Raw genomic sequence first — 72,089 nt, 5'->3', positions numbered from 1 at the left:
AATAACAAAAAAAAAATTATTTAAGGGTAACAATGTGAAATGAGTTTTTTTTTTTTTTTTTTGAAGTCAAAAGTCATCAAGATAGTTACCAAAGTTTATAAATCGAGGTAATAAATAAATTGATAGATGAAACTTGATAAATAGAAATGAAAAGTCCAATAAATGATCACATAGAGTTGGGATAAACGATTATACAACTTGCAATAACGTCGTACAATGAATTTCACACGTGAACGAACTTGAGGTTAAAAGTATTTGAGGATATGATTACATGAAATGTGATAACATGAGAATGAGGTGAGTTTCTTTGGGGGTGACGCATACGTGCATCAATATAAATAAAATAGTATTGATTTACAACCAAAACAATCGATGAAATGTGATAAAACGTGAATACGGCCACTATTGTGAAACCATTTATATAATCGTCATTATAATAACGGTTTCTAATAGCGCAAAAACTTGTAGACAGCCACACATAGGCCGTTAATAGATTAGATGAAATGATATAGAATAATGTATAGGATCGTGTTTACATAAATGCTCAAACATAAATAACATAGTCATGAAAATATCGTTTAAAAGATAAACGAGATTTTTGGCGAAGTTAAGGTTTTGAAAGTATTGCACAAATTGTCATTGAATAGTTTGCATTAGGTCACGAAAATCAAAACACAAAAATGAAATCTCATGTGCATAATATTATCATCGAAACATATCATCAAATGAAAATAAAATCACATTAATTGTGAGACTCGAATTTAATGTCGAATTATGTAAATCGCGTAGCGTATAATAGAATAAAATTTAAAATGAGGTCTTAAGTAAGGCCGTTTTATTGCTTCTAAGATATGTACATAATAACAAAGCATCGCGGTAACGCATTGCTAGAGAAGATATTTAAATCATTATTGAATGTAAATCTTGTAAGCCAAATTGTTAAAGGAAATTGCATACATAAAGCGGTTGTGATGAAAAATATTTATAAAATAATGCTTGCGATAATAAGAAGTAATAGTTTGCGTAAATCGTTTTTGAGCACAAATTTGTGTAACAATATAAAATATTTATAAATGCGTCCCAAGATTTGCAAAGCCATGGTCATTGAGTTTATGCAATATGAGAAAAGTTGTAATTTATTACTAAATAAATTTCCGTATTCAACATTCAAAATGAAACCTCGATTTATAAAGTTATTAAGAGATTTATCACCTTATGTGACAATATTTAAAATCTTGAAATCATACTCATAATCATTTAACAACCTTTGAAAACAATTCCTCATAATCAAATTTTGTTGTCATGGCGATACCATATATATGTATATTTATATTTTTTTTAAAAATGCTTCATAAAATACGAGCATGGCATGTAAACCATTATTATCATTTTTATTATTATTATTTTTATATAATTTAAAAGTGATTATTTGAACACATGAGGCCATTATAAATACATTAGTTGTATATATATAAATAAAAAAAATTTAGGGAAAAACGAAGCTTGCATGCGTAGGGGGGATCTTAGGCTTCGTGCGGTGAATGAGTTGGAAATTTAGTAGTAAGTGAGGGTGTTTAGGTCGGCTTGGGTAGTTGAGTTTTCTTGAGTTGAATCGATGGGGTTTGTTGAGTTTAGGTCTTTTGAGTGGGTTAGGTTTGGATGATTTGTGTGAGTAGTGATTGGGCTAATAGGTGAGGTTTGGCTTATTTGAGCTCGGGTTAAGTTGATAAGTTGGATAATTTGATATTGACTAGTTTGGGTTGAGACTCAGTTTATACATGTATTTGGTAAGGAGTGTTTGGCTATGGTTAGATGGGAATGGTGTGGCGATATGGTTTGTGAATCGACATAGCATGGGTCGAAAGATTTGAGTCATAGTTGGGTAAGCTTTGGTTATCGTATGTTCAAGGTATTTTGTGGGTGTGTTTGTCAGTGTCCTTGAAGTATTTGGATAGTGAGTTTGATAGGTTTTCGTGGCGTAGAAGTGTCGGTAGTTAGGGCCTTTTGTTGGGTTGATTTTTTTGTATATCTTGGACTTGCATGGGGTTTGGGTAGATGAGGGTATACTTATGGATGTTTAGGTTTCGTTCATATTGAGGAAAGATTTGAGTGTGCGGGAAAACTTTTGAAGTGTAAGGATGGTTCGATTTAAGGCGGTAGTTTGAGATTGGATACGGGTGTTTGGAAACTTGTGGTTGCCTTTAGGGAAATTTTGACTAATAGTAGGTATTAAATTGAAAATATCATAATTTATAAATAATGTTTGAAATGTCCATGAAAATTTTGATAATTAAAATTACATGTTAATATATATATGAATATATATTTTCTATAAAAAGAATATTTTTTTGAGATCCGAGCGTGTAAATCATACAAATTTTTTTTTATAAAGATTAAATAAATTTATTTATTTATTTGCTTATGAGAAAATTTAAAATACGTAAATTGAATGTTAAAATTTTTTATTAGGTTTCAATATTAAATGATGAATGTCGTCTTTGGGAAAACAAAGGTGCGAAATGAAATTTTTTTATCAAGTTCGTTATTTAATCTCGTGTAACAAAAATATCATGGTAAGTTAAATGACCGGCATTGTAAATCGAGAAATCATAAGTAAACGATTTTGATCTTTAAACTAAAATTTCTAAGAAGTTTTGCATGAGAGTTTCAAGAAGATTACAAACAATAAGTTTGTGACTTTCTTGAAAGATCATGGTAAAACTATCATAAGAATTTTAAAACGCGTAAAATCGTATGATGTAAATTTTTTTTATTTGCGAAAATTTATAACGAACCAAATATTGCATGATGAAAGTTGTTATGAAAATAAATTTGGGTAGTGAAGATTATACCACGTGTATTATATAATATTGTATAATTAAAAAAAATGTCGTGAGAAGTTTAAACAATTAAAATTTTGAAATGATCGTCCGAAATAAACGGAATAGTTATAAAAATAAAATTTTTTTTATAAACTTTTTGTACCAGGACTTTGAAGACAATTTAAAGTTTTTTTTACAAAGAAAAATTTACTTGAAAAGTTGAGGTGAAATTTATTATACAACCTTTTTAATAGGATGAAATTTATATAATAAGATTTTTGTTTGTAAATCGTCTTAATGAAAATAAGTGGCATATTAAAAATTATTATGAATAGTTCCAACTCTATATATACATATATTTATTTATTTATTTTCTTTTTCATAACGAAGAGATTTTAATGAACGAAATTGCAATAAAAATCCTTGTGAAATCAAAATGGGAAAATTGGTGTAAAACTTTACCATATAAAATCGAGATATAAAAGAGTTATTAACAATAAGAAAAAAATATAACATTTATAAATGAAAGCTTATGATAAGAATTTATAACAAAATAAAGGAAAAATTGTTTAAATTCTTGAAACGTAATAATAATGTTTTAAGATTTAAAGGCAGAAAATCGTGCATGAACCACCATGACTTGATATTCTGACACTAAAAACCTTTATTACACAAATACCATGTTGGAGTCTAAACATGTGCACGTACCACCGCGACTTTTTCATGTTTTAGACTCAAATAACAATGATAAAACAATAAATCGAGATACAACGTCATGCCAAAACACTAATCCACGAAATCACCGTAGTCCTATTGTTTTAACACCAAAAATTAGGATGGCGAGCGGAACGCTCACATTCGACTACTTAAAGTGGTCATCTTATATGAGACAATCTTTAAGGAGATTTGAAACAACGGGATCCAAGTTAAGCTCGTGATCCATAAAACACAATAAAATCTAACGTTTTTGCGTTTTAAGGTAAGGATACCTTGGAGTACTATGAAAGTGTGTGTATGTGTATATTAATGATTTGATAAAATAAATAAGTATATAAATAAACAAGTGCATTGAACAATCAAGTAGGGTAAACACGCATAGGCAACACGTATAAGGACCCTAAAGTAAAGACTATACTAGGTCGTCACGTCTAACCACCTATCTTATAGTCTTGTGGCTCTGATACCAATCTGTCACACCCCGATAAAAGGCGGCGGAACATGCCGGGGTGCAACGTGATTGGAAAAATACACAAGACACTATTTAAAGTGACAATATTTAATAAACTCATTTATTTCATAAATCAATAATCAACACATCTCGTTCACACAAACAATTTGAATACAAGTAACAATCATATTGTTCGTTTTACTAATACCCTAATGGTCTTGGTAACGTTTTCATCAAGTCCTCGAGTCAACAAAAGTCAAACCTGTAACATTTCATAAAATCAAGTTTGTCAACACAAAGGTTGGTGAGCAATTCATAAGTTTGAGCATATAAAGTCTATAGTAGTAAAAATCCACAAAACTTGTATACAAAACAATAAATAAAAGCAACAACTTGGATAAATTGACAATCGCTAATAGAATTACGTTAGCGCCACATATCTACAAGGGGTTGCCAAGTAGTCTAGGATTTAATAGAATATCGTTAATTGCATTACGTTAACGACACCGTGCTATAAGAGAATACCAGATAGATCACGGATTTATAGACTTCCCCATGACTGAAAGCGATAAACACATAGGCACATAGCATGTAAGCATAGAACACCAAATCAAGCAATTATTCAAGTAAAGTATACAATCACGTTTGTGGGTTTAAAGATTCAAGTAATTGAAGCATTTAGTTTGATAAGTATGAAATGTCACCCCAAAACGAAAGATGGAAAAAAGGGGTATGAAAGTACTCACCTTGATTGATGAACCGAGAAATAAATAGATAAATAAATGAAGCTCGAATGGTAAACGAACAGATCCGACTTGAAACGATAAACACCTTAGCTAAAATAAATAATGTAATATACATTAATGAACTTGAAACCATAATGAAACTATATTGGAAACATTGAACGAGGAGGTTTGGTTGCTAAAATCGGGTTCCCAGTTAGTTTGTTAATGTTTAGAGACTCGTACTTAATTAATAATTAGAATAAAAATGATATCATTTGATTGAGACTTTAAAATAACTAAGCCAATATTAAATAAGAATAAGACGAGCTTAATTTAAGAGTTCGGTTTTATAAAAAAATGAATGGATAATAAAGTTTATAATAATATTATTAATGATAAGATAGTAACGATAATGACAATTTTAAAAAGATATGTTATATATATATATAGATATATAAGATAATAATAATAACAATAACTATTTCTAATATACTAATATAGTATAATAATTATAACATTAATTATTATTAGTAATACTAATATTGATAGTTATAGAATAAAATCTTGGTATTAAATTTTAAGGTGTTGTTGATAAAAAAATAGTAATAATAGTAACTAATATTGATAATAAATAATGATATTTTAATAATATTAATAACCACTTTAATATTTATAATAATGATAATAATAATAACATTAATAATGAATATATATATTAGTAAGTTTAATATAATAATACTAATAACAATTTTTATGTAATAATATTAGGAATTATAATAACCAAAATTTGATAAGTATAAAAACAACACCAAAACCGGTTTAGGATGAGACTCGAACTCGAGACCTCTCGTTTATCAACTTATTTACAAACTAAAACGAACCATGATAAAATGTGTTAACTTAAACCCATAAGGAATTTATATCCATTATCCGGTTGTTTGTCTTTTACCCAAATCAACCCAACTCCATACTCAACCAACCCGTTTCAAAGAATAACACCGATAAACAAAATGATTATTAACAAATTTAAAACCCGAAATTCGATATAAGAAATTTAGCAATACTAACACCCATATTAATTTACCTATTGGGTGAACATGAGGATCCGTTGGAGACGAAGATACAACAGGACGCCGGAGTCAATTCCGGCCGCCGGAGGCTCGCCAGAATTACACATCAGAGAGAGAGAGATAAAAGAGAGATAGAGAGATGGAGAGAGATAAAGTGAAAGAGAGAGAGAGAGAGCTGCGGGAAAGAGAGAGAGAGCCGAGAGAGTGAGACACCACGGCGTCCGACTTTCCGGTCGCCGGAAAGAAGACTCGAAGGAGAAAAGGGGGGGGGGGGGGGGGGGGGTTCGGCGGTGCTACAAGGTCAGGGGGAAAGGGTGAGTGGCCGGAGGTGGTGAGATGTAGTGAAAGGTGGAAGAGGGTGGCCGGAAAACGCGTCGCCGGTCGGAAGATGGGGTTGCCGAAATTGGGTCGCCTGAAATCGGCCAAGGAGTGTGAGGGTGGTGTTGCGCAGGAGGTTGTGGCCGGAGATGGTGGCGCTCGCCGGAGGCGGCTGCGGCTGTGGCGGCGGCCGGGAGTAGAGAGAAAGAGATGGAGGCTTGATGTTAAATGTTGGTAGGGTTAGGGTTTTGGGTTGGGTATATATGTATTCATATTTTCATAACAGCCCCCTCAAGTTTCAATAAATGTTTAAAACGAGTTTAAAAGTTTTAAAAGCTTATAACAACTTAACGAAAATTAGTTTGAACCACTTATGTTTTTCTTGACGACTCTATAATATGACTAACACCGATTTATTGGTGATCGAGATATATAATAATATTATATGATAAATAAATAAAGAAACAAAAATATGTTGAGTCGGGTTTGTATAATAAAGGTTTGCAACACGAATACAAATCGATATCCGAATTTTGACGAATGTCACACAAAGCATTATACATCATAATGAGCGACATAACTCAATTATAGATGCATAAATCATCTTCATAACCTCGTCTACTAAACCCCTATATTTAATTCGATTATTATATATTGGTGGTACTCGTCCTTAACTGTTTCTTGGCCGACGACTAATTGAGCTAATTGAACATCGATTTTTCAGTTTCTTAGGATTTCTCGTCGGTATTTTTCCGAAAAGCTTGATCTACCTTTATAGTTTAACGGATCATATATCTTGCTTATTTACTAAGGTGAGTAATCACTCCCCTTTTTACTTATTTTAAATCTTTTGGGGACATATGCGTACATTATCTATTTACCTGTTATTTAATACTCAACTTGCAGTTGTTTGTCTTATGTGTTTAACGATTTATACCTAACGTTTTATATGCTTACTTGCTTTGCTTGAATACATGTCGGAGAGGTCCAATATATTCTCAGTCTAGTATGATCATACGCCCGTCGTGTTAGCCATCGTTCAGTTTATCTGACATCGAGCTTACCGACAACTCATTTTTGGTAACCAATGCCCATCCGCATGGCAACGGTTTAGCCCTCGCTTTATATTTGTGTGATTTGTTTATATTCTATGGTTTGAATTGCTTATCTCACTTGACACAATTTGCATTTTTCTTTATTTATTATATATTATGTTATATCTCACTTAACTATGTTTTACTCACTCAACACGTGGTGTTGACAAACCTTTCTAGTTTATACGCATATGCAGGTTATCGTAGGAATTTTATGCAAGTTTGTGAAGACTTAGTGAAGAATTAAGTTAGAAGAATTTTAATCAAGATCATTAGAAATATAAATTTGTATTGTTGTATTTATGGATTTTTTACTTGTTTATATTTGATTTATATGAAAATTTAATTTAATTAATAGATATTGTCATTTAAATATTGCATGACAGTACCTTGAGAGCTGTGAGCAAAGAGCTCACGCCCCGACATTTCTGCCTTAGGTTAGGGTGTGACAGATTGGTATCAGAGCCGAAGGTTTATGATAGGTCATTAGTGGTGCCTTAACAACATGCTTAGAAGCCCCATACGTGTTTATTTGTTTACCTGATGTGTTCTATTTGATTGTTTACAGCTTACGTAATTCCTTTCTAGATTAAGTACTTAGTAACTGTTAAAATAATGATTGTTTATTTTTATATTTCTATGCACACACACAAGACTCCGAGGCTATGCCTCAACCTTCAAAGAAAATTTTTCGTGAATATTTTAAATTAAGTAGATCGCTTTTAGTTTGGGAAATTCCTTAAGAATTCCCTAGTTTTGTTTGTACTACTTCATCTTAAGGCTAAGTAGTATGACAAGTTCCTCTCGGCTAAAGAGGAACAAAACTGTCATACGACCGACACCTTAGGTTGATTTTAAACCGAATTCACGGTGGTTGGTGTCTAAATTCGGTAATTTTCGATTACTTGTGTTTTGTTATTTAATTGGTCAGTTGGTTTAAAAATCCATGGTATCCATGGGCACTCCTACTATCCATTCCTCAACTTGTTTTGAATGTTATTTTTTGGAGTTAATCATACGTGGTGGTTCACGGGATGCTCCAACTACTCATATTTTTCTCTCGTTTATTTGTTATTTAGTTTGGTCGGTTAAAACGTCATGTAACGCTTATGGGCCGACAAGCTCTATTGTATTGTGAATTCGTTAATTAGTTGGGACAGTTAAAACGCCATGTAAAGCTCATGGGTTGTCCAACTCAGTTACTTTTATTCGTTAGTTTCATTGGGCCATTTAAACTGCCATGGAAAGCTCATGGGAGGCTAACACACAATTTATTTTTCGTTAGTTTATTGTAAAGTTAACTTAATCAAATAAAAATCTAATTTTTTTTAAACTGACCTCATCTCCTCGTGTAGTCATCACACATTAATCATATTGACTACATCATCTAATAACTATTTACGCCATGTATCCCCTCATATAATAATCTTTTATCCTTTAATCCTCATGATATGACGCAAATCCTTCACAACTAAAAGCAGAGTTATCTAAAACAATTAAACTGTTATTATTTAATTTATTTCCTCAACTTACCCTTCATCTTATGAATCTTTATTTTTGGTCCTCATAGAATGTCTCACTTAAGAAACCACCGTCATCCTCGATATCAATCGTATGTTTCTCATGACCACCGCGTCTATAGCCAATGAGTTAACTGCTGCAACCTCTAAAATATAAACTCAAAATTCAATACATTACTACAACCAATTTAAACTTGTTCGTTAACTTCCTTGATTGAAACTTTAATTCATTTACCCCTACTCATCCTCGCAACAACAACAACGACACCAACAAGCGCAAGTCTAATCATAAGTTCTAATCAAAGTATACCGAGCAAGAAACTCTCCATCAGTATTCACTTGTTATGCCTCACGAGTAACTTTCATCATTCGACTCAATCCTCATGTCGTTTTTGCACCCAATGTAATCGTTTCGATCATCCTTGCATACACTTGCCCTACACCGCCTAATGCACAAGTTGTCCCAAAACAGCCTTGTAACAACTCGGACTTTTCGAATTAATATTTTTATTAAAACCTGACCCATTTTATGTTCGGGAACTTTTATCGGTAAAATTATCACGTTTATCGAGTAGCTAGTATTCTATTTAATTATTTATTATATTTAATTATAATATACAAAATAGTTTTGATTTGTATACAATTTTAAATCAAACTAAAACTTTTACCCAATTATGTTTCCACCTTCAATCTTCGGGGACTAAAATGCAAATATTATATATTAATATATTATAATTCAAATATTCAGTTGACCCATATCCAAAACCCATGTCCATGACATGTTTAGCAAACCCGTATACCCAATCCTCTAACTTGGACATTAATTCTCGTAACCAATATAGAAATCGAATCAAAATTATTGTTACACCTTCTGTTTAATTACGTTAATACAATCAAAGTGATTTTGTTTTCTTGTATTATGTACACGGATGCTAACCCGTTTCCTATTATATACGCAATCAAACATTATAATTCTATAAAATGAACATATAGCATCCTTATATCAGCGCCATAAAAAGCCCCAACATTAATTAAGTTAACACAGTTGGTTTATACGAGTTCTTCATCGTTCGTTGGCCGGCTCTATACGGACCAAATTAACCATCATTTGATCATCAAATCAGGTAATTGTTTATGTTAACAAGATCGTATTTAGTTGTTAATCAATAACTGTAACATCCTACTTTCAATAATATAATAAAGGAAATTTCGTTTATTATTGGTGTGTCATTAATCAGTTAAATAAATAAAATATTATAGAGTGGGCTAGGACATTAAAGGATGGAATAAGGGATGGAATGGGCCATAGGTCCATGGGCTTAAGGGAGTAAAAATACCCCTTAAACACTAAACCTTTTCATTTTTTCCATCTCTACATCATAGCTTACACCTTCAAAAACACACGCAAACACCCTCCTATATCCCGAGCCAAGATCCGAAGGTGAAAACCCGAGCTTGTTGGCGCTAGGACGTCGTAACGAGCCAAAGCAACATTAAGCTTAGATCGGGTTTGTGAAGCCGACATAACTTAGGTTCCTGCCCATCGTGGCTTAGGAATACTCAAGTTAAAACATAAAACACAATTACAAACTTAAGCTCTACTCGATATCGCTCAGCAAACACCACAACGTTCGAGGTTACTTAGCTACCATCAGTATACACATGATTACCCTCTCTCAAACATAACTTAGGTCCAGCCCGTCATGGCGGAGGCATATAACAAGGTGTGGCGCGGTGTGTCCACCGTTTAATCACATATGTCAGGATCCAAACAAACGTACAAGACAGCCTGAGGGCCAGCGATTACTCTTGCGCATAACATTTTAGAGGTACGTAATCTCATGTAATGCATTTATTTGACTCGATAATACAAGTTATAAAAGTTTGGCGTATTCACCTTTTCAAAGATCAGCTTCACACCACTAATCGAGTTTGTCTTTCTGGACCTATTGTACGACTATAACCTTTTGTTATCACCAGATCTTTAATCTGGCTTAAGACCTATAGTCTCTTTTGTATAAACTTTATCTCGATTATATTTTCTTTATGAACCTTTAGTTCAAAACAACTTTCTTTGTTTAACAAATTTAAACCTATAGTTTTACTTGTTTATTTTTCTAACACTACGTTTCTTCTTCTTGAAGAAACGTATACTTTATTTCTTTATTATTATTATTTAAAATCATTTAAATAATAATTAATACTTTATTAATAACAAAGAATATATTCATATCTTTATCTTTTTATATTTTCTTTTTTTTATATTTTCTTTTGTTTTATTTACTCGAGGTATCGAATATAACCTTGACTAGGGTTTAAGCCTTTAAATATTATATTAATATTTTATTCGGGTATTAACCCTACCTTGGTTGGCTTGTATTTTTCTAAACTCTCGGGCAGCACTTCGACGCTTGCACGTTTTTCGAGAATCTGATCGACACTTCTTGGCACGCCGACCAATGCATGTCGGTCGTCGGGCATTTATTTAGGTAATGTATAAAATAAAGTTTTTGGTTTAAGACTCAAGTATAAAGCATTTAGTTTGAATAAGTATGTAATATCACCCCCAAAATGAAAGATGGAAAACGGGGAATGAAAGTACTGACATTTCAAGTAGTAAACTTGATCGGTAGAAAGACGAGTAACCGAAAAGATGAAGTTTAATGAGCACGGCCTAAAAGAACGAAAATTCGTGTATTAGGTAGTTGGTCTAGGAAGTCTTTAAAATAAAATAAATAATAAATAATATGAAATGAAAACAATTTAAGCTTAAGGTTTGAAAATGTAAATATTTAAGAAAATTATAATAATAGTCTTTTAAAGTATAAGTTTACTTGAAACCGGGTTAAAGTATCTAACCTTAATATTTACTCAACCTATGTTAAGTAATAAGGTGGGTAAAATGCAAGAATGCAAGTCCATTTATCATATAGATATCAAAACGGGTTTTAACGAGTGTTCGGGTTGTTGGTTCGGGTCTTGGTAATTGGTCAAACCGAAAGTCTACTTTCCAAAATAACGTATGTTATGAGATAACTCAATAAAATCTAAGAAGACTTAACCAAGTATGTAGTTTTATAGTTTTAGAACTATCAAAGTCCGTTAAGCGAGTGTTCGGTTTTGTCGGTCCAAACTTTGTTATTAGATTAAGTTGGATTCAACATTCCAAGTACTTTAAGAAAATAATTAATAACAGCTTATAAATGATTTTTAAAGAAATATACAAGTCTTGATAGGTAGAAACACACTTGTGTGTCTTAAGCGAGTGAAAACCGGTTTGGTTTGGTTTCCATCTCACAATAAGTTCATGGATGGTTGCCACATGCCCAAATATCAAAGAACTTGTATAATAATTTATAAATGAAAATACTTAAGTTTTACAACAAAAAAGTTAACAATAAAGTCTTTAAACGAAAGTTCGGTTTTATGTTCGGATCTTGTTTCGGGTTAAGACAGAGGTAAGATTCTACAAACCCATAACCATAGAACTTATAAAAATGATTTTATAAACTTTGATCCAACATAAAGCATGTTTAAACAATTATTTAACAAAACTAGTAAACAAAGTTCATTAAACAGAAGTTCGGTTTTCGGTTCGGATCTTGTTTCGGGTTATGACCGATTTTTTATTCTACAAAACCATACCCATAGAACTCATATAAATGATTTTAGAAACTTAAATCCAACAATAAGCATGTTTAAAAAATTATTTAACAAACTAGCAAACAAAGTTCGGTTTACGGTTTAGAGCTATTTACGGTTAAACCGAGGCTAGTTTCTACAAACCCATAACAATAGAACTTCATAAATATGATAAACAAACTAAAATGAGCAGAAATTAAACATGGTTAGTAAGCATAAATCAGTTATATAATTATATATATATATATATATATATATATATATATATATATATATATATATATATATATATATATATATATATATATATATCAAGGACTCGAAAGTCCTCCATGTAGCCTTACCTTACGAGGCCCTACACTCCACCAACCGAGACCGGGGAAGTGACCACCAAAGGTAACTAGGGGTGTATATTATATATATGTTGTATGACCATCTTCAAGTATTAATAAGAGCTAACAAGTTGATTAAAATGAAAGACTATGGTCAGTTTGTCTTTTCAAAGTCAAACTGCCAAGAACATGAAGAACAACCTTTAAATCTTGAGAATTTGAGAGAAAAAATGAAGTGAGAGCAGGGATAAATGAAGCATGAGAGTGGGTATAAGTAGGATAAGATTTGAGGGGTTAAGTATGAGGTATAATAGGTAAAAATACGGATTGGGTAATAGTATAAACAACCAACAAACAAAACAATAAAATAGTCTGACCTGACTGAGGTCACGCTACGTGACCCCCTTCCCCTTGATGGCCGCGCGGCGCGGAATTTTATAGGGGTGGGATTGGTCCAGCTCGTTTTGCGTCCCGGAAGTTCGTTTTCGATGTAATTTGAGCGTTTTAAAGGCGTTTTCGAATCCGTAAAAGGGGTTTTTCAAATTGAACAAGCGGGAATGATTTAGTAAGATAAAATACAATATTTTATATATTTTAAATGTTTGGGATTTAAATCGGGTCGGTTTACAAGATAAACGAATACAAAAAGGACCCGAAATTGACGAATGTCACATTTTTAATATGATATTTTCGTGATGTTACATCCCCCCCCACCTTCGAATGAATCTCGTCCACGAGATTCGCTTCTTGGAACAAGTGGGGGTAATTTTTCTTCATTTGGGATTTTAATTCCCAAGTATACTCGGGGCCTTTTCGTGAGTCCCACTTGACTGTGACCAATTTTAGATTTTTTCGCTTAAGTTTCTTTGTTTTTAAATCTTTGATTTGAAAGGGTCGTTCTACGAATTTGAGGTTTTCATTTATTTCGACATCGTTTAAGGCATAGATAAGGTTTCGTCGGCTAGACATTTATGTAGATTAGAGACGTGGAATACATCATGTATCCCTTTCATTTCTTCGGGTAGTGGCAGAGGATAAGCGACAGTTTCGATTTGCTCGAGTACTTCGAATGATCCAATAAATCGTGGGCTTTCAATGGCTTAAGACGGATATCAACATAACTTTCAACATGAAGCGAACAACACCCTTCCAAGGCGAAACTTTCAACATGACTCTATCTCCTACATTGAATTCTAATGGCTTAAGACGGATATCAGCATAACTCTTTTGGCAGTCTCACGCCGTCTTAAGTTTTTCACGGATTTGTAACACCCTGTCGGTGGTTTCTTGGACTATTTCGGCTCCAGATAATTGATTATCTCCAGTTTCATACCGGCGTTCTAGATTTTCGGCCGTATAACGCTTTAAACAGTGCGACTTGAATACTTGTGTGATAACTATTTTTATATGAGATTTCCATTAGGGGAATATGGTCATCCCAACTTCAAGCTAAGCCAATCACACAAGCGTGGGGCATATCTTTAAGCGTTTGAATTGTCCTTTCACTTTGCCCATCGGTTTGAGGATGACAGGCAGTGCCTAGGTTTAGTTGAGTTCCTAACCCTTGTTGGAAACTTTTCCATAAATGAGACGTAAAGCGACTGTCTCTATCGGAGATGATAGACAAAATTACTCCATGCAATGCAACAAGTTGTTTACATAGATTCGGGCTAATCTATCCATAGAATAGGTATCGTTAATCGGTATAAAATGAGCAAATTTAGTTAACCTATCGACGATGACCCAAATTGCATTATGCTGACGAGTGGTCTTCGGGAGTTTTGTGATGAAGTCTATGGATATCATTTCCAACTTCCAAACCTGGAGTTCCTGTTGCTAAATAAATCCCGGGGGCTTTTGATGCTCGGCCTTGAATTCCAAACACGTCAAACATTTTGCAACATGGGAAGCGATGTCCTTTTTCATTCCATTCCACCAGGTAGTTTGGCTTAAGGTTTTGATACATTTTGTCACTACCGGGGTGCATCATGTATTTGGACTTGTGAGCTTCGCTCAAGATATTTTCTCATAGTTCTCCAACGAGTGGTACCCCAATCCTGTTTCCAAGTCAAAGTATACCATCGTCACCTTTGACTAACGAGTCAATAGTGTTGTTACGTTTTTCGTCAGAGATCTTGTTTTATTAGATTGATTGGAGTTGGGCAGATTTGATTTGCTTGACTAGATCTACTTGGAGTTCTAGTCATAGCGCTCGAACTCTTTTTAGTTTCTCGTATTCCTTACGACTTACGGCGTCAGCCATAACGTTGGCCTTCCCTTTGTAATAAATGATTTTACAGTCGTAGTCGTTCAATGTTTCCATCCATCTTCGTTGACGCATATTAAGTTCTTTTTGTTCGAAGATGTGTTTTAAACTTTTGTGATCGGTGTAGACAATGAATTTGACTCCATAGATATAGTGCCTCCATAACTTCAAGGCAAAGATTATGGCGCCTAACTCTAGATCGTGAGCTGTATAATTTTTTTAGTGTACCTTGAGTTGTTGATAGGCGTAAGCGATTAATTTCCTTCGTTACATTAGTACGCATCCTAAACCAGAATGTGATGCGTCACTAACTACAACAAAATCCTTGGTGCCTTCTGGCAAGGCGAGTATAGGTGCATTGGTGAGTTTTTGTTTGAGCATATCGAACACCTATTGTTGTTTGGTTAACGAAGTTAGAGGAACGGCAATTCAGGAGAAATTTTCAATGAATCTACAATAGTAGCCGGCCAAACCTAAGAAACTTGGGATCTCGGTTGGCGACTTCGGAATCTCCCACTTTGAGACGGCTTCAATTTTTGCGGGATCTACTTGAATTCCATTCACGTTTATGATGTGACCAAGAAATTGCACTTTGTGAAGTCAAAATTCGCATTTCGAGAATTAGGCGTACAACTTTAGTAAGACCAAACGGCATGACCTTCCTTTAATTTGGAATATATAAGTATGTCGTCAATGAAAACGATAACAAATTTATCAAATTAAGGTTTACAAATTCGATTCATCATGTCCATAAGTGCGGGCTGGGGCATTAGTGAGACCAAACGGCATGACCGTGAACTCATAATGTCTATACCTTGTTCGAAAAGCGGTTTATGGGATATCTTCATATCGAACTTTGAGTTGATGATAACCAGATCGAAGATCTATCTTAGAGAAGTAGCTGGCTCCTTGCAGTTGGTCAAACAGGTTGTCAATTCGAGGTAGTGGGTATCGGTTTTTTATGGTTACTTTGTTTAAGGATCGGTAGTCGATACACATTCGCATAGATCCATCCTTCTTCTTGACAAAGAGTATTGGCGCTCCACATGGTGATAAACTTGGACGAATAAATCCTTTCTCGAGCAGCTCGTCTAATTGTTTCTTCAGTTCTTTCATTTCGGTTGGCGCTAGATGAGACGGGGCTTTGGCGATTGGTGCGGTTCCAGAAATAAGGTAAATTCTATATTCGACTTCTCGATCGGGAGGAATACCTGGCAGCTCATCGGGAAAAACGTCAGAGAAATCAGAGACAATAGGCACGTCCTCTATCTCATTTGGTTTGGATTCTTCGATGACGTAGGCCATGAATGCTAAGCATCCTTTATTTTAACATTTATTAGCCCTAATCATTAAGATTATGCTAACTTGGCCAACGTATTTATCCGCTTCAATTCGAAGGGTTTGTTTATCAGGGGCTCGAAGTTCAATGGTTTTGCTATTGCAAATTATACGGGCATTATTGTTGGATAACCCTTCCATACCAAGTAATATATCAAAACCAACAAGAGTCATAGGTATCCATTGATTGGGTAAGACGTAACCAGCTAACAAGATTTGTCCGTTTTCTAAAGCTTCGGAGATTTTAACAATTTCGCCACTAGCGGTCTCGAGCTTAAAGTTTTATTTAATTTCTTTAGATTTTGTTTAATAGACTACAAAAGTTATAATCTATAAAGCTTAAATTGGCACCTGAACCAAATAAAACTCTAGCATGCGTGTCGTTAACTAAGAACGTACCAGTGATGATTTCCGGCATGTCGGCCGCTTTTCTTGGTGTCTAGAACGAAGACTCTTGCGTTGCCAATCTTTGTCTTGTTCCTTTGACCGCTTCCACACGTGCCTCTAGTAGCGGGTTTGTTCTTGGGGCACTCAAAACCGAGGTTTCAAATTTCCTTGCAATTGTAGCAAGTCATCATCGTTTTCCAACAATCGACCGTTGCGTGGCGGGGTTTGTGACATGAGTCACAAACAGTTGTAGACGGAGCAAAGTGGCATCTACCTTTGTGGTATTTTTTGCATATTTTACACTAAGTGTAGTTGGAATTGGATCCAGCTTTACGTTGTTCCACACCCTTGCCCTTGAATCGGGCACCTCCAACTTTCTTGTGGTTGCTTGTCGGCACTACTTTCTTGTCTTCCTTTTGTTGCGGATTAGACCGTCCATCAGATAACCAGCCAATTCCATGGCTGAATCAGTGGTTTGAGGCAAGTGAGACCTCACCATGTCGCGAATTTCTCGCGGGAGTGCCCATATATATCGAGTTACTTTGCTGGATTCATGCGTCACCAGCTCGGGCACGAGTCTACAGTACCCGTGAAATTTGGTGTTGTACTCACGAAGATTGGTTCCTATGATTTTATGATTATGGAATTTGGATTGAATTTGATCGGTTACATGCATCGGACAAAGTTTTGCCAGCACCATGTCCTTGAATTCTTCCCACATCAGATTATACAATATTTGTCTTCCTTTGCTCATGATGAGGGTGTTCCACCATTCTAAAGCTTCACCCTTGAACATTTGCGCCGTGTATTGAATTATTTCTTGCTCGGCGCACTTGCTAATTATCACAATTGATTCCATCTCCTCCAGCCATCTTAGCGACGCAATGGCGCCCTTGTCGCCATAGAATTCTTTAGGGCCAAAGTTTTTGAAATCCTTGAATGAACAGCTTTCAAATTTTAGCTTCTTGAATTTTCGATTGAATTCACCCCCGGCATTTGATTCATGTACACTCTCTTCGCGGTGAGACGGGTTAGGACGTGGCTTGGATTTACAGATTTTTGGGAATGATCAGTAGAGTGAGTTTGCCTAGATTGAGTTCTAATGTGTGACTCGGCTCTCACAGCTTTAATAATCACCTCTTGTATTTGTTTCATGTATTGTTCGGGTATTCGATGATCTTGTTCATTTTGAGCGTGATTGTCTTCCCCTTTTCGAGAAGCTTCTACATTATGTGAGTTTTCTTGATTCGAAATTTCTGTAATAATTTTATTTTTCTTAAAATACATTTTATTCACTTATATATATATATATATATATATATATATATATATATATATATATCGTTACATTACACACACACACACACATATATCCCTATCCATACTAGAACGATTTATCGTCCTTATTTTTCACACATTATTTATATTACAAACAACAACCACTTGATCATCATCGTAGTTCATAATTCTTCATGAACTTCTTGACAATATTCTTCATCTTGTTACATTTTTGAAGAATCTTATCTCCCATCTTCTTCTTTTTGCTTCCATCTTTAGCTACCTTTTTCCTCAGTTCATCAGTCTCATGTAGGGCTTGGTCAAGATGTTCCTCTTGGGATTGTTGCATGATGTTTGGGTATCCATATTGTGGTGGTGGGTCATGGTAACCCATTATCACAATTTCATATTGATTCTTCGGATACAAAGATGAGGGTGTTTCAAATGGATGATACTCCGGGATGATTGATGTATGGTAACTTGATGTTCTTGGGGTTTCGTACTCTTGCCTCGGTGGATCATTTGATAGATTGATTGGTAATTGTTGTGTTACAGGAAAATATACAGGTGTGGGTCGGTCAATTGGATGATCTTGATTAACGAAAGCTTCATAGTAGTTTTCACTCGTATTGTTTTTTGGAAGGGGTTCAGGACATCCAACTCTTCTTGCGTCTCGCATAAAGCCTTCCATCATTTTCTTCAATGACATCTTTGGGTGGTTTAGATTGAGGAGTGATATAAAAGGTTTACCAGCATATCTTATCCCTAATTATATAAAACAAATAATAATAATAATAATAATAATAATAATAATAATAATAATAATAATTCTTATTCACTTGGATCGAAGCTTAGGTATTTTTAACTAATACCTAATTCGCTAAGATCGATGGCTCTGATACCAACCTGTCACACCCCCATCTTAGGCATGTGCGTGTGACCAACAGTTGGTACCCTTTTTGTAATTAAATCAGAGTTATGGTCTAAATGAGGAAATATTATCATGGGTTAAAATATTAATATTTACATATTAAAAGACGGGATTATAAACTACCCATTAATGTTTACAAAAGATATATTTTTTAACAAACCACCATTTACATATTTAATGTTTTAACAAAATGATCTGAGCCATCAGATCGCCTAGATGCCACTTCGATTCTTCAAGCGCGTCTATCCTTTGTTACATGTAAAACAGTTTGAAAATACGCCAGAAACACATGCTGGTGAATAACATGACGCATAAAATATTTTATTTACTTAATCACCTTTCGAGACATAACTTAGGTCTCGGCCCATCGTGGCTTAGGAATAATCAAGTTAAAACAAAAAACACAATTACAAACTTAAGCTCTACTAGAAACCACTCAGCAAACACCACAGCGTTCGAGGTTTCTTAGCTATCATCAGTATACACATGATTACCCTCTATCGGACATAACTTAGGCCCGGCCTGTCATGGCGGAGGCAAATAACCAGGTGTGGCGCGGTGTGCCCACCTTCTAACCGCATATGTAAGGATCTAAACAAACGTACACGACAGCCTGAGGGCCAACGATTACTTTTGTACCTAATGTTTTAGACAGACGTAATCTCATGTAATTCATTTATTTGACTCGATAATACAAGTTATAAAAGTTGGGCGTATTCACCTTCTCAAAGATCAGCTTCACTTCACTGATCGGGTTTGTCTTTCTTTGTTATCTCGGACCTATATGTAGGTCCCCAGCCGGATCTACACGGAAATATCTCGTTCTACGTAGGTGCGGAATCCCTACGTAAGACGATACGAGCGTAGAATCAATATACGTTAAACACAATCAAACACACGTTACAATACACAAAAGACACGTTGTATTGCAACTAATAACACGTGATTTCTCAATCACCGATTACACACGTACTTCAAAATCATTATACAAACAAAATAAGCCGTAAACCTAATATATAAAGTTATCGACAACTTCGCCTAACAGACTAGGCGAAGTTGTTGATAACATCGCTTGTCCACAAGTTCGCTTATAACAGGCGAACTTGTGAGACAACTTTGCTTAAACACCAATACAAACCAAACTAACATTATTACAGACACTCGATACTGAACTACTGACATCATGTACCAACAGACTCCCCCTTGGCAGTAGCTTCATATCTCATCTTCAATCACGTGTCTCGTAATCTCAAAAATCTCATATCTCCCGTCTTCAAGCATGAACGTCTTCTCGTACACAAACTGAAACTACTCTTCGGTATTTCTTGGCTTCTTCTTTCCAAGCAGGAATGTAAAATATCTTTTTCTCGTTCAGCACCTGCAAGTCCGCTTGAGACAAATTCACTAAGTGCATAGGATCATACACTCTCATCAACTATTGTTCATCTTCATCCTCCATCACTGCTTCAGCTGTTTCACTATCAACGTACCACCATTTCAGATCTTTGAGCACATCCTTGGGCATTTGTTTCATCGGTACTTCTTTTAGACACCGGATCGGCTTATACTTCATTATCATCCAAGACTTGCCATCAGCTCTCATGCCTCTGTCTTTATCTTCAACTAGCTTTCCTTTCTGCGGTTTCAACAATTCGAACTTTTTCTCCTTTATGCTTTCTTTCCAGACTATCTTCCCAATAATCCTAGCCATGTTATCATCACTCCTGTTTATCAACCCCAACCTGGCTAAGTCCTTCACCTCACACTCAGGCAAGGTATTCAACGACCTCAACAATCTCTTGAAATACTGAACCCCATCATAACGTTTAATCATAAAAAGTTTCAACTGTTCATCACATAACCAGCATATTATCCCCTTTTTCGATTCAGCATACCCTTTGATGTTGTAACTTTTCTTGAACATAGTAGGGACAGCCGGTTTCTTAGTCTTTACGAACCACTGAGCGTAGCCTTCTTTCCATCTTGGCTGCTCTTCCCATTCTGTCTCATAACATCCCGTATCTTGACCCAAATCTGACTTTTCAACTTCTGGAATTTCATGTTCAACGTTATCCTCCACAATCTCTCCCTCTTCGACTTCATTGTCGATCACAATCTCAGCCCCTATCTTCTCGATCTCCTCCAACGGTAACACATCATCATCACCTTAACATCATCATCCAATACCTCCTCAGCCTCCACTACTACCACGTCATCATCCCCCGCTCCGCCAGTTGCACCAGTTGACTCCCCCTGAGTTGTGGAAGTCTCAAGAGCTTGCTCAGTTCTTGGCAACTCTCCACCTGCATCTTTCGATGCATTGGGATCATCGTCTCGATCGTTTCTCTTCTTCGTCCTCAGCTCGTCACCCTTACAGCTCGTCTCCCCCTGAGATGCCAAGAACTGTTTCAAGGCATCAAATATTTTACCATGCTCGATCAGGAGGGACGACTGAATTTGATTCTCTGCAACGAGGCGCTGAATAGCATGAGTCTGGATCAGATTTACTCTTGACTGTTCTGCCACGACTCTTTCAAGAGCTGCTATTCTTTCCGAGTCGGATAGGGTTGCATCGAAATCAAACCTCATATGTGAAATGTCTTGAGCGTACGGAGGAGGGATTCCCAAGGTAACCGGCACATCAGAAACAGGTGGAAACGTAACCGCATGTGGTATCGTAACCGACAACTCTGCAGTGGCAACAACCGTCGACTCAATAAACCTTGCAACGACCTCCGATGGAGTAAGAGTTGGAGGGGGCAAGGATACAATCTCTGGAGCCAAGAGTTGAAATGTAGTGGGTAGAATGCCAAAGCAGGATGAGGTAGTCAACACGGGAACACCCGAGGTGACCGACCCAGTAACTGTCAATGATGTAGGGACCATAGTCATACCAGACAGTGCGGGTGAAGAAAAACGAACCACCCTTGAGCTCTCACCAGCTCCCGAACCTGCACCCGCTCTTTCCCTTCTCGCTCTACGAATCAACCGATGTAAATCTTCCTCAAAATCCGAATCACTGTCATCGGTGTCTCTTTTTCTCTTCCCATGAATTCTTTCTTGATAGATCAAAATCTGTCTAGCTTCAGCCACATCATCATTCAAAGAATCAGAATCAGTTCTTTCCGTATCAGTCACAGTAGTAGCTGCCCTAGACACATCCACACTAGAAACTCGTGCAACCGAGACCTGTACCTCTCCCTCTGGATCAACACGTTCCATATCGAAAAATCCTTGACCGCCAAACGCAGCTTCAAGGTCTACATGTTCCTCCGGTGCCACAATAGGAGCAGCAGGTAAAGCTTGCTGTATCACAGGTGGTGGTTGAGGTGCTTCAGCCTGTTGTGGTGCTGGATCCCGAAACTCATCCCCACGAGCTGCAACATACTTTGGGTTGATCAAGTACCCAAATAATGGAGTATGATAAGGACGGAGCTCAGGTTTACTTCTAGCACTTGATGATCTGCATTGGGCGAAGATTCGCTTGCTGACACTTTCCACATACCGAATCAGACGGCGCTGAGGTAACGTGGGAGCCACGTGATTCAAGATCATTTGTAGGAATCTTGGATACATCAAGAACCTCTCACGCGCCACCGCTCGTCTTTGACGGTCTATCTCGTAGAACACCATCTGACTGAAGCTATAACGCTTGTTGTAAGTCAGTGCAGTCATTGCCGACTGCATGGTCGCACCAATTCCATTTGTACCAGCCTTTCTCCCCGACATACACATGATCATCACGTGCATGAGAAAGCGCCATTGGTCTAATAAAAACCCCTTACGTTTCTGAGTATCCCCCAATGGACCAGAATAGCCCATTCTTAAAAACGCACCATCTCTGAATGGAGCCACGAAGTCTGTAGGATCATCTCTCGTTTCATCCCCAAACTGCAAAGCAACCCGTATCTGTTCTGACGAGAACTGCACTATCTGATTGTTAACCGTTGCACGCATAACTGGGGGCTCGACTCTGCAATCATATTCAACTGTCTGCCAGAAATCTTCTATGTTTGGCAAAGAGATAGGCAGTGTTGTAGTAATAGCATGGAAGATACGCGAGCGGATAAGAAACGTGATGATCTCGCGAAAATCATCAACACCACTCGCATCCGGGTTCAAAGTTATGTACATGTTATGCCCCGGGAAAAACTGACGATTGTTGTCTCCACCTTCGTCACCACCGGCACCACCGGCTCCCGCTACAGCTGCCATATCTGCAACACAAACTGTCTAAGTTAGAGAAACGTCGAAGCAAATCACAACTTCGCCTTTTACCATGAGTGAAGTTATGATTGTTTCTGTATAGGCGAAGTTAGGGAAAGGGCGAAGTTGTGAATAACTTCGCCTTTACTACAACTTCGCCTGATAACAGGTAATATAATAATATAAAGGGTCAGGCGAAGTTAATGAAAACTTCGCTTGAACACAACTTCGCCTCTTGTTTTGTTAAATAATTAAATCAACAGGCGAAGTTAAGCGTTAGGCGAAGTTAAGGATAACTTCGCCTAAACTGTAACTTCGCCTGAATCTGAAGCGGCAACAGATTAGACGGCCAAACGAGGTGTATTTGATGAATTTGGAGATTGAGGACTCTACAAAACATGTTTTTAAGTAGATCAGGACAATCAAGTTGATTACGACCACGTTATTACATGTTTGAAAAGCGGGTGTTGAAAGTTTGTATAGATGGGTCACAAATCGGATCAAAATAAACTTTGATTACCGTCATTGACAAAGATTATAAGTTATAACGACACTACACACCTTGAACACGGATTGAAATCGAAGAAAGATAACACTAAATGAATCAGAAGGTAACTTCGCTTGACGGTAATGATAATGATACTAAGTTCGCTGGTTTATGAAAATAATAAAGTGTTTGACCAGAAAAATCCTTTATATAGGGTCAAAGTTATACAGGCGAAGTTAGGGTTAACTTCGCCTATCCCATAACTTCGCCTGTTTAAACAACTTCGCCTATATTAAACTTTACAAAACAAACCCTTATAATTTGAACATTTTGCAATTAACTTTTAAAACTTCCTTTAAAGAGTTAAATGATACGATCAAAGACCAAGTAACCAGGTATAAAATCATAAAACGACATAAGTAGAATAAAATTTAGAAATAAAGTACACGGGATCAAATTTCAGTCTCGACAGGGACTACCACGTTTTAGAAAAGATCCGAACAGGAATCATACTAATTAAGTGACTGTCACACAGATCCATGTTCAGCTGTATTATGACATAAAGAAACAGGTTGTAAGCAGGTAAATAACTTAGTATGGTTTTCAATGCTTCTGTGATATGGGTTAGGTTCAATTAAGCTCAAAATATAAATGGGCAACACATCAGAGAATGTGATGTCTCCTATCTATTCTCAAAACGTATTTGGCTTTCCCCAAGTCACCCCGAGTTGACCTCGACCCGTAGTGTCTGATTAAGCTGTAAATACATCTCGATATTCATCTCGTTCTCGGTCTTGCCTCTTGATTGATAAGTACAACATAATAGACTTCAGAAGGCTTAAATAATAATTTTTTTTTAAAACATTTCCATAGCCGTAAACAGTAGACTACTGCAAGTCCCGAATCTGGATCACTGCAGTTTCTTGACACACTATCTTCTCGGGAATCAGAACACTCACGGGCTCGTGTATGACTGGGTAATCGCTTTTCAGCCTATCATTCGGAAAGATATATATGAAGACATGCACAACTCTTAATGAGTTTCCACTTAAAATCGAGGAGAGTTAGTTAGTATCACTTCTACTTTTACGCACCATAAAAGGCTACCATGACATACAATGACTGTTCTAAAGTCTTTTAGGCCTAATAACTTCACTAGTTAAGCACACAGAATTAGTTTGTCTATCACTTTCTAAGGTTGGATCAATTTTCTTTTAAACATAGTAAAGATACTTCTTACGAAGTAGTAGACTTGAAAAATTATTTCATCTCCCTTAAAAATATTTTAAATTCTATCGCCCTGATCAAGTCAAAGTCTTCAGGTAAACGGCTATCCTGAGGATCCAATGGATCAGCTAGACCGACCACATACGAGTATGTGTCCTTCTAACTAAGTATGAACGACTAATTTTCAGCGAAAGAATAAAAACACATCATAAACCGCCCCGGTCACTTTCAGTCAGTTGGTTAATGGCTATCCTCATAATCTACTGGTAGAAGTGAGGACCAAACACATCCGAAGATATGTCCTTCAAACTGAAGCAACCGACATAATTCTAAGCGATAGCGACTTTTTTTTTTTTTTTTAAGTAAAAACAAGAAATACGGTTACTCGGGATTGATCATCCCATTAAGCTCAACAAGGTTTTGAAAACGAGTTCTGTCAAACGCTTTAGTAAACAAATCAGCGAAATTATCTAACGAATCAACCTTTTCTAGCATTATTAGTTTCTTCTCAGCACAATCCCGTATAAAATGATGACGGATGTCAATGTGTTTAGTTTTGCTATGCTTTACGGGATTGTTAGTTACTGAGATAGCAGCAGTGTTATCTATGCAAATAGGAGTATGAGTGAAATTCAGACCGTAATCGCGCAATTGCTGTTGTATCCACAGAACCTGGGAGCAGCAGTTCGATGCTGCCATGTACTCTGCTTCACAGGTAGAGATGGTGACTGAGGTCTGCTTCTTGCACTGCCATGACACTAATCTGCCTCCAAGGAAGTGGCATCCACCTGTTGTTGACTTCCGATTCTGATTGCATCCACCATAGTCAGAATCCGTGTAAGCGACCAACTCCAAGTCTCCCCCTTTCGTGTACCACAACCCCAGCTTAGGCTTGCCTTTGAGATACCGCAATATCCTCTTTACACCCTTCATGTGTGATTCCTTTGGGTTTGCCTGAAAACGAGCACAAAGACAAACTGAAAACATAATATCAGGTCTAGATGCAGTTACATACAATAAAGAACCTATTATTGCTCGATATTGGGTGGGGTCCACGTCTGCATCACTGTCTGAATCAGCACCCAATTTGTGATTGACGCAGACTGGAGTGTCAAATGGAGTGATGTCCTCCATCTTGAAGCGTTTGAGAACATCTTGGACATATTTAGTCTGATGGATGAACATCCCATCCTTCTTCTGATCAACCTGCAATCCTAGAAAGAAAGTTGGTTCACCCATTGCACTCATTTCAAACCTCTTCTTCGTGACTTCTTCAAATTCCTGACACATGGCGACTCTTGATGCAGCAAAGATAATGTCGTCCACGTAGACTTGAACCAGAAGAAAGTCTCCTCCTTTTCTCTTAACGAACAGTGTGCTGTCGATCTTTCCCCTTTCAAACCCATTCTCAAGCAAGTAATCGGATAAAGTTGCATACCAGGCACGAGGGGCCTGATGTACCCCATATAGCGCTTTACTTAGCTTGTACACGTGATCAGGAAAGTCTGGGTCGAGAAAACCCGGAGGTTGCTCAACGTACACAACCTCATCGACTTTGCCGTTAAGAAACGTAATTTTCACGTCTAACTGGAACACCTTCATCTCCTTGTGTGCAACAAATGCCAAAAACAAACGAATCGCTTCCAATCTCGCCACAGGAGCCAACACTTCATTGTAGTCGATTCCTTCTTGCTGATTAAAGCCTTTTACAACCAGCCTTGCCTTGTTCCTGATTATTATCCCTTTCTCATCTCTCTTATATTTGAAAACCCATTTGGTGCCAATCGCATGCACATTCTTCGGTTTTGAAACCAAATTCCATAGCTCCATCTTCTTGAACTGGGCTAACTCTTCTTGCATGGCTTCGACCCACGAGCTGTCTTTTAGAGCCATTTGATAGTTCTTTGGTTCAATCTGGCTAATGAAGCAGGTGTACAAGCATTCGTTAATGATACCCGTTTCTTTAATGCTTGTGTAAACACAAGTGTGCTCATTCAAGCTTCGTCTTGTTTGTACACCGTCGGACAGATCACCTATCACGTTCTCTCAAGGGTGATTTCTGTGAACTCCAGTAGTCGGAACCGAACTGACTTGCAGATTGTCTTCCAGGTTCGAAGATAGTTCATCAATGGGCGATTGTTGTTGAGAGTGAAAAGGATTGAATAATTCGTCTTCTATAGAGGCAGTAGGGGTATCGACAGTAGTTGACGAGGAAGGTTGACATTCATCGTACTGTGGTCGTTGCACAAAATTTTCTTCCTCATCATAAAGAATCTGCGTAGCAATTCTCTCATCAACTTCTGCACAATCCAAGTAAGGCATGTTAAAAGATTTAAAAAGCTTATCATAGTCGAAAGCTTCAGCGGGTCCCGTGCTTGGTTTTGGTGGTTTGTAACTTGTGATGTCAGTGTTACACACCACCTCAACCTTGTTGGTCGATAGATTAAAGACTCGTCTGTTGGGTGTCCCAACAACATATCCGACTAAAATACCTTCGTCGGCTTTCTCACCAAATTTTGAGTTTGTCTTTAATATCGAACATGGGGACCCGAATGGTTCGAGACCATTCAAGTTAGGCTTTCTACCATGCATAAGTTCATAACATGTTTTATTTAATCTTTTAACAGTTAAAACTCGATTAAGGATATAACAGGCTGTTGCAACAGCTTCAGCCCAGAACACCACAGGAAGTTTAGCATCAGCCAGCATGGTTCTGGCCCCTTCAATTAGCGTCCTGTTCTTACTCTCAGCCACCCCATTTTGTTGCGGAGTATACGGGGCGCTGTACTGGTGGTCTATCCCTTTCTGTAAGCAAAACATCTCCATCTGATAGTTTTTGAACTCTGTTCCATTATCACTCCTGATGTACTTTACCTTTCTCCCCACAATATTCTCAACCTTGGTAATCAAGTTAATTACCAACTGAACCGTTTCATCTTTTATTTTTAGAAAGTATACCCAAGAATATCGAGAGTAATCATCAGTTATTACCAAGCAGTATGATGTTCCACCTAGACTCTTTACATTCACGAGGCCGCATGTGAAGTAGGTCTAGGGTACTGACTATTGAATTAACCTTATTGGTGTGATGAGATTTCTTGTGTTGCTTTCCCTTCTTGCACGATAGACATTGGTCTTCAAAGTTGAAATTTTTCAAGGGAACACCCAGCACCAGCCCATTCTTGACAATGTAGTTCATTTTTCGAAGATGTATATGCCTCATTCTTCGATGCCATAACTCGGACTCCGATTCAGTTTCTTTTGACAGAAGACATGATTCTTCTGTTGCCATCTCAGTCGACCTCATGTCCATAACATATGTATTCTTTTCCCTTGGAGCCTTCATTACTATCCATGCCTCTGGTATCTTGAAACCAGGATACAGTACAATTGCTTCATTTTTGGTAAAATGCACAGTGTAATCTTTGTCACAGATCTGAGACACACTCAGTAAATTATGCTTCAGCTCTTCAACGAAATTCACATTTTCTAACTTCATTTTACCATTAGTCACCGTCCCAATTCCAGTAATTCTACCACCACTCTCTCCAGCAAAACTTACTCTACCTCCCTGAACAGGTTTCCATTCTTGTAACAAATTCTTATTACCAGTCATGTGCCGGGAACAACCGCTATCCACAACCCATAGATTGTTTGCATCCCTGTTCAACTGTTCCTGCACGATTAAAGCAAAGGATTAAAATCTGGGGACCCAAGACCTATTGGTCTTGGGTCGATTAAATCTGTTAAAAGGCATCCCATACTTTGGCTGTCCAAAGTTAGTATTAGAATGATTTCTGTAAGTCATAAAAGGATACCTTCTTGTAGATTGACTATGAGGCCATCCAAACCTTCGTGAATTAAATGAATTATAACCAGTGGTTTGGTTGTTAACAGGGAAAAACTGAGATCGATTTATTTGAAAACCTGGATTAGTCCAATATCTGAACTTTGATGAGTTTGCATTCTTACCATTATAGTAATTACTGTTAGCTCTATTCTCAGTTTTCGGAGGCCTCATACCTCTGAATCTCTGATTCAGAGGGCAATCAGCAATCAGGTGTCCTATTTGATTGCATCTGAAACAGCTCCTGTGTTCAACCTTCGTCTCAACAGTTGTTTCAGATGTTGAGGTTGCATTACTACCCGTTTGCCTAACATATGTGGGGACATACGGGTTTAGAGGGGAATTCTTTTCAGTAGGTTTAAATTCCTCCCCACGTCTTAGTAACACTACCTCTTCTTTTGTCTCACTAGATTCGGATGTCTGGTCCGAATTTGATGAGACAGAACTTGGAACAGAAATCTTAACACTCGAAACAGGCTTACTCGTTTCCTTTTTACTCGATTCAGGTTTTTTAATTGAAACTTTGACAGGAACTGTCTGACTTATCTCAACATCAACGGATTTCTGATTACTAGGATCATAAGTATAGTTATGATTATAAGGTGGTGGAACTTCAGAATATCCAATTCCTCCCCTTTTAACTGGGGAACGTTGATCACTTACGAGGTGATCAAGTATTGCAGAGGAATTTCTAAATTGCTCAAGCTTTCTGTTTAGTTCCACCACTTTCACCTGGTAATCAGCTATCTGTTTATCCCTTTCAGCAATTAGTTTGGTTTTCTCTTCTAACACTTCATAGCTAAGATCAATTACTTGTATTTTTTCAGCAAGACTTGCTTTAAGACTTCTGATATCTTTTTCACTAGCCTTAATCTTTACTGAATAACTATTTTCTCTAGTTTTAGTGTAATAATGATCTTCTTTTAACGTTTTAAATTGAGAGTCCAAACTAACAAACTGATCAGTTAATGTTTTCAATTGTTCAGACAAATTTTCACATTGCATACAAGGGAGTTCAGAACTTACCTCAGAGAGCTGATCATTCACCTCTGCCATATAAGCTTGATCTTCTCTTGTCTCTCTGCCGTTTCCTTTAGTTTCGATGTTAACCAAGTTGGCCTGTTCGAACACTTCCTCAACCTCCAGATTCCAATTGTATCCCCCGTTCTGTCTGGATACCATCGCCCTATTCTCATTACTTCCCCCATTCGGTTGTGCTGGCCTGTTCTGACTACGTTCTACTCTTTCATTCGTGCATTCTTTAGCAAAGTGGCCATTCTGTTGACAGTTATAACACCGAACCTTTGACTTATCAAAACCTGGTCTCTCGCCAACGAACTTTCTACCAGTCTTCTTCATAAACCTCTTAACTCTTCTTACAATCATCGCCATCTGCCACTGCAGGTCCATCTCTTCCAGATCATCAGCATCGATCTGATCATAGTCTTCGTCTAAGGTAGCAGGGTCAACAATTTTACCTTTGATGTAATTTTCGTAAGAAGCTATGAAAGATGCATAGAGAGCAAACTGCTGTTCAGCAGACTTAACACTCATGGGCATCTGAGAGTAGTTGTTGTTCGGAACATTTGAGGAAAAACTACCAGTTGTTGCTTGAGGTTTAGAAGAATTTGTTCCACCAGCTACGAAACACACATCACCATCCATGTTGAGAGTTACATGACCATCTTGAGTTGAGTTAGAGCTCGGTTCTCCCTTTGAGTAGTAAGCAGATGATTCTGACTTTGAACTTGAACTCGTAGTAACTTTCGCACCATACATTCCCGGATCCTGAACCTGATCAGTTGGTGTCTCTTTTCGAACCATGTTCAGTTCAAAAGTTCGTAGTTTATTGACTGCAGTTTCCAAGTCAATGTTGGCAAACTCTTTATCTTCTCTCATCAAGACAGTGTACATTTCCCATTTCGGTGGGAGAGCATCAAGAAGTTTTTCTACGATCTCTTCTTCTTTATAGTCAATTGAATAGTTTCTGAGTTCGGTCATCAAGTGGTAATACCTTGTGATGATATCATCAAGTGACTCATTCTTCAAATACTTGAACACCGAGAATTGGGTTTTGAGTAGCTTAATCTTGGACGCACGTATCCCCACATTACCTTCATATCGATTTTCAAGCGCTTCCCATAGCTCTCTGGCGGTTTTATATTTCCTGAAGGTGTGAAGAATCTCTTGTGGAAGAGCCATTGTTATCGCAGCATGAGCTTTGCTTTCAGCCTCATACATCTTCTTTTCTTCTTCTTCCATCTTATTGTATTTCTTTATTTGTTCACGACCCTCAAACAGAGCTGTTGGTGGAATGTATCTATCTTGAATGCATACCCACATCTTAGCATCTTGATATTTAACATATTGTTCAAATCGATCCTTCCAAGCCACGAAATCGGTACCCTTCAGCATTTTCACGTTCAAGTAATAAACTTGAAAGATGGATGATTTGGAGTTTAACCGGAATGACGGATTTAACGAGCAAAGCCTAAATAAAAGAAAGTCTTGAATTAAAAGGTTGTTTTGAAGGTCTTTAAATAAAATAAATGTTGAGAAATATAAACAAGTAAAGTTCAAGTTTTAAAAATGTAACTATTAATAAATTTATAATAATAACCCTTTAAAAATGTATGTTTGCTCGAAACCGGGTTAAAGTATCTAACCTTAATATTTACTCAACCTATGTTAAGTAATAAGGTGTGTAAAAATGCAAGAATGCAAGTCCCTAGTAAAAAATGCAAGTCCCTTTAGAATAAAGATACTAAAACGGTTTTTAACGAGGGTTCGGGTTGTTGGTTCGGGTCTTGATAATTGGTTAAACCCAAAGTCAACTTTCCAAAATAATTAATGTTATGAGACAACTCAATTAAAACTTAATATGACTTAACAAAGTATGTAGTTCTATTGTTTTAGAACTAACAACGCATGTTAAGCGAGTGTTCGGTTTTGTCGGTCCAAACTTTGTTATGAGATCAAGTTGGATCCAACATTTCCAAGTACTTAAGAAAATAATTAAAATCAGTTTATAAAGTATTTTTAAATATTTATACAAGTCATGGTAGCTAAAAACACACTTGTGTGCCTTAAACGAGTGAAAATCGGTGTAGTTCGGTTTGGTTCGGTTTCCATCTCACAATAAGTTAATAGATGGTTTCCACATGCCCAAATATCAAAGAACTTATATAATAATGTACAAATGAAAATACTTAAGTTTTACAACCAAAAAGTTAACAATAAAGTCTTTAAACAAAAGTTCGGTTTTCGGTTAGGATCTTGGTTCGGGTCAAGACCGAGGTAAGATTTTACACACCCATAACCATAGAACTCATAAAAATGATTTTTTTAAACTGAGATCTAACATTAAACATGTTTAAATAACTATTTAACAAAAACTAGTAAACAAAGTTTGGTTTACGGTTTAGAGCTAGTTACGGTTAAACCGAAGTTAGACTCTTCAAACCCATAACCATGGAACTTGTAAAAATGACAAACAAACTAAAATGAGCAGAAGTTTAGCATGATTAATATGTATAAACAAGTTATATATATATATATATATATATATATATATATATATATATATCAAGGACTCGAAAATCCTCCATGAAGCCTTGCCTTACAAGGTCCGAAACCTCACCGACCGGAATCGGAGAAGTAACTACCAAAGGTAAAAAGGGGTGCATATTATATATATGTTGTACCACCATATTCAAGTATTATTAAGACTATATAAGTTAATTAGAATGAAAGATTAAACACAGCTTGACTTTTAGAAGTCAAACCTTCAAGAACACATAAATAACAACCTTGAATCTTTGAAGTTTGAGAGAGAATTTAGAGATGTAGCAGGGGAAAATAAACGGAAATGGTGGTGTATATATAGGGAAATGATTTGGGTCAAACATGGGTGTAAATATATAGAGTTAGCATTCAAAATGGATCAAAACAAAACACAAAACAACAAAATAACGGGTTGCTGCAGCTGTCGCGATACGCGACCACAGTGGGTATCCCTCATCACGTAGCGCGATGGGGTTGATCAAGACTTTCCAAATTTTCAAAAATGACAGATTTGGTCCCCGGAGTTCGTTTTAAGTGATTTTTACACGTTTTAAGGACTGAAAATGATGTTTTCAAGACCCAACAAGTGTAAAACAATATTGTAACATAAAATCCATCATTTTGATTATATCATAAGCTTAGGTATACAAAACGGGCCACTTTACATAATAAAATATTACAAAACGAGTACAAATCGAGACCCGAAATTGACGAATGTCACACGATGGGTTGACTTCTGATCCATCGCGTATCACAATTGGTCTAAATTTTCTGAATTTCAAGTTTGGTCCTTGTGGTTTGAATACTTGGTATTTTTAATCCGATATTTTCGTGATGTTACATTAATCCTTGATTATATCTATAAAAAAATAAAAACCCAAAAATATTGTCTTTTATTTATGTATTTAAAATTCCTTTGAAATTTATAAACCAAAACTACTATGATGTTTACTTCTGGTTAAAGTAAAAACGGCGATTTAGTAGTAAAAATCAAACAAGTGTGTTCGTGGATCGATACCTGGTTCTTAGCCACACTATACTACATATATGATAGGTACACTTGTATATTTGTGTTTGGTCTAGTTAAGATAAAAATCATTTTATAAATTTAAAACCTGACTTTGTGTGAAGCAAAACTCTTTTGAAACACTTAACAACTTTTCATACCACACCATCACATTAATACGCAATTAGATATAAGTCATAATCATCTTCAACTACACCTAAAACCTTCCTTTAAAGCACCCAAACAAGTAGATTCTTTTAAACTATCTTATTAAACTAGTTGGATTATATTCCCTCTCAACATCAATTTTCACAGTCTTCCCAGAGCATGCCTTTTGACTAGAGCTTCGAATTATTCTTTGTTACTAATATGTTGATCAACACAAAACGGGATATTTGAAACATTTAATGTTTCTTATTTTTCCTAACCTTTTTCATGGCTCTTTTAAGTGAAGGATCATTATCATCATCTTTGCTATTAAAGTAATCTATCACGTTCTAGATAACCTTAATCTTGGCTATCATCCTTAGAGGTTTCTTCAGTAGTATTTAAAATCATCCATGTCAACTGCCACAGCCTCGTCTATGTTATCTTGATCCACTATAAAATTAGAGTCCTTAGGTCCTTCTTCCACATCGTTAGTATCATCTTGGTCTATGGCCCTAACAAGTTCATCATCAACAATACCTTGTTGGTTGTGATCCACTTCAGCATTATATTGAAGGTATGGACCTATAAATTGTGGAGGAAAAATCTCATCTTGTAACACCCTAAGTTAGAGAATGACTCTAAAATATACGCCTTAATGTGGAAAATATGGTCCCAAAAATTTCTTTCGACATCTACGACATCAAATATTTAGAATATTAATTAATTACTTAAGTATAAAACAACAGTTTCCAACCTTAAAGGACATCTTTACAATGTATTGAAAACATTAACCCATAGATATTTCACATAAAATGGTTAAGTCTTAGAAGCTTGTGTGATTCACGCCCATTCTGAGCTCTTGATCTTTCACAAGGTGGTTCCACGTTAAAAACTCGCCTAAGGTATTACAAAATCAAATAAGTGTTAATATTGCCTTAATAACAACATACATATTAAATACACTAATATCAAATATGTAATATATATGTTAAACCTATCGTCTTAGGTTCTCAACTATATTAATATCATATATGTACTTAACCACAAGATGTTAAATAATATATGCTAGGGAACATGTGGTGCTGACTATGAGATTAATTAAACCATAAAATTCACCGAATTTGTTTCCTTTTCAATAATATATTTATGAATAATACTAGTACTTAACATTGTTAATAACTTATTGCCAATACATCCCTATTACATGCTGGGTGAATTTTACATATTAGGAGAGTTAAGTTGGTTTGGTTTGGTTTAATTTCATGAAACCAAACAAGTTAAATATAATGAGAGTTAAGTTGGTTTGGTTTGATTTCATGAAACCAAAGAAAAAGCATGCCATAACTTACAGTGTGGTTCAGTTCAAATTCAGTTACTAGCCAAAACTTCGTTCTTTGGTAGGCCCCGTTAGGAGGGGGACTGACTCAGGCCCAATCTCTCGAGAGGCCTATAATTGTAAAAAAAATTATGCATATTTTATAAAATTTTGTATTAAAACCTAAAAAGACTACAAAATGATTAATTGATGTAATGGAAAGTGTACTAGTATAACTAAAGTCGTGATTGTAGAACCCTGTTTTTTACTCATCCTTAGCCACGAAATTTTAAAGGAGTCTTAGAGACGAAATTGCGTCCGTTGGCCTACCAAACATCATTTGATTTCCATTAAGACTAGTTAAGTCGGTTCAATTTTTTGTGAAAAAGCAAATTCAAAATTTTCATAAACCTAAAACTAGCATCCAAACTATTTACTTTTGGTTTAGTTCACTTAGTTTGATTATTTGGTTAATCCAATTAATACTTTAGCTTTTACACACCACAATCTTCCAGGAGTATTAGATTCAACAAAACCAAAGTGAAATAGAGAAAAAAAGATTACAAAATTGTTTACAATTCCCTTAAAGGAAATATTAGCACACAATAGTTCGACTTTCCTTATTGATGTAAGGGTTACTTTATTCACTATAGTGACCCTCTCGAACTACATTTATTGAATTGGTTTTAAATTTCAAGCATGACTATGCATCTGACCAAGTAACTTCCGCTTCACCCCAGTCGCTCTTAGGTATCCCAAGGGCCTCCCATACAGCTTTAGACCCGTCCACAACATTATAGGGCATGGTGGCTGAAAACCATGCTCTTCATCACATCCTAGGGTCGAGTCACACTCATCAACCACCTTAGCTTTGACACTCTTTCCCTTGTACTATATATTAATAAACTTGTGACACCTTTTCCCTTTATTGTACCACCCGGTGGACAATGCCACAACTGGCGTGTTATTTGAGTGGTACTTGTTGTCACACTCAGATGGCCCTCCGCCGTCCCCTCCCTTCTCAAAGTTGTTTATAGTCATTTTTGCCTTTGTATGTTTAGTGACACGAGGAGAGCATGTGTATGTCTCGTAAAACTTGCCCGGTTTGCAACAATCTGGGTCATTCACACATTTCCCATGTGGCGGTTGTTTACCTCTAAGCTTTCCAGTCGGGTGGCAAGATTGAGCATCAATGCATGATATGAATAATATTAGAAACAAGGAAAAGATAACTAGGAAGATAGTTGTTTGTTTCATTAATATCTTCATATGTTAATAATATTTGATATGAAGACTTTAGGTGGATGGAACTGATTATATAGTGATGAGGTTTTTGTCAACATGTGCCTGAATGGTTAAATTTTTTTAGATTTGGATGAAACTTGGTTAAATTTACTATGTCAATTTAAAAAATACCATTAGTTTGTATCATCAAACATAGAAAAATGTGTTTTGTGATAAATAAGTTGAAAATTTGATTCATGAATCTTATTCTCTTTTTTATACGGCAATACTCGAATAAATGTGGGAATGCAATATTTTATTATGTTGTTATTTAAGTAAAATTACATTAAATTTCAATATATTTGTTTGTATTGTATGAACAAATTAAAAGTCTCAATCATATGTTGTAAAATGATTCCATGCTTAGTTGGCAAATACTAGATAGGTTAAGCGCGATGTAAGGTAATATACCAGATTTTAATTACGCACGTGACAAGAATTATGTATGAACTTTCTGGGATCCGGTCTGATTCAAACGAAGGAGAATACCATTATTTAGATTTCAAACTCAAATAAGGTGATTTATGTAGAACTCGGTTGAATATATCCAAAAAGAATTAAAAAAATAAGTAAATAACAAAAAGTTTTGTTTACGTGGAGGGGAACAAGGCTACTTTCACAAGAAAACATTGTTTGAATCTTATAACTAAGATCACTATGACGTGACATGTAAATTTTTTAATATAAAAGTTCAAATTTACATATACGTTGATCGATCAAAAAAAATTCCATAAATGTTGTTTTCGAAGTAGAAATTTATTTTTTTATAAGAGTTTAAGTATGTTTTTCATCTATGTGGTAATATTAAAACGCAGCTTGCAACCCCCAATTATATTTTATGGCTTATGGCCCCTTGGCGTATGCAAACTGACGCAGCTTGAGCCCATACGTCATTAGAATGTTAGTAATATGTTCCAATTCATGTGAAAAGATTATAACCCTCCGGTTTGCATCCCTATTTGATGTTATAAACATTTGTTGTCGCACTCCAACCTACAACGGAATATGCCGGGGTGCGACTATGATTCATAACATAGATAAAAGACACAAATTTATTAAGTGACAGTATTTAATCGTCTCATTAATTACAAATCAAAGTGTACAAAGATTTATAAAACCAAACAAACATGTCTATTACATCAACCAAAGAAAACCAACGATTGTCTTGTTATTATTAAAACCTACGGTCCAAAACTAAATGATCTTTAAACTTTCAATCATCCCAGGATGTGACCTGTAGTATACGTAAAAATCATATATTCTGTCAACAACACATGTTAAGTGAGCAACTACAATTTTGGGTAATAATTAGAGATGGCAATTGGGACGGGCCTAGGTATTCCCAGACCCGGACACGACTATAAAAACCCATCCCAAACACGTCGGGTATTTATCGGGTAATTATCAATCAGGAATCGGGTATACCCGTTAGTTTGTTAAAAATACATGTCGGTTAACCCAACACAAAACCCATCAGTTTTAACAATTTATTAAGTAAACGCTACGATAGCTCTTTAAAGTAAATATCAATCTGTTTACTTGTGGCTTACTCGCTTACAGAGGTTAAATCTGTTTTTCTTTCTAGTTTAAAAAATAATTGTGAAATTAGTAAAAATTAGAGTAACCTAGATATGGGATCTGCAACAACTCGGGTTCTTTAATATTTGAATTCGTAATCGTTTACCCGACTCGGGAATATATTTCGGATATTAAATTATTAAAATCTTATATTTATTAATATTTAACATTGTTATACTTATTTTATATTCATATAACTTTCAAATTCGTTAAACTATGCATAAAAATCTTTAAAATCGCTTAAAACGGCTAAAAATCGCATTTGTGGAAGTACAAGGACTAGTTTTGCATATTTATGACTAAACTAACGAAACTTATGCTCTAAGATATCTATATTAATGTTGTAAAACATACTAATTCGTTTTCTTGTTTTCCAAACCGAATTTGGTTAGTTATTATACCATATTTTCTCATTAATAGTTTATTTTGTTTCCTAATCGAGTGGATGTCTTCATAAATGCATTATAACACTCAATATTTAATAAAAAAACACCTTTAAACTCTAAAAACTACTGAAGTCCAGCCATCCTTCCCCTATCCGTCGAAATTTCCCTTCTCCATTGCCGGTTTCTTCAAGATTAATCAAGTTCTTCAAGCTGTCGTTGACTTTCAAGCTTCAAGACCTCGTTGACCATAAATTTCTCTTAGTTCCAATCCTCGTTTGGGTAAGTTGCCTTCTTTAATATTATAAGATTTTATCTCTTTTACAAAAGCCCTCAATCAATTTATATTATTGAGGGGATTTACCATGTCAATTGGACTCCGTCCCGTTTAAGGGGAAAATAGTCAACAATATTGACTATTCGATTTCTCTATTTTCTGTTCAAAATTAGTTTTTGGGTCAGAAAACTTTTTTGTTTGTTTTGAAATTTTGAATGTACTGACTAAAACCCGACTCCCAACTCGCTGTTCAGATTTTGGTCAGTACCTGCTCGCTTATTTGCTGAAAATCTCATAACCGGAGTTCTATACATCCATTTGAATTGATTCCACCGGCTATGTTCTCGATTTTGACTCTATTTTCTTATGTATATGCCTCAGGTCTTTTTGGGTCAAATAACTCATCGCGTGAACTTTACTCGTTTAAGCATTCTCTCGGTTTATTCGCTTAATCATCAAGGTGAGTAATCACTCCCATTTTTTACTTATCTTAAATCTTTTGGGGACATATACGTATTTATGGTATTTATCTGTTATCTAGTATTCAAAACCGCAACTGTTTAATCCTTGTGTGTATATCAATTAACGCCTAACTTGCTATTTGCTTTATTTGAATACATTTCGGAGAGGTCCAACATATTCTCATTATAGTATGATTATACGATCGTCATAGTAGCCATCTTCCAGTTCATCTGACATCGAGCTTACTGACAACTCATCTTTGGTAACCAATGCCCGACGCACGGTAACGGTTTAGCCCTATCTTTATATTTGTGATTTGTTTATATGTTATTAAATTTCTTATCTCACATGGACAGTTTGCATTTTTCTTTACCTATTATATATTATTATTTTAGTGTCTTAAACTGGTGTTTTAGTCACTCAACATGTGTTGTTAACAAACCTTTCTTTTTTTATACACATATGAAGGTTATTGTTTGAACTAGTTACATGATTTGGTGAAGACTTAGTGAAGAATTAAGTTTAAAGAATTATAACCAAGACTTAGATATGTATTCATTGTGTGTTCAAATGAGTTGTACTTTGATTTGAATCTTGTTGGAATATTTGAATTTAATTAATAAATATCATCATTTTAATTATTGCATGATAATACCTTGAGAGCTGTGAGCAATAAGTAAACGCCCCGGCATTTCCACCTTATGTTGGGGTGTGACATCATATTTATTATTCGAATTATTCATATTTATGAAATCACATATTTATTGAATATATTTTATGTTTATCTCATTTTATATTGTTATGGCATGTTTACCTGGTTAACAAAACTTAAGTTAGCTTATTTCGGTTCAATATCGTATTAAATCAAAGTTCAGGGGCTAAAGATGTCAAAAATCAAATTTCTGATTTTTTTCTTCCTTCGTCGCGCTATGTGACGGATCAAAAGATAACCCGCCATGATACACGATGAGGGAAGGTTCTGCCTCGACATTTCAGTCATAGGTTGGCTGTGGCAGTCGCAAGTTGCATTTTGGTGTTGAACATGGGAGCGCAAAACACTCTTAACTTATTATCTGATATAGATTTTGTACCGTTACATAAGACATGTAACGTATTACTCCCTCCGTCCCGGTCAAAGTGTCTTAGTTTGAAAAACACAAAGTTTAAGGTAGATTAAATTATTGTTTTTTTTGCTTGACAAATGACAATAATGTCCTTGGAAATTGGGTCAATAAATATTGTTTAATAAATGTTAGTTGTGTGTGTTTAAAGGTAAACTTGAAAATTGGCTAATAAATTTTGAAAGTGAACATTGTAATGGGACAAATAAAATTGGAAATGTGGACACTTTTAATATGATGGATGGATTATATAATTTGGTTCACGTCCATTGTTAGGTTTGCTAATTAGCTAATATCATTTATCTACAATAAATTTGTATTCGAGTAATATGGAACATTCGTTAATTTTCAAACCCGAAAACTCGACTCATTTTAAATTATATATATATATATATATATATATATATCTGAAAGGGTTATTATAAAAAGATGAGAGTGTCTAAAAAGTGTATGAAGAAATCTGGATGGTTGGATCTTACCAATCAATGATCAAGATGAAAAGTTGACTGAAATATGAGTATGTTTTATTTTAAAGGCCTAGAAAGGTGTGTTAAAGGGTATAATCATCTAGTGTGTTATATTATATTTGAAACTATTATCAATCTATGATTATCACATTTAAATACAAATTAAAACACAACAACATGGACATCAAAATCTATATTACACCGTGTTTTAGATCAAGTTTTAATCAAAATTTAAATACAACACCAGCTTTTTATCCAAATCTAATACACAACATCAAGAACACGAAGAACTAAAACACATTTGTATGGTATAGGCGGATTTAAAACATCAGCATCAAGAAGACGACCACGAAGAACAAAAACACGACATCAAAATCTATATTTCAGTGTGTTTTAAAACACGACGCCAAATTCTAATTCAAATTTAACATAACACCAAAAAAAACAAGAACAAAAACACACCTATTTTTTTAATGTGTTCATAATATTCAAGAACTAAATCACAAAAATCGATTTCGTCACCAATTTAGATCTCATCACGTCCATGGAAGCTGCTCCGATGCTCCTCTTTGCCGTATTGTACGCCGCCTCATACAAAAACCCGATATAATTAAGTAATCAACAAACTTAATTGATAACAAATCATTATTTAAATTCTAAATTCAAGCATATGATAATTAACAGATCGGTGTAATACAGTGATTTTGTGTGGATCTGTGTTAAAATTAGGGATCTAGAAGACGATTGCGGCGGAGCCGAGGAAGCCAAGAATGGAGATCGTCGGAGAAAGTGGAAGACGAGATGATCGGTTGATGTTTTGAAATGAAAGAGATAACTGATTGGATTTAGGGATAATTTTTATTCTTATATCAATATAATAATCATATAATAATCATGTGTAGAGTGTATGTGCAAATACAATCAACGGCAATATATATAAATTAACATTTTTGGTTTAAAAAAGTGGTTTATATGCTTGTCTTGTTGATCAAGATCTTATAATTAACTTAATAATTTGATTCCTAAAATAATGCAAACAATGTGGACAAAATTAACCTTATCTATTATACTTAATCCAATGGTTCAGATCGTTTCCTACACTTTTTACAAAAGTCTGTCTTTTTATTTTATATGGTAAGGATCCTAAGAGAACCCTTTATAAATTGAGAACTTTGAGAACTATTTTGAGCCACAAAAAAAATTTCTAAGAAGATATTCAAAAAAATCATGAACCAAAAATAAACAAAAACTTTAAAAAGTAAAAAACCAAAATTCTTATATTTCATCCCGGTTTCATTAAAAAAAACTTCGTATTTTACACATGTGTATAATTTAAATGAATCTCAAGTTACGTAATGTGCACATATGTACATTATCATTTAACTTGAATTGTACATATGTGTATAAAAACATGTATAAAATTTAAAAAATAAGTATTATACATACGTATACAATTTTGTTAAACCGATATTTTTTTTCATTTTTTTTTAATTTTTGTTAAAAGGAGTGTTTTTTGTGGTCTAAAATGGTTCTCAAAGTTCTCAATTTCAAAATAGTTCTCACATGATCCTAATCCTATATATATATATATATATATATATATATATATATATATATATATATATATATATATATATATATATATCCACTTTCGTTTCAGATATCTTATGTATTTCATGTGACATTCGTCAGTTTCTATTATTTGTATTGTATTTATTAAACCAACCCGTTTTATTATTCGTTGAAATTCGGTTAGTTATACATATACCCATATGATACATATTTCATATGTAACAATTTTCCTTTCCCAAAGTTATTTAATTATATTAATCGTTACTAATATATATGAATAAAAATTATAACACTCATTATTTTTCTTTATTCAAATATCACATAAATAACATATTTGATACATAACTAAAATACATCCTTTTAATTTAATTATGTCTCGTTTATTTTTACCTGAAGTTATTTTTTTAAGATAGAAAAATACTTTCCTACTACATTAAAATTTTGGTCAAAAATTCTTTATGATGATAATAAATTTGTTTGAATAGTATTTGTATGTTACAACTTAATTTTTATAACCATATAGAATCTTTGAATGATATTCATGATCCATTAAGTATTTTGACCAATTTAATTCAACTGAAACACCTCTATCTCAATTCACTTATAAATAAAGCTCCATTCCTTCTCATTTTCTCACAACTCAATTTACAAAAGGTTGTTGCTATTCTCTCACTTTGGTGATTTCACTTACTTTGATTTATGAAGTCAAATCGTGAAGTTCAAGATTTCCTCTTTTTTTATCTAAGTTCTTCTTCCGGGACCGCTCGTCGAATCGAACTCGTTCGGTTCAGCTCGCTTAAACGTATAGTTCTTTTTTACTCGCTTACTTTAACATGTGAGTTTCTCACACCCCTTTGTTTTACTCTTTTAAATATTTTGGGCTAGCATATATATATCCTATCAAATCAATTGTTTGCTTATTCATTTACAAAACTACAATTCATATCATGGAACTTGTGTGTTTACTTGATTACTTGCTCAAAACTTACTTGCACGTGGTTTCCTTTCCTCAATAAGTATGAGCATACGCCCCCTATTCACTTAATGACCGTTTTGTTTCGAATGAAAAAGGGACCCCCCCTGATCTAAGTACGCTGGTTGTTACTAACTGGAAAGGACCCTTACTTGCGCATTATTTCACGAGTTTCATCGAATTGTATGGTTTTTATATATTTATATCAAAATTTGTGTGAACTCACCAGCTATTAATTTGGTTGAATTTATTTTATATATGCACTACAAGTACCGTTATTAGATTATGGTACTCAGAGAAGACATTAAAACTTAGGGTATTTTAAATAAATGGACAAGTTGTTAAATTGTTCTTGTTTTTCCTGTATTTCTTGTTACAAACTTTTATACTTGACTTTTAATTTAAGTAATGATAATATTGTCACTTAATAGTGTCACATGTGTTTTGAGCAATCTTTACGTCACACTCAGGCGTTTCCGCTTAAGCCGGGGTGTTACATTATATCACATCACTCGTAACATCAATATTGTTGCTTTGCTCGTAAAGAGTTTATGTATTTTTTTTTTGTTGTCAAGTATAGGCTTATCAAGAGATCACCCATCTTGTACAACTCTTTGTGTTGAAGCCTAAATTATCTCCAGAAACAACCTCTTTATTCTCATGGATTGAAATAATGCTTCCCTGCATCTCACCCTTCCTAAATCCAACCAACATGTAGCTATTTATAAGTTTTACAAGATATGATTGTTATTTTTGTATACATTATTTGCATAAAACAATATTAGAAGTTCCCTAGTCTTAATAACATGGCCACACACAATATGTAAACCCATATAAAATAATCAAGTTAATAATCATGCCACAAACTTGTTAAACCGAATGAACCCGTTTAATTACGATTTTAATCATGTCATTAGAGCATTGTTGTAGCATTCGTCAATTTCGAGTTCTATTCGTATTCATTTGTGTATTCGTTTATCATGTAAACCGACCCGATTTATATCCCGAACATTCCAAATATATAAAATATTGGATTTTATGTTACTAAATCATTCCCACTAGTTCAATTTGAAAAACCCTTTTTACGGATTCGAAAACAGCTTTAATACGACTAAAATACATCAAAAACGAACTTCCAGACGCCTAACGAACAACGCAAGACGAGCTGGCCAACCCCACCCCCTAGGAGACGCCGCGCCGCGAGTCCACCAAGAGGCAGGGGGTCGCGGGTGGCGGCCTCAGGTCTGCATATATTAGTTTTTCTTGTTGTTTTGTGTTTTGCTTGTTTGTTTAACCAACCAATTTGCATGTAAACATAAAAGAGGACTTTTCAAAGAAGCTTTGACCCTTACCCTATATATACACACCCATCTCCTTAATTTTTACACTTGCTACATCTCCAAATTCTCTATAAATTCTTCTTAGATCCAAGGTTGTTTATTTATGTGTTCTAGAAGGTTAGACTTCCAAATATCAAACCAAGTTTAATCTTTCATTCTAATTAGCTTATGTAGTCTTATTTATATTTGTTTATGGTGGCACAACATATATATAATACACACCCCTTGTTACCTTTGGTAGTTACTTCTCCGACTCCGGTTGGTTAAGTTTCGGACCTCGTAAGGCAAGGCTTCATGGAGGACTTCGTGTTCTTGATATATATACACACACATAACTTGTTGCACATATTAATCTTGTTTAACTTATGCTCTTTTTAGTTTGTTTATCATATGTATGAAGTTACATGGTGGGGGTTTGTAGAGACTAACCTCGGTTTAACCGTAAATAGTCCAAACCGTGAGCCGAACTTGTTACTAGTTTTGTTAAATAATTGTTTTAAACATGCTTCATGTTAAATTTAAGTTTCTAAATTCATTTGTACAAGTTCTTGGTTATTTGGGCATGTGGAGACCATCAAGGAACGCATTGTGATATGGAAACCGAACCAATCCGATTTTTACTCGCTTAAGACGCACAAGTGTGTTTTTAGCTATCAAGACTTGTATATTTCTTTAAAAATAGTTTACAAATTGATTTTAATTATTTTCTTAAGTACTTGGAAATGTTGGATCCAACTTGATCTCATAACATAGTTTGGACCGACAAAACCGAACACTCTCTTAACGTGCGTTGTTAGTTCTAAAACAATAGAACTACATACTTGGTTAAGTTTTATAAGTTTTATTGAGTTACCTCATAACATTTACTACTTTGGAAAGTTGACTTTGGTTTTGACCAATTATCAAGACCCGAACTAACAACCCGAAACACTCGTTAAGACCCGTTTTAGTATTTTATCCCAAAGGAACTTGCGTTTTTGCATTCCTCCCACCTTATTACTTAACATAGGTTAAGTAAATATTAAGGTTAGATACTTTAACTCGGTTTCGAGCAAACTTACATTTTTAAAGGGTTATTATTATAAATTCTTAAATAGATACATTTTAAACCTTGAACTTTAATTGTTTACTTTTTAAAACAATTATTTTATTTAAATATCTTCAAGACAACCTTTCTAAATCCAAGACTTTCTTTTATTTAGGCTCCATACATTAAACCCGTCGTTCCGGCAAATCTTCAAATTACCAACCTTTCAAGTTTATTACTTGAACGTGAGTACTTTCATACCCCGTTTTCCATCTTTCGTTGTGGGGTGACATTTCATACTTATTCAAATTAAATGCTTTATACTTGAATCTTAAAACACAAACGTTATTGTATACTTTACTTAAATAATTGCTCGATTTGGTGTTCTATGATTATATGCCTATGTGTTTATCGCTTTTAGTTGGTTGATCTATAAATCCTAGACTATTTGGCATCCCCTTATAGCAAGGTGTCGTTAACGTAATGCAATTAACGATAACTATAAAATCCTAGACTATTTGACATCCCCTTATAGCTAGGTGTCGCTAACATAAATCTATTAGCGATATCTATTTATCCAAGTTATTGCTTTAATTTATTATTTCGTATATAAGTTTTGTGGCTTTTTATTACTATATACTTATATGCTCAAACTTATGAATTTCTCACCAACCTTTGTGTTGACAAACTTTATTTTATGAAATGTTATAGGTTTGACTTTTGTTGACTCGAGGACTTGACGAAAAACGTTACCAAGACTATTAGGATATTAGTAAAACGAACAATAGAATTGTTTATTTGAATTCTATTTGTTTGTATGAACGAGATGTGTTGTTTATTGATTTATGAAATAAAATGAGTTGATTAAATATTGTCACTTTAAATAGTGTTTTCTGTATTTATCCAATCACGTTGCACCCCGGCATGTTCCGCCGTCTTTAATCGGGGTGTGATAGATTGGTATCAGAGCCACAAGACTATAAGATAGGTGGTTTGACATAACGACCTAGTATAGTTTTTACTTTAGGGTCCTTATACTTGTTGTTTATACGTGTTTACTCTACTTGATTGGACAATCACTTGTTTATTTATATACTTATTTATTTCATCAAATCGTATATATATACACAAACACTCGAAACATACTAAGGTATCCTTACCTTACTTTTGTTTAATTTTATATATACACATACATGCATTTTCATAATAATATATGGTATCCTTACCTTACCGCAAAAAAAAATAGTTTTTATTGTGTTTTATGGATCACGAGCTTAACTTGGATCCCGTTGTTTCAAATCTCCTTAAAGATGGTCTTATATGAGACGACCACTTTAAGTAGTCGAATGCGAGCGTTCCGGTCGCCATCCTAATTTTCGGTGTTAAAACAATAGAACCATAGTGGTTTGACATGACGATGTATTCCGATTTATTATATTTGTTACAATCGTTATTTGAGTCAAAAACATGAAAAAGACGCGGTGGTACGTGCACATGTTTAGATTCCAACAAGGTGCTTTTGTAAAAAGGTTTTAGTGTTGGAATATCAAGTCATGGTAGTTCATGCACGATTTTTCCGCCTTTAAATCTTAAGACATTATTTACAAATTTTAAAGATTTAAACAATTTTTCCTTTTTACTTTGTCATATAAATTCTCATCACAAAATTCTCATTTATACAATTTCTATTTAACCGGTATGAATCAATCTAATATGTTTTGATTCACATGGTAAAGTTTTTTTTTAAACAAATTTAATCACTTTGATTTCACCATGATTTTTGTTATAAAAATTTATTTATCATGATCTCTTCAATGTAAGTAATATATATATATTTATATATAATACCTATATTTTGAACTATTTATAACGACTTTTAATATATCATCTTTGTTCATTTAGACTTTTATAAACAAAATTCTTATCACATAAGTTTCGTTCTACAAAAAAAAGAGAGAAAAAGGTTTTATGATAAATTTTACCTTAAATTTTCAAGTAAATACTCATTTCATAAATTTAAATTGTTTTAAAAGTATATGTACAAGATTTCATAAGAATTTTATTTTTGTAATGATCCCGTTCATTTTGGAACTATCATTTTACAATACCAATTATTTAAAATCTCACGACGTTTTAATTTCACTATTTTATATAATACACTTGGTAGAATTTTCATTTCCCAAATCTATTTTCATAACAACTTTCATTATGCAATTTTCGGTTCACTATAAAATTTTCACAAATAAAATTTGCATCATACGATTTTCCTCTTTTTGAATTTCTTATGGTAGTTTCACCTTGATTTTTCAAGAAATTCACAAACTTAAAGCTTGTAAATTCCTTGAAATCCTCATGCAACACTTCATAGAAATTCTATTTTAAAGACAGAAACCGTTTATGCCGATTTCTCGATCCACATTGCCGGTCATTTTAACTAACCGTGACATTTTCGTTATACGTTATTAAATAACGAACTTGGTAAAAAATTTTATTACGCAAATTTCAATACTCAAAACAAACTTTCATCATTCATATTGATACCTCGTAACAAATTTCGACATTCAAATTCATTTATTCTTTTATATTTATTTCCTCATACGCAAGGAATTTTGTTTTGATCTTTATAAAACTTATTTTGCTTCCTCATGACATCGACACTTATTTTTACAATAAACTTCAAAATGCCAATTCTATTAACTTAGTTTCCCACAATATTTTCCACTACTTAATTTTAAACATTTCAAGAACGATTTACATTACGCGGTGTGGTTTATTTCAAATTTTCTCGAAAATTATCTTACTACTTAAGCCGACCCGACTTATCGTAACAACTCTTGTTTTAGTGTAAGAAAAATTTAAGTAATTTCTCTTTAATATATTTCTATTATATAAAATTAAATCTTAATATTTCTCTCTTTATTTTATATAAAACTTTACGATTCAAAAAAATATCGTGGGAACCTCCTAAATAATAATCTCTAACTATTATGACAACCCTTTCAGAAACATGAGTTTGCTAAACGCGAACAATCCATGATGGTTCGCGAAAGTTCCGTTTTCACGTCAAAAATATTAATTTGTAGTTTTATCACCAAAAGTTTCTTAAATGTTTCAAACATTATTTATAAGTTATGAATTTTCAATTTAAAACTTATTATTTGTCAAAACTCCCATAAGCACAACCCTAAGTTTCCAAACCCATGTACTCTAACTCAACCTACCACATTAAACCAACCATCCTTACACTTCAAAAGTTTCCCGCGCACCCAAATCTTTTCTTTATATGAACAAAACCTAAACATCCAAAAGTATATCCTCACCTACTCGAACCCCATGCAAATCCAAGATATACACAATCAACCAAAAAAAGGCCCTAATTACTAACACTTTTACGCCACAAAAACCTATCAAACTCACTTTCTTGATACTTCAATGACTCCGACAAACCCATCCACAAATGCCTTGGACGTATACAAACCAAAGTTTACCCAACTATGACTCGATCATTCGATCCTTGCTATGTCAAATCACAAACCATGTCACCACATCGTTCCGATCCAACCATAGGTTTGATATCAAAATTAGCAACCTCAAACACTCCTTGCGAAATACATGTATAAACCGAAACTCAACCCAAACTAGTCAAGATCAAATTATCCAACCCATCAACTTAAACCGAGCTCAAATAAGCAAAACCTCACCTAAATAGCCAACCACTACTCACACAAATCATCTAAGCCTAACCCACTCAAACGACCTAAATTCAACGAAACTCAACAACCCAACTCAAGAAAACCCAACTACGCAAGCCAATCGAAACACACTCACCTTTTACCAAATTTTCGAACCATTAACCGTTCGAAGCTTAAAACCTCTCTCTACACACGCAAGCTTCGTTTTACCCTTAAATATTTTTATGTATATATATAAAACTTGTATATTCATAACAACCTCATGTGTTCAAATAATCACTTATAGATTATAAACTCTTTCAAGATTAACGATTTTACATATTGTCCAAATCTTATAAATCATCTTTCAAAAATCTAAGATTGTCATGACAACAAAATTCTATTATGAGGATTTGTTTTCAAATGTTATTAAACGATTATATGTGTGATTTCAAGATTTAAAACATTGTCACCTATGATCAATCTAAAAAAAAACTTTATAAATACGAGGTTTCATTTTGAAAGTTGAACGCAAGGTTGATTCAATAACAAATTACAACTTTCACCATCTTGCATAAACTCAATGACCATGGCTTTGCAAATCTTTTTGGGACGCATTTATAAATGTTTTATACTTCATATTGCGACATAAATTTTGTTCAATAACGATTTACACGAACTATTATCTTTTATTATCGCAAGCATCATTTCATAAATATTTTTCATCACAACCGCTTTATGTATACAAATTCCTTTAACAATTTGGCTTACAAGATTCACATTTGGTAATGATTTAAATGTTCTCTAGCTACGCGCTACCGCGATGCTTTATTATTATATTCATTTTCTTGGAAATGATTGAACAGCTTTACTTAAGACTTCATTTTCAATTTCATTCTATTATTTTCAAGAGTATATGATACGTGACTTACATATTTCATCGTTTATACAAGTCTCACTGTTATTACGATTTTCTTTTACATTGATAAGATGTTTCGATGGTAACTTTATGCACATGAGATTTCATTTGGTCTTGATTATTCATGACCAAATCCAAACTATTCAATAATATTTTGTGTAATACTTTCAAAACCTTAATTTTGTTAAAATTTAGTTTATCTTTTAAACGATATTTTCATGACTATGTTATTGTATTGAGCATTTATGTAAACACGATTCTATGCATTATTCTACCTCGTTTCATTTAATCTATCAAGCGGCCTATGTGTGGTTGTCCGCAGGTTTTGGCGCTATTAAAAACCGTTATTATAATGACGATTATATAAATGGTTTCACAATAGTGGACGTATTCACGTTTTATCACATTTCATCGATTCTTTTGGTTGTTAATCAAATACTATTTTATTTATGTTAATACACGTATGCGTCACCCCAAGAAACTCACATCATTCTCATGTTATTACATTCTATGCAATCGTATTCTCAATTACTTATAACCTCAAGTTTGTTCACGTATGGAACTCATCGTACGCTATTATTAATTGTAACGTCGTTTTCCCCAACCTCATGTACTCAGTTATTGGTCTTCTCATTTACACCTATCGAATTTTTTTTCATTTTCACTCTTTAATCTCTCGTTTTCATTTATTGGACTTATCACTTCCTTTTATCGGAGTTCTCATAATTAAAATTTCACTTATCGGATTTTACACTAATTTAGTGACTCGACTTTCAATAAGGGATTCTAATGATTTATTTATTCTTTCACACTGAGGACATTTGACTTCAAATCTCGTTTCGTAATTGTTTGCCCTAAATTTAATATTATTCGATCTTCACTTATTTAAACCAAATTGATATTCACACCTTGGTTTATATTTTTAGATTTAATTGTTTTAGTTATTTATTCCATTTTTCTACTTATTAAAAGTCAATCCCAAAGTTTTCTACCGTTGGTATTGTTTTGTCAATATTTGTAAAATTCAACAGATTTATGTACGTTTCTAATGTTCAAAATTTCGAAATAAATATGTCTCTTAAACCACACAATGGAACGAACCATGTGGACCATACGACGATAAAAGTAACTAGGGGTGCACACTTAATTATCGAAATCCCCGTATGGAAACCATAGTAAGTACGTTTGTGTGCGATAACTCGGACCCGAGAATGATAACGGAAAAACGATAGAAATGCCAATTATGATAAGGGCATGGTGGATAAGCCGCCGGTACATCCTATATATAAGTGCCTTTATTATGTTTCTCATTTGTGACGTTTTTCGAGTCATGCAAGGATTTGACGTTATTCTTTTGCTTAAAATTTTTCATGCAATTGTTTTATCAAAAGCAACATTCGTTAGTAATTACCTTTTCTTTGAGTTTATTTTTAATTTCGGGACGAAATTTCTAAAAAGTTGGGGCACTGTGACATTTGTCAATTTCGAGTTCTATTTGTATTCGTTTATCACGTAAACCGACCCGATTTATATCCCTAACATTCCAAATATATAAAATATTGGATTTTATGTTACTAAATCATTCCCACTTGTTCAATTTGAAAAACCCTTTTTACGGATTCGAAAACGGCTTTAAAACGACTAAAATACATCAAAAACGAACTTCCAAACGCGTAACGAACAATGCAAGACGAGCTGACCAACCCCACCCCTAGAAGATGCCGCGCCGCGCGGCCACCAAGGGTCAGGGGGTCGCGGGTGGCGGCCTCAGGTCTTCATATATTCGTTTTTCTTTTGTTTTGTGTTATGCTTGTTTGTTTAACCAACCTATTTGCATGTAAACATAAAAGAGAACCTTGCAAAGAAGCTTTGACCCTTACCCTATATATACACACCCATATCCTTCATTTTTACACTTGCCACATCTCCAAATTCTCTCTAAATTCTCCTTAGATCCAAGGTTGTTTATTTATGTGTTCTTGAAGGTTTGACTTTCAAATGTCAAACCAAGTTTAATCTTTCATTATAATTAGCTTATGTAGTCTTATTTATACTTGTTTATGGTGGCACAACATATATATAATACACACCCCTTGTTACCTTTGGTAGTTACTTCTCCGACTCCGGTTGGATAAGTTTCGGACCTCGTAAGGCAAGGCTTCATGGAGGACTTCGTGTTCTTGATATATATACACACACATAACTTGTTGCACATATTAATCTTGTTTAACTTATGCTCTTTTGAATTTGTTTGTCATATTTATGAAGTTTGTAAAGACTAACCTCGGTTTAACCGTAAATAGTTCAAACCGTGAGCCGAACTTGTTACTATGTAACATCCCGAAATTTCTAAGAATAAATAATTAATACATTATTTATTTAAGATGGAAAAGTTTACTTAAGTTGGTAAATAAATAAAATAATAAAGATGGAAGGATAAGTAGGCTAATTAGATGGAATTAATTATGGACCAAAAGGGAAAGATGGGCCTAAGGTCCATGGGCTTAAGAGAGTATAAATACCCCTTAAAACCCTAATCCTTTCCATTTTCATACATCTCTACACCATAGTCTACACCATCAAAACACACACTTAACCAAATTCCCGTTTTTGAGAAAAACACCCACAAATACACAAAGATTCCCGGAGATCTAGTCGTCGGATCAGTCTCAAATTTTAACCGAATATTCCTGACATATAAATGAAGTTTTTCACCGAAAATATCTTCGATCAGATATCGGGAAGTCCGATTTTTATCAGTAAAACCACAGCAGATCAAAAGTGAAGATTCCGGCGACTGTTCAGCTGTTCCAAAGACTGTAGCGGCGGTTTCCGGCGAATTTGAGCTGATGGGTTTGTAGATCGGGACGAGACGGTTCCGTGGCCGCTTGAATCACTCAAATCGGAGTTCGTTTGATATTGTTTTGAGAATCTCGAGTGATTTCAAACAAAAACCTCAAATGTACGTTTTTGTTAAAAAGGTTACTTTTCATGAGCGGATTTACATGAAAATTGGTAGGACGATAGATCGGGTCTAGACAAATCGTAAAGTTGCAAACTTGAAGATTAAAATAGACTTAACGAACTCATGGTTATGAACGGCTCGTTTAAATAAACGCTAGATCTAGTTTTGAACGTTTTAGCCATAAATGTTCAAGCTTTATGCTTGAAAAAGGGTTGAGTCTTGATGGTGGGTTGATAACGAATGTAAAACGGTGAAAATGGTGGTGAAACAAGCGAGATCTCGCTTTTCCGGCGAGATCCCATTATTCCGGAAATGGCGGCGCCGGAGAATGTGGTACGAGGTTTAGATCTTGTCAGGGAATGTTCTGACCTAACCCTAGTTCGTTAGCGGGAACGTAACGAACCAACCTTAGTTCCTTAACGAAGACATAACGAATTAGCAAGTAATTCGTTATGAGCTTTCGTTAAGCTGAAATAACAAACTAGAGGTAATTCGTTAAACTGATTCGTTAACAGAAGCTTAACGATCTAATCTCAATTCTTTATGTTAATTCGTTAAGGAAGGAATGACGATCTAAACCTAGTTCGTTAAGGGTTCAGTTCGTTAAAGACCAGTTCATTACAAGGTCCAATTCGTGCAAGGACCCGCTCGTTATAACAGTCAGTTCGTTATAATGAATGAGTTCATTCGTTAAGAACCCCATTCGTTAAGGGCTGTATAACGAACTAGAAGATTGACAGAATTACAGAAGTGATCCCTGGACTTAGAAAAGTATGATATAAATACATAATAGCCCTTGGACTTTGATAAATTGCGAAAGATACCTTTAAAGGTTAGCAAGTAACGATTAACTAAGCGGTAATTATTCAATGAAGTAAAACCGGCTTAGACGTGTAAGATTAATTAAGTAGCAATGAGAATGGCTAGAGTAGTATTTAACATCTCAAATATTAAACAGTTAGTCGCGCACAGCAAAGGAAGGGAATAACCTTAAACGGCGGACGCAACCGAGATCAGGTGAGTTTCTAGCCACATTCCTTGTTATGTTTTCGGGGCTGTGTGCATACTCGATGTGATTTGTTAATACACTTATCCTAAGTGATAAGTGTATGCCTTATGTGATATGTGAACGGTATGAATGATTGCTTGACGGTGCGTGAACGATCTTCGGATATTGCACGTACTGTCAAGTTATAGTTATGAATATGAATGTTATGCATAATATATGAATGATTGCTTGTCGGTACGTGAACGGTCTTCGGATATTGCACATACTGTCAAGTTATAATGTTATGTATGAACTATAAATGATATATATGTATGATATGAATGAATGTAAGAGATAGAAAGGCAGAAAAGGGACTGGACCCTAATAATATCCAAGGCAGAAAAGAGACCGAGCCCTTTAATAATCTCGAGGCAGAAAAGGGACTGGACCCTAATAATATCCAAGGTAGACAAGGGACCGAGCCCTTTAATAATCTCGAGGCATAAAAGGGACTGGACCCTAACAATATTGTAAGGCCCCGTTACCGGTGCCTCACATTTGGATGTTGGATTTACTCATCAACATAGTTCTAATCATCAGAGTTAATAAAAACATACGCGGAATATAAAAACTTTCATAAACATTACATTAATCCATAGCTTGTCTTAGAATAAACACCTTTTCCTTCAAAATAACATAATATTAAACGTAAACGTCTTCCGATGCCAGCCTCTTATTCAATGCCACGTGCTCCCCTTAAGCGAGCTGTCTCATTCTATTCACCTGCGTGCATACTAAAAGGCAGCTACGCTGAGTGAGTTCTAGTTAATAACATAACATACTTTACATACCTCCATACATACTTCCATTCATACTTTCCTAAATCAAATTCTACTTTACTCTATTCTATTCTGCCTCGGATATTATTAGGGTCCGGTCCCTTTTTCTGCCTTGGATATTATTAGGGTCCAGTCCCTTTTTCTGCCTCGGAAGTTATCAGGGTCCGGTCCCTTTTTTCTGCCTCGATATTATTAAAGGGCTCGGTCCCTTTTCTGCCTTGGATATTATTAGGGTCCAGACCCTTTTCTACCTTTCTACCTCTTACATTCATTCCTAACATACATACATATCATTCATAGCTTATACATAACATTATATCTTGACAGCACGTGCAATATCCGAAGATCGTTCACGTACCGACAAGCCATCATTCTTACCTTTCACATAATCACATAAGACATACACTTATCACTTAGGATAAATGTATTAACAATCACATCGAGTATGCACACAGCCCCGAAAACATAACACATAAATGGGGCTAGAAACTCACCTTGTGAAAACCCGTTACGGATCTAGCCGCTAATACTATACATCGATTATATACAAGATCTAAACGTTAAATTATTACTTTATTGATAAATATGGATGAATACATTATGGTGGATGGAAATAACTTATGGAGAGCATAATTTAGATCTAGATCTCTCTCTAAATATGTACATTACTAATTATGAGCATGGAACCACCTATTTATAGGCCACATGCTCCATTTACAATAAATAAACAATCTAGACTATGTATAACTTATTCGAATGCTATGGACAACCATTTCGTGCACTAACACACCTGAATGCGGTTACGTTCACCGTTAATAGTTATTCCCTTCTTGAGCTGTACACGGCTAACGGTATAATATTTACACGTATCAATTAACTATTACTACTCATATCGTATTTTCTATCTTTATATAACCCACAACGAACGGGGGTCCGGGGGCAGTGCCCCTGGCAGAGGGGTTCTAGGGGCGGCAGCCCCTAGCGGGGTCCAAGGGGCAGAGCCCATGGCTGGGGTTAAGCTGCACTAACATTTTCCACTAACATTTTCGTTACCTGTCTTAACACATTTTCCACTAACATTTTAAATTATTTTCTAAGATGGGCTTATTTAAATCAGGTCCAAATATCCATCATCTGGCCTAATTTGGGTTCAGGCCCAACAGAACTATGGCTGAGAACTCAAGACAGAGAACCCTTTATGACCGAGAACCCATATGGTTTGACCGAGAACTCGTGTGTTGACCGAGATCTCATATTTGGCCAAGAACTCTTTGGCAGAGAACCCTTGCTGACCGAGAACATGGGTTGACCGAAAACCCGTGTCTGACCGAGAACTGGTTCTGGCCGAAAACCCGTGCCTGGCCGAGAACCCTCAGTTCTTGCCGAGAACACCCAGCTCAGTTCATCTTTCCACTTTTTATGTTCTTACCATGATCTGCTACTGTTCTAAGGTTCAATTCATGAACTTTTACCCCTTTTTTTTGCCATTTTTCAAAACTGTTTTACACCCATGACCACCACGGCTGCAAGATCTAGCCCTTTTAGTCATAAAGCTCAAACCTTTATATGGTTAAAAAGTTCTAGGCTAGATCTAGGGTTTCCTTTACGAGCCGTATTTAACCATAAGTCCATTTCATTCATTTTAAGAATCAAGTTTGCTACTTTATGAACTAACTAGACCCGATCTACTCTAGGGTTAAGTTTCAAGGAAAAACGTTCATAAAAAATGTAACCTTTAACGTAAAGAACATACCTTTATGATGTTCCTAGGTTACGTCTTGGCTTGCTTGTCAATCTTTATTCTTGTATTATGCTTGTATATTAAGGATCTACCCGAAAAATGTTGGATCCAACTTGATCTCATAACATAGTTTGGACCGACAAAACCGAACACTCGCTCAACGTGCGTTGTTAGTTCTAAAACAACTGAACTACATACTTGGTTAAGTCTTAATAAGTTTTATTGAATTACCTCATAACATTCACTATTTTGGAAAGTTGACTTTGGTTTTGACCAATTATCAAGACTCGAACCAACAACCCGAAACACTCACTAAGACCCGTTTTAGTATCTTTATCCCAAAGGAACTTGCATTTTTGCATTTCTCCCACCTTATTACTTAACATAGGTTAAGTAAATATTAAGGTTAGATACTTTAACTCGGTTTCGAGCAAACTTACATTTTTAAAGGGTTATTATTATAAATTCTTAAATAGTTACATTTTAAACCTTGAACTTTAATTGTATAATTTTCGCAACAATTATTTTATTTAAAGATCTTCAAGACAACATTTCTAAATCCAAGACTTTCTTTTATTTAGGCTTCATACGTTAAACCCGTCGTTCCGGCAAATCTTCAAATTACCAACCTTTCAAGTTTATTACTTGAACGTGAGTACTTTCATACCCCGTTTTCCATCTTTCGTTTTGGGGTGACATTTCATACTTCTTCAAACTAAATTCTTTATACTTCAATCTTAAACCACAAACGTTATTGTATACTTTACTTAAATAATTTCTTGATTTGGTGTTCTATGATTATATGCCTATGTGTTTATCGCTTTTAGTTGGTTGATCTATAAATTCTAGACTATTTGGCATCCCCTTATAGCAATGTGTCGTTAACGTAATGCAATTAACGATAACTATAAAATCCTAGACTATTTGGCATCCCCTTATAGTTAGGTGTCGCTAATTTAAATCTATTAGCGATATCTATTTATCCAAGTTATTGCTTTTATTTATTGTTTCGTATACAAGTTTTGTGGCTTTTTATTACTATATACTTTTATGCTCAAACTTATGAATTGCTCACCAATCTTTGTGTTGACAAACTTTATTTTATGAATTGTTACAAGTTTGACTTTTGTTGACTCGAGGACTTGACGAAAAACGTTACCAAGACTATTAGGATATTAGTAAAACTAACAATATAATTGTTTACTTGTATTTTATTTGTTTGTATGAACGAGATGTGTTGTTTATTGATTTATGAAATAAAATGAGTTAATTAAATATTGTCACTTTAAATAGTGTCTTGTGTATTTGTCCAATCATGTTGCACCCCGGCGTGTTCCGCCGCCTTTGGTCGGGGTATGACAATTGTCAACCCGTTCCCTACAAATATGTCAATGAATTTTGTAAATTACATGACACGGTTATGAGTGATTGTGAGTAGATGAGAAAGAAACTATTATGTGGGAATGTTAAATTTGGGGTTTTATTGTTCAACACCGTATAATTTTTTAATATTTTTCGAAAGTGGTTGTGAGTGCCGGAGAGAGAACTGATAACGATAAAGTTATACAAATGTATTATTTAATTGAGAATGATAGAAAAAGTAGTGTAATTATATAGATATGGATAAAGGTCTGGAGTTCCCTATCCACTTCCATATAATTACAATAAAAATCACTAGTTTTTTTCTTTAATGTTTAATTAAATAATATTTTTTAATAGTTTAACAATATCCTTTTTTTCTCATGCACTTACAACGACTTTCAAAAAATATTTAAAAAAGATTATAAGGTATAAACAATATAACCTCAAATTTAACTTTGGCATATAACATTTTATTTTACGTGTCTATATTATATTGTATAGGTTTGTCAATTCTTGACACGACCCGAAACCCGACACGAAAAAATATAGGTTTTGGATCGGCTGACACGGCCGGTTATCTTGAACATGTCAACCCGAACTCGACCCGTTTGGGTTGACCTGTTAACCCGTTTAACAATTTTAGAGAGGTTGCTATTTTGATTTTAAAGATAAGAAATGTTAATTACAGGGTTAAATACTTTGATTTATAATTTTTCATATATTTATTAACATGAGAAAATATCAAATAAGAAGTTTGATTTTCCTAAGAAGGTTAGGAATGATGGTATTTTAATCTACTACTTGAAACTTGAAAACTAATTAATTAAATTTCAAAAACCCATTTAATTAAAACCCACTTAAATTTTCACTAATCTCCTACAATCACCACCGCCCACCACCACGACTTTGCCGGAAAAGTCTTCGGAAACACCGGAAAATAAAACACTATGAAAAACACAATGTAAAAGACACAATGAAAAAAACTATGAAAATAAAAACACAATGAAAAACACAATTAAATAACACAATGTAAAAAACACTATGAAAAATAAAACATAATTGTATAACACAATTTTGTAAAACATAATTTTGGTAAAACACAATTTGTAAAAAACCCATAATTTTTTTTATTTTTATATAGCAATATGGTACTCATATAAAAGATAAAAAAAACACTCGTTATTAAGGTGACATTGTTTTTAAAAAAAATGTCGTATAAAAAAGTTATGGATGTTTTAAAATGATGAGGGAATTTGACATGTGCCTTGCATGTGGAGAGAGAAAGTCAACAAATGTGTTATCTCTATTATGCCATTACCTTTGTTTTACAATTGATTTTATCTCTAATTTAATCTCAACCATTTAAATCTAAAATGAATGGATAAGATTACTTCATATTCTTCTTACAAAAACTAATCTTCTTATTATAACTCAACCAAACTAATTAACGTTTTCATATGTTTTTTAATTTTTTATCCACTCTTCTCTTCTAGTATTTTTATTTTATTAGTTATAACAGTCTATTCTCTTATCATTTCCATTCGTTTGTTTTTATCTTAAGCAAAACATGTGAACCTAAGTTTGTTAATTAGGAATAATAGATATATACACAAAAATAATTATATCTATCACAAATTATTAAATTATTTTATATGAATAAGAGTAATTGATTGTTTAGGTAATTATTAAGCCACTAAGTATTACTCATATTCGTAAATAAACGTAAAATGGGTGACCCGAAACACGACACGAAAAAATATATGGGTCAAGTTTGGGTTAAAAAATTTTAACACGCCAACCGCCGACCCTAAAACCTATCAACGAGTCAACCCAAAAACCCGACACGATTTAACCCACCCTTAATAATATTGTCCCTATTAATTTCATTTTGACTCCTCCAAACAAAACAAAATTAGAGAGAAAGTGTGTAACCCTAGACCTGGAAATCAAGGGTTTGATCGAACGAGAGATGGTGAATACGTCAGTGGTAAAAACATACCCTTTATCAAGCTACTCTTTCGGCACCAAAGAACCCAAAATGGAGAAAGACACCTCTGTTGCTGATCGTCTTGCTCGTATGAAACTCAAGTACGCCTTTTTGTTAATGAATATATGTGATGTGATATTGTTATTGGGTTAAATTAAGGGTTTCATCCTTTTGAATCTAGAACTGAAACCCGACCCAAATTTCTCAAGGTTGGGTTAACGATTATTCGGGTTGATATGTACTTTATCATATATACACCCAATTTTATATATCATTTTTTTAGTTTTGATTGATTTTGACTATTTAACGATTAACCGGTGACTAGTGCAGGTGTGATTTTTACAACCACGGTTTGTTAAAATAACCAAATAATAAATCTAAGAAACAAAAAAAAAAAAAAAAAAAAAGACATTTGAAACATATGCATCTTCACTCGTAAATTAAATAACCAAATAATAAATTTTTGTTTATTATCATGTTTCGTTAATGTGTTTCTTTGTGATTGTGTGCTCGTTTTGGTTAATTGAAGAAGTGTGGAAAGAAACCCTAGACTCTGTTTTTGAGTATTTGCTGTTCGGGTGTTCTTTCTTTTTTAAACTATTTAGGGGTTTTTGAATTTATCTAGGGATTGGTTATGCTACTTTTAGCAAAATTAATTTAAACAGGGATATGATATTTCAGGGGTTTCTGGGCGCGTGTGTTGAATGTGATTACAGTGTCTTTAAGGGTCAAAATTAGATATTTGATTATTATTTTAACCTAGGGGGTATCAATCGTGTCGAGTTGGGGGTTAAAATGTTGAATCCGAACATAACCCATATTTTTATTCGTGTAAAAAACATCAACCCTAATCCCTACACACTTAAATCATGTAACCTGGACACGACCCGTTTAGCTCATTTATCTAAGCTTGTCAAATGGGTTCACGGGTTGGTGGGTAATGAGCAAGTTGTAAACGTGTTAATTGGATTGATTGGTTGTAAAAAATGGATTAAACAGGTCATAAACAGGTTAGGGGGTCAACAAGTTTAATTAAACGAGCTTTACAGGTTGCATGACAACCAAACCCGAATCGTTTTTTAAAGGGATCAGACATGCATGATTGCCTGCCAACTCAAAACCTGATTATTTTCGTGTTGTGTCAGAAATTGCCACCCTATATTGTCTGATAATCAGAAACTCAAACCTCAAAATCTAAGTAACTTTTTACCAAAATATTATCACTTATAGTTAAGACTTCATATAGCAGTAATCACTTAGATGCACATTGAAACATCCTCCAACTATTACAAAGAAATAGACAAGGTTTGGACTTTGAACATTGATATTTAGTTCTACGTATAACGTATCTACCGGAGGATCAAAATTCAAAATACTAAAAGTGAAAAGTTTTCGTTTAAGAAAAACAAAGGAAGAACAAATTATGTTTGAATTTCATGATTTTTTTGTCTTCGTGAATCATGATATTCATATAGATATTAGAGTTGAAAATTGTTATAACATGTAACTCATGATTAAAGTTATAAACCGTAGGCTACGTGATTTCTTTGTTATTATATCGGTTGCATATAGTTGATGAAGTGAATAAACAATTTGGTTATGCAGCTATATGAAGGAAGGTATGAGGACCAGTGTTGAAGCAATCTTACTGGTAAGTTATGACTTATGATTGTGCATTTTAATGTATTTTTTTATTATCTTTGTGTTTATCATTCCTCTGTTTAGTGCGGGATAAATGGTTTGATTTGTTGACTGACAGACCGTGAGTAGAAGTTACTTCTAGTTTTCGAGTGATTGACTTTTAGTCATTGTTTGCAAAATGCTAAAAGTAAAAGAGAAAAAGAACACTACACATTTTATGGGGTGTCCATGGGTGGGTTTTCGTCTCAAACTGATCCAAAATCCGAAAATTTGGCTTTTAGGGTTTTGAAAACCGTTCAGTTTTGTATTTTTTTCGGTTTTTACTATGGTTTGGTTTTGGTCTTTTTGGTTTTATCATTTGGGCTTGAAAATTTTGGGCAAAAAGGCCCAAAATAATGAATTTGGGCTGAAACTTTTGGCATAGTGTGTTCTGTTAATTAATTATTAATTGATTGTTACACATTTGGCCCTAAAGTTTTGGGCTACACCTTTAAAGTACTTATAATTGATTTTTCAGTTCAAATCGGTCCGGTTCAGTTTTTTTGGTTTTTGGTTGGTTGCAAAACCGAAACCAAACTGAAAAATCGGTTTCCAAAAGCATAATCCCAAACTGTTGGTTTTTTTATTGGGTTTGATTATTTTGGTTCTGTTATGTCAGTTATTCTGGTTACGGCTCGGTTATTTTGGTTTCTTGCACACCTCTACATTATATGAATGAATAATATGGAACAAAAATTGCCAAGTATTATGGTGATATTTTTTCCATTTTCATTAGGCTAATGAACTTGCTGTTTTGTACACAACATTATATAAATCTTTGTATGATTTTATATATGTAACTCTTGATTCAAAATTGTTTAATGAACTTGCAGGTGCAAGAGCATAATCATCCGCATATCCTACTTCTGCAAATCGGGAACACGTTCTGTAAACTTCCTGGCGGTCGACTGAAGCCTGGAGAAAACGGTATTACATTTCACTCAATTATCTTTGACCATCATATATAAATCTATTGATGCGAAATTGACTCGTGTATATTTATTTCCAATTATTATTTTGCAGAAATTGAAGGGTTGAGAAGAAAATTGTCAAGCAAACTTGCTGCTAATTCTCCTAATATGCAACCTAACTGGCAGGTTTGTTAGTTTTACTGAATTTTTTGTTCTCCTGTTCTCGTTATGAAAAAAATATATTTAATTTTGCAAGCGGAAGCCCAAGATTTGTGAACCATTATCATAACCTAAATGCAATGAAGTGAGGCAATGTTATCGTTTTCTTTTTCATGATTTGAGTGAAACCTGATGAAATGGTAAACTTAGGGGTGTAAACAAGCTGAACTCGAGCTCTTGTGATCTTGAGGACTCGAGCTTGGCTCGGTTAACTTACAAGAGCTCAAGCTTGCCTCATTTCAAGCTCTATTTCTGAATTCATATATTTATGTTTTTGATTTTAGTATCTATATATATCTACAATAAAATATATTTTGTCATTTGATCCTATATTTAGGTATAATAATAGTAATAATAGTTTTTTTAATATGTTAGATTGTAAACTAAAAATCTTAAATATATATAAATAATAGGTTTTGTGAGTTTACTCAAGTTTGTTTCCTAAATGAGCTTCTTTTAAGGCTTGTGTTTTAGTTCGAGCTCGTTTAAGCCATGGTCGATTCGAGCTTTTTAGCGAGTTGATTTCATATATCACTGATGGTAATACTGCAAACATGTGACTACAATGTTTACAGAAAGTCTTGCCTCCCCTCAAGTTGTTGATATTATCATAATATTTTTGTTAATTATATGTCCATTTTACATTGGGTCGTGATTTTGCAGATTGGGGAGTGCGTGGCTGTATGGTGGAGGCCAAACTTTGAAACTATCATGTACCCATATTGCCCTCCACACATCTCAAAACCCAAGGTTAAGGATCTTTGTTAATTTATCTACGCATAAATCTTACAGTATTATATTAAACAGGCCTCTTTCAAATTTCAATGCCTTTTTTTCCAAATTCAGGAATGCAAGAAACTTTATGTCGTACACTTATCGGAAAGAGAGTACTTCGCCGTGCCCAAAAATCTCAAACTTCTTGCTGTACCACTCTTTGAGCTGTATGATAATGTTCAGGTAAATATTATTACAAGATTTTGTAGACGGGTAACATTATTATTAAAATTTTTAATGTTAATATATGGTCTATTTTATTTATGTCCAGAGGTATGGACCGGTAATTTCAACCATTCCTCAACAGCTCTCGAGATTTCAGTTCAACATGATTTCCTCATGAATATGCGTCAACAGATTCAAGCATTTGGGTTCAAAAGTTTAGATTTTGGTAACAAACTTCTATTAAAGTCATCTTATTTACAGAACTTGATTTGAAGGTTAAATTTAGTTTTTAACTTTGGCAGTATGTTGTACTTGTTTGTGGTAGAGATGGCTAAGTTCAGCCTATTGACTATTTTGATTTGTATTTTATTTACTTAACCTGTTATACATTGTTTTTTGGTTGGGCTATTTTTAGTTGTATTTTATTTGTGACATAAGCAACTATGTTTTTCTCATTCCATTCCATCTATGATCAAAATGATTGGACGACAATAAATAAGATAATTGTTTTATTTTAAAATGGTTATTATTATTATTATTATTTATTTAGCATATTTTTATGTGCCCTGCTTGCGGTGCGCGCATATAATGTATATGTGTGAACCTTGGGTGGACAAAAGTAAATTGTACTAATTTTGACGTTATTTTACTAATCTCGTGAAAATAACGTTAAAAGTGATGGAAGGTTAATCAGGCATCATGTGGTGGCGTTGGTAGTCGAAAGACAAGGGTACATAGGGTTGATCAACGAAACTGGTTCCTGGAACCGAACCGGTGGACCCGAGCCGGTTCCTACCCGTTTTTTGTAGGAACCGGACCCTATCTGATTCAACCTGATGATCCGTGACCGGTTCTTGCATTTCTGAGTGGGGGCGGGTAGGAACCGGAACCGAACCGGAACCGGTTCTGGAACCGAACCATCCGGAACCGGTTAGGAACCGGTTCTAGCCGTTGGATCGATTATAGCCGTTGGAAATCGTTTTTTTGGCCGTTTTTTGACCGTTGGGGTCAAAAATAGCCGTTTTTTTGGCTCCCCCAAGCACCCCACTACTAGTATAAATAGGTATTTGGTGTCATGGGTTCATCACAACACTCAAAACGCAAACCCGTACGCAAAAAAATACAAAAAAACGCTATTACAACGTTTTGAGTTCTCTAATCCCTTGTTTTCTCTTATTCTATATTCATATTTGTTGTTATGGCTGCCTCACAATCATCGGTTGGTCAAGGTTCCAACGCCGAACCAAGTTTCGTTCGTATTGTACCTCATAATCGTAATCAAGAGATTTGGTGCAATTAGGATTTGGTTGAATTGAGTGACCATTCATTGAAGGCTCGGTGCAAGTTTTGTGGGGTTTATTTAAACCCACTTTCGAATTCAAATTTGAAGAAACACATCGAAAAACCGTATTGCAAGGCGTTGAAAAAGAACGTCGATTCGCAACAAACGCAAATGGATAGTGAAGGCGGAATATTTACATACCAAATTGATCGAGTTCAAGATCGTATGGCGAAGTTTGTGATTCAAGAAGCTTTGCCGTTTAGCCACTTCGACAACCCTCGCTTAACCGCCATGATTCGAGATACGCTTCAACCACAATACACTCACGTAAGTCGTCATACTCTTAAACGTTATTGTTTAAAATTGTGGAAGAAGGCCAAAAAGGTACTAATTGCATATTTTGAAAATATAAATACGGGAATAAACTTAACTAGTGATGTTTGGTCGGCTCCACATGGTCTACCCGAATCTTATCTTTGTGTCACCACTCATTGGGTAGACCCGTCATCGTGGGAAATGATGAAACGCACCATTGCTTTCGAACTCTTTGAGTATCCACATACGGGAGATAATTTGTTTGAAATTTTAGATTATGTTATAAAAACTTATAAACTAGAAAATAAAATATTTTCAATGGCATTTGATAACGCGTCGAATAATACATCGGCGGTTGATAAATTAAAATTAAAATATACGCCGATTTGCAATGGTGTATTTTTTCACTCAAGGTGTATTGTACATGTCATTAATTTAATCGTGCAAGACGGACTTGCTTCGGATGAGGTTACATCGGTTATAAACGATTTTAGACTAATGATACATGAAGTTTTTAAGAAAAGTAAAAAAAGACAAATGGAATATAGAAAATTTTGTAAAGATACGGGAAGAAAAGCTTTGGGAGCTAATTGGGATGTACCTCATCGATGGAATTCCACTTGCATAATGTTTCAAAGTGCTTTGGAACAAAGAGAAACTTTACAAATGTTTCATTCTAGTCTTGCCGAGAATGATTTGGCAATCCCCTTTTCAAATGAGAAATGGGAAATTATCAATGACTTATCGACTTTTCTTGAAGTTTTTAAAACATCAACTACGAAACTATCGGGAACGTATTATCCGACAAGTCCCTTGGTTCTTTCGGAGTTATTTTTAATGGTTAACAATCTTAAAGAATTTGAAAATAAAAGTCCAATGTTTTCAAACATCATATTACCAATGAAGTTTAAATTAAAAAAATACTTTCTTGAATTGCCACCGGTTTTTACTTGCGCCGCCGCTTTAAACCCAATGTTAAATGTTACGGGGGTTGAATGTGTGATAGACGAAATTTTTTTAGCCTTAGATATGCATGAAGTTGACCCAAACTTTTCAACAGAGGCAAAAAATTATTTTAACTTGAATTTTAAATTTATGTATGACTTTTATTTAAATAAATATGGGTCAAACATACACATGTCTATGCCGGGGGGGTCTTCATCAAGTTCAAGTGCTACTAGAGTACGAGATCCCATGATTAGCCTTATGAACACCGTTCGCAACGTAACGGCTAAAAAACAAAGGGGTAACACCCCTTCAAGCGAACTAGGAAGGTATAGTGCAAATGATTACTCTACCGGTTTATCCGAAGAGGAATATGGCACTTTTGATGTTTTGGCTTGGTGGAAGGTAAAGGAAACCGAGTTTCCGATTCTTGCCACCATGGCCCGTGATTTACTAACCGTCCAAGCTTCTACGGTAGTTTCGGAATCCGCTTTTTCTCTTAGTGGCAGGGTAATATCGGTGAGAAGAACAAGACTAAATTCGGAGTCGGTGGAGATGTGCATTTGCTTAAAGGATCACTTGGACTCAATCGATCGTATTCAACACGTAACCACTCTCGAAGATGAAACACCACTTGATGTTCGAGTGCACGACGAACAAGAAGGCATTTCTACAAGTAATTCCGAGGAAGAAGTCGCCGCTCAATAATTACGACGAACAAGAAGGCTTTTCTAGAAATAATATGTCACAACTTTATATTTATAAGTTTAATGTTTTGTTAGTTTGTTTTTGAAGATTTTAAAACATGTAACCTTTTTTTTTAACTTCTTAAAGTAAATAAAATGAATTTTATGTTAATTGTTTTTTTTATTTTTCATGTTATACAAATACGAATCGTAGTTTAGAATCCAAATCGCAAACGAAAAACAAAAAAAAAAAAAATTTTTTTTACACTGTAACCGGGTTAGGAACCGGTTAGATAGGTTAGGGGTCCGAGGGTGGGAGAACCGGTTCGGTTCCCTAACCGGTTCAAGTCTGGAACCGGTTTAAAATGGGGTTTTGAATATAGGAACCGGTTAGGAACCGGTTCCGGTTCCTAGTCCCAAACCGTTTTGAACATCTCTAAGGGTACATGCACCAATCAGCCAGCGTCCCGATGATTGAGTGCTATGTGCATTATGTCTAAGGCTTGATGCAAAACTAGTATAGAGCCGGGGGTCTCACCGGAAGCAGCTTTTCTATCCCCATGGAGTAGAGGTAAGGCTGTCATCTTATCCTCCTCAGACCCTACCATAGTTTTGCTATTGGTGGGATATACTGAATACGATGATGATGATGATTTAGCATATTTTTACACTAGGGAAAGTTTGGGCTAAAATACAACAAAATTATGGATAAATCCAAGATCATGTTGTAAGATTATAGCACAGGGAATTAAGAATATTTTCTTATAAAAGCTCTAGAATTACCATTCGGCGTTTAGTCTAGTGGTGCTAAGGTGTTATCGTAATTGTTATAATAAGCTATAGGAGTAGAGTTGAGAGTGTTCAAGTTACTGTTCAAAATTTGGTAGCAAGATGTTAGCTAAAATAGAAACTAGCGTAAAGTAGTTATTGTGTTCATCTAATATTTATTCAAAAATATAAAGTAAGTTAATAGAATTTTACAACGTATAGTTACATCATTCAAACTTTATCACGATAAACAATTTCATATATACCTCTAGAATTTGAATGATATCATTTATTAGACCATTTGGAGCCTCACACGTCATTACACCCAAGTTAACTAGAATCTCAAAACGAAACATCACTTAACTAGAATTTTCAAAACCAAACACCCGTTTAACTGGAATCGTCAAAACTAAATGCTCGTTCAGTTAGTGTCATCAAAACTAATTGCACTTTATAAGTCGTGTGACGGATACCAGACTACCAGTGGCGTGCATACATTGTAGTGATACTTTTATAATTTAACTTTATCAACATTAATTTTATTATACACCTTGGCGCGATTCACCAGTGGCGGGTACCAAACTAACCATGGCGTGATTCACGTATATTGTGATTTATGACTATATGAGTTAAATTGTCCTAACATGTTCATAACGATTAACACATAATTACTTTCATCATGTTTAAATTGGGTACTTGTATTCTAATTTTTATATAATTATTTTCTTCTCATGTCACCTTTATTCTTGACTTTGAAAATGGTTAATTGGACATTCCGTGAAGAAATCTATGCGTGATGTAAACTTTAGTTGCTTCTCATGGGAATCCATGAGCATACTTATCTTTTAGTTATAAATTTTTTTTAATCATGACAAAAATCTAATACCGAAAAACTCATAAAACCCGTCAATACTTGCTTGCTTTTGCTCTGTTCATTTAATTGAAGAATTTGCTTCCTACACATTCGTTCTTAGTCCAATCCCCAAGGCAGCGAATGTCCAACTCATTGAGCCCAATGAACACGGCAATAACATTCTCGGGTTAAATTGTTAGGATTTGTGAAGGCTTTTGGACTTTCGGTTTGAGACGACAAGATAGAGCATTGGGCCGGGTTTAATTATTTAATAAAATCCCGTTTATTATTCCTTGTTGACTAAGTTATTTACCCTAGTCCAACTCTGTTTATATATGTGGTATGTAATTGTAATCAACACCTAAGCAATGATAACTTAGTTGCAGCTTGTAGATTTAGGTCCCGCTAGGATTAAACCACACAAAATTCTTATGCCGTGTTTATCGTTTATATTTTTATGGTTTTCTACGTGTTTAATCGTTTGTGCATTGTGTGTTGCCACTTCCACAATACCACTTTGTTCTGAAACGGATCCCTTTAAAGTGGTTTGTTCTATGTGGCATCTCATACAAAATAGAATCCCTATATCCACTTAGTTATTAGTGAAGTATACATTCCATATTGTTTCACTTTTGCATTACTTATTAAATCTTCGAATCGTGTATTCTTGCTTAAAGAGGCGTGCGTCTTTGTCGAGTGAAACTGCTTTCTCTCAAAGCCCATCCGTAAATCATCTCTTGGCTGGTTATACATTGGCCTTACCGTGTAAAGACGGAAAAAAATCTACGGTTCGCAATTATGTATTCTACGCGCTGGTCAACTTGGTTAGCTCGTAATGCTATTGCCTTCAATAAGGCTACATATGTAGATCCCTAATCCAAGACAACATAAGTCATTAAAACATTATGAATAGTAAACTTAAGAATTTCACATTCTCAAAATACTAATCCAGTATCGGAAATGACTAAAATAGTCTATTTGACCAACCATATTTCTTAACTATCCCCCTAACTATACAAATACCCAAGATGACCATTCCAAGAACGGTTAGACCGACCGTTTAAATCTACAGTCCGGCGATTTATGAAACCAACAAGATCTTGAAACTTGTCCTCAAAACAACAAGATTTGCCATCTTACTAATCTATTATGTTGGTTGATTGATCTATTCCGTCGACCCTTTGATTTAAAAATTAATCAGTTTCAGAAATATCCGACCGAATAGATCAGTTGGCCGACGGATTAGATCAATCGGCTGATAGAATTCATCAGTCGGCCAACATAATAGATCGGTAAGATATATATGACAAATCTTGTTGTTTTGAGAACACGTTTCAAGATTACATAAATCGTCGGACGACAGATATAAACTACCGGTTGACCGTTCTTAAAGTGATCATTTTAGACATTTGTAGAATTGACGGACTAGCTAAGAAATATGGTATCTTTGTCCCTGCATAATTGCATTAGCTGCTTGTTGCTACGGTTATGATATATAAATGTTGCTATTTACAAAGAAGTGCTACTTTATTGTTTATTTAATTTGCTATCATAAAATTTGGGAGGCAAGAAAACATGCTACGAATATTATATACTCTATATAGGGACATAGTCCTCATGGACATACAATAATGATCGGTTTGACTCTTTGACCACATTAAAATCTTCTTGCGGGTCCCACCTTTGAAAGTATATTTGTTTGTAACTTTGTATGACTTCATTGACTTGCGTCCTACTATTCAAATGCCAAATATAGACAAAAAGTTAAAAAGGGGAGATTTATTTTTAGAAAAATGGAGTATTATATTCACAAGTAATTAAATTGTTATGACCTGTCTGATAAACTAAATGAACGTTAGTGTTACATGTATAGTTACAACTTACAAGGTAAAGAATAAAGCAATACTGAATGGGGGGTTTTACATAAAACGATCGCTATGTTCTCAAGATTAATAAACGAGAGGAAAGAAAAAGAAATGAAATTTAAGAGAGAAAAGAAAGTGAGGGGAAAAAAATATGTTATTTGACTTAATGTTTCCAAGTTAGAAATAAACGAAAGAAATCAAAGAATTTGAAAGAAATTAGGAACGGGTTTTACTTTCCCTCCAAATCCATTCATATTGGAAGGAAAGTTTGAAGGGAACTTATTAAAAGTTTTCATTTTTTTTTCTTTAATTAAAATTTGGGAACACAACTTTAAAGTTAAAGAATAACAACATGTTAAATAGAAAGTCGTAATCACTTGCCTTCTTTCTTTACCGACCTACCGGCTCTTGAGATTCGATTAGCTATTCGAGTCACTGTGACCAATTCAAATGTGACCAATCCAATTTGAATTATATAAATGATTCCAAAAACATAAATACTTGGTATTTTAGATTTGCCTATTTCTTTACTTCATTGTAAGAGATGATGTAATTAATCTAATATAACTTATACATATTAAAGTGTAGAGTAATTTAGTTTAGTTGGTGTTAAATGTTAATAAAAAAGACATTATTCACCATTAAAATATTAAACATATATTATATATATTCTCTCTTTTCTTCAAAAGAAAAAAAAAAGTAATTTATGACAATAAAATTAAAATGTTGATTTAAAAGTTACTGTAAAATATACTTATTTATGAATTATGAACATCTACTTAAAATAAATTGGTGTAGTTGTCAACTTGTCATGATATCTATGAATTTAGGGTAATACATAAAACATATGTACTTGATTTTAACTTTAAAATAAATTGATGTAGTTGTCATGATATCTATGAATTTAGGGTAACATGGCAAGGTCCCCTACATGCTGGCCATTGAAATAACTCATGATAAGTATGGGTTCAAATTGTCATTTTCAAAGAAGATATATAGTTACCCCGGCCAATTTACTTCTATGGCCATAAGAGTGGTGGTGTAAAATAGATCAAGCTTTTTTAAGTTCTGAGTTTAGAGGAATGTTTATATTTTTAACAACCAACAAAAACCAGTCGTTAAAATCGATCATGTCATATATACACAGATAATTTAATTGGTTTGGTAGGTTTGAAATATAAATGTTTCAGGTTATGGTATGATTTTGATGACGGTTTAACCATCCGGTTTAGATGTATTAAAAGTGCAAACAAATTTTTGAAAAATTGAAATAAAAATATCTATATTATATTATTAAGGAGGAGTTATGGACGAAAGGGTAAATTCACAATTAGAGCATGAGGGCAGAAACGTCATATCATAATAGGGCAGAAAAAAGTAATTTGCCATTACATCGTTTCGTTCTTCAAGTGTATTGTACAAGTTTATAAATAATCATGTTTTGTCTATTTACTGTTGTATCCTTTGTGGCTTACATGTTCTTCATGTATATTATTATTATATTATTAATATTAATTATTAATATAATAATTTCACTAAATGCAGCATATGAAAGGTCGGGAGTTGTGATTAGAATTGATTAAACTAATAATGACACTAAAGACGTTTAATGACTATTTATTTCATTCTTATTTCTTATATCCAACTCAAAAGCCTCTCATCCACTATATAAACAATAGAAGTCTTGTTTAGAAGGATGCTTCCAAAATCAACTTACAACAAAATACAAACACTTGTGAAGCTTGTCACGCTTCTATTTCTAAATCTTTATTTGAAGTTTCAAGTTCCAAGTCGGGTGTTCGGTCGTTCTCGACAAACAAACTGCTTCGGTTTTTGTACCCTGGAAGCAGACGGATTCTCTTGGAAGACCCGCAATCTATTTTAAGTGACCCATGTTGAACAATAATCCTCATCCCCCTTTAGTGTTTTATTTCATTTCCTTGTACTCATTTAATTAGTTGTAACTTTGATCAACAC

General features: G+C 34.5%; 1 protein-coding gene and 1 pseudogene across 1 annotated transcript; one reads left to right on the top strand and one right to left on the bottom strand.

Annotated features, from left to right (window-relative positions):
• Positions 1–35,349: 35,349 nt before the first annotated feature.
• LOC143602565 (putative ripening-related protein 1) lies at positions 35,350–35,950 on the bottom strand (annotated as a pseudogene).
• A 23,632-nt stretch (positions 35,951–59,582) lies between these two features.
• On the top strand, positions 59,583–63,872 carry LOC143602564 (pre-mRNA cleavage factor Im 25 kDa subunit 2-like). The gene is made up of 7 exons (XM_077079626.1): positions 59,583–59,750; positions 61,255–61,300; positions 62,163–62,256; positions 62,353–62,426; positions 63,123–63,209; positions 63,306–63,416; positions 63,505–63,872. The coding sequence occupies exons 1-7, from the start codon at positions 59,632–59,634 to the stop codon at positions 63,574–63,576; spliced, it is 603 nt and encodes a 200-aa protein (XP_076935741.1). The 5' UTR covers positions 59,583–59,631; the 3' UTR covers positions 63,577–63,872.
• The last annotated feature ends 8,217 nt before the right edge of the window (positions 63,873–72,089 follow it).

This window comes from Bidens hawaiensis, unplaced genomic scaffold, assembly GCF_021521415.1.
Source record: "Bidens hawaiensis isolate Kalapana, Puna unplaced genomic scaffold, B.hawaiensis_p1.1 tig00059167_1, whole genome shotgun sequence".
Classification (NCBI taxonomy): domain Eukaryota; kingdom Viridiplantae; phylum Streptophyta; class Magnoliopsida; order Asterales; family Asteraceae; genus Bidens; species Bidens hawaiensis.
This window is presented reverse-complemented; position numbering and strand designations above follow the sequence as displayed.

Coding starts and splice junctions, on each gene's coding strand:
- LOC143602564 (XM_077079626.1), top strand. CDS start 59,632: ATGGTGAATACGTCAGTGGTAAAAACATACCCTTTATCAAGCTACTCT. Junction 59,751..61,254: donor CTTGCTCGTATGAAACTCAA/GTACGCCTTTTT, acceptor TTGGTTATGCAG/CTATATGAAGGAAGGTATGA. Junction 62,427..63,122: donor ATATGCAACCTAACTGGCAG/GTTTGTTAGTTT, acceptor GTGATTTTGCAG/ATTGGGGAGTGCGTGGCTGT.